Source organism: Gossypium arboreum, chromosome 10, assembly GCF_025698485.1.
Source record: "Gossypium arboreum isolate Shixiya-1 chromosome 10, ASM2569848v2, whole genome shotgun sequence".
In the NCBI taxonomy this organism is placed as follows: Eukaryota; Viridiplantae; Streptophyta; class Magnoliopsida; order Malvales; family Malvaceae; genus Gossypium; species Gossypium arboreum.
In genome coordinates, this window is record NC_069079.1 from 13,051,125 (window position 1) to 13,123,213 (window position 72,089).

A 72,089-nucleotide genomic window follows, 5' to 3' on the forward strand; every position below is an offset into this window, starting at 1 on the left:
TCGGTGCCTTCAGGATTACTTGACCAATCACGATACCCGAGTGGAAATGGGATCGAGTCACAATGGACTTTGTATCCGGACCGCCATTGTCGACAAGTAAGAAGGATGTGGTTTGGGTCGTGGTAGATCGATTGACTAAGTCGGCCCACTTTGTCCCCGTGCGTATGGATTTTCAATGGACAAATTAGCCGAATTATGCGTTTCTCAGTTGTGAAATTACACGGGTGCCTATTTCCATCGTGTCGGATAGAGATCCGAGATTTACCTCGCGATTTTGGAAAAAGTTGCAAGAAGCTTTGGGTACCAAGTTGCATTTAGCACCGCTTTTCACCCCCAAACCGATGGTCAATCCGGCGGATAATTCAGATACTTGAGGATATGTTAAGATGTTGAGTCCTCGAGTTTAGTGGTTCATGGGAGCGGTATTTGCAGTTGATTGAATTAAACACAACAACGACTTTCAATCAAGTATTAAGATGGCACCCTACGAGGCTTTATGCGGTCGTAAATGCCGTACACCATTGTTTTGGACCGAGCTTGGTGAAAGCAAGATTTTCGGTGGATTTGATTAGGGATGCTGAATGAAAGTGAAAGTAATCTGTGAAAGTCTCAAGATAGCCTCCGATCGTCGAAAGTCGTGCAGCGGATCTGAAGCGTAAGGATATCGAGTATCGGTGGGTGATAAAGTGTTTCTCAAGGTATCGCCTTGGAAAAGATACTCGATTCTCTAGTAAGGGCAAGCTGAGCCCGAGGTTCATTGGGCCATATGAGATATCCGAGCGAGTCGGTCCAGTGGCATATCGTTTGATTTTGCCCCCTGAACTCAAAAAGGTTCACGATGTCTTTCATGTTTCGATGCTTCGACACTATAGATCCGATCCATCGCACGTGATTAGTCCATCAAAATTGAAATTCAAGCTAATATGAGTTATGAGGAAGAACCGATTCGTATCCTATCACGAGAAGTGAAAGAGTTGCGAAACAAGCGGGTTCCGCTAGTGAAAGTGTTATGGCTCAAGCACGGATAGAAGAAGCTACTTGGGAGACCGAGAACTCTATGAAAGAGCGATATCCAAACCTATTTACAGTAAGATTTTGGGACGAAAATTTCTTAAGTGGGGAGAGTTGTGACACCCAAAATTGACCCTAGTCGGAATGTGGTTTCAGGACCACAAAATCGAAGCATAAAAATAATTAAAATTTATTTTGATACCTATAATATGTGCGTGCTCATGTATGACATTTTATGATGATTGATTTAGTGTTATAAAGGTGAATTTCACTAGAAAGGACTTGTGTGAGAAAACTTAGAAATGAGATAGGCAAATGTTGAAGAGGCCTATTGATGCACACTAGGAAAATGTTGTCCTTGCATGTCAAATTCCCCAAATTTGACTATAATGGCCGCCAAGGTGGGCATGATGGGCAAGGAAAACATGTTTCCAACATGTTTGGCTAGTGAGTCATGTAGGAAGTATTATAATAAAAATAAGCATAAAAATGAAAAAAAAAAGAAAGATGAGCTTGGATGCCCCTTGCCGTGAGTTGAGAAAGAAGGAAGAAAAATTTTTGTTGTGTTCATCCATTTTCACTTCTTGGCGAAAATACTAAGGAAAAGGGGAGGACTTTTGCTTCATGCTTGGGTTGGAAGAGATCTAGAAGGAGATTTGGCTAAGTTTGCATCAAGATTAAGGTATGTATGAGGTTGTGTTAGGAGTTTCATGCATGTTTTGGTTGCTAACTTGATGTGCATGTTAGCCATGGCTCAAATCCTTGTTATGCCATGGAAATGGTATTTGGCCAAAGTTGTTATGGTGATAAAGCCATTGCATGCTAAGTGTAAAGCTTGATGATGATGCATGCAATGATGGATTGTCTACTCTTGAGTAAGATTTTGAGTTTTCTTTTGTTTAATCATGATTGAAGTTGAAAAGGAGCATGATTGTCATATTCGCCATGATGCATTCATAAGCATGGTTCATGCTTCTTGCATGTTAGTTAAAATTTGTGTTTTGGATGGCTATGGACACCTTGAAATTCGCCATGCTCATATATGTATATATATGTTTGCACATGATGTTTGGTTATGAACTAAGTGATGAATATGTTTGTTTAAAGAAGAAGATGTTGAAGAATGAATGTGAAATTGCAAGCACATTCGCCTAGCACACATATGAGTGCTCGATGCTATATTATAAGTTTTGAGCAACAATATGCAAAGCATTAACTAGTAAAATGCATGCTGTTTTTGTGAGGTATTAAGTGCATAATTGGCCTCAACATGTACATGAATATTCGGCCTTGGGTAGCCTATTGAAGGCCTTAGCTTTTCCTTGATGCTCGAATAAATTGTATTGAATTGCTTGATGTAGTATAAAATGTGCATGACCATTGTGTATTCAAGCTAAAGAGTGGCCATATGACCATTTAAACTCCTTGTCATATTCGGCCATAAGCTAGCACAATGAGGTTTTAATAGATTGAATTTGTTTGAATTAGCTCAAGAGCTAAGAGGGCCACAATTGGACAAGGGGAAGGAAAAAGTGATCGAATAGCCGTAAAAGCCGTTCGACAACATCCGAGGTAAGTCCTCAAGAAGTGACCTTAATTGAATTATGTGGAATGAAATATGGATGTATTGATTATTGATTTATGTGTGTATGAGTATTCAATTCTACCGGGCTAAGTCCCAAGGCGATTATGCTAATGATTATAATTGTGTTTGAGCCTTAGTAACGAAAATGAAATATGTATGTCCAATGATTATTGATGTATGTGTGCATGAGAAATTGAATGATATCCGGGCTAAGCCCCGAAGACAATTATGCTGGAAATTATATCCGGGTTAAGACCCGAAGGCAATTGTGCTAGCGGCTATATCCGGGCTAAGACCCGAAGGCATTCGTGCGAGTCATTCTATCCGGGCTAAGACCCGAAGGCATTTGTGCACATGCTTATATCCGGTTATATTCCGAAGAATCTTGGGCTGGAGGTGAGTGTTGGTTTCTGTAATAAATTCAATTAGTACACTTGAGAAGCCCAAAGAATAAGGTACGTTTATATGTGCATTGGAAAGTCGACATGTTTGAGCAACATTCGCTCAATCGACTAATGAATTTCAGTTATTGAATTGATTGATACTTTGTGAAAGTATAAAATGATGAAGTGTGAAGTAAGAATGTGTATTAATGAAATGATGCATTTGGCTATGTGAATGTATTGCTGTAATTAGAGTTGATTATATTCCTTGAGACTTACTAAGCATAAAAATGCTTACCCGTTACTTTGGCTCTCTGTTTTATAGATTTAGCTCGATAGCAATCGGATTCGGGATCAATAAAGTCAAGTCATCCACACTATCAACGTCTCTATTTTGGTATAAATTTTGGTTGAACTTTGAAATGGCATGTATAGGACTACCCTTGTTGGTTAAATATGTTGTGATGTATTTGTGTGCGGCCATGCGAAAATGGCTCGTAAAAGTGAAGTATCGACTTAGACTATTTGCGGTTTGTATATGTATATATTTGGTGTCATGATGTGACCATGGACTGGAAATGGGAATGTTGGTCACATGATCAGCCATTGGCATGGTTAAAATGATCATATATGAACCTATGTATGGCAAGACTAGTTGGTTCATGGAGACTACCAAATAGGTAAGACCTACCTTAAAACAGATGCTGCCAGCTGCAGTGACGTGAATGTGAAAAATCACCAAAATTTGTAGGAATGGTATTAAATAGTGAATAAGCTATGTAAATGAACCTTGATGAGTCTATTTTCATATGGAAGAAACGAAATGGTCATAGGAGTTACATGTTAAGAGATATTAAAGCTATTGTGAGACAGGGCCAGAACGGTTTCTGGGTCCCCTGTCGCAACTTTAAAAATTTTCTATAAATTATCCAGAAAGAATTAGGAGTCATGCCTTATATGTAAAGATTCCATTTTGAGTCTAGTTTCATTAGAAACAAACGGCACCAGTATTAAAGTTCTGTACAGTGAGATATTCAAGTTGTAACACGCGAAGGTCAGAGCAGTCGATCCCTGTAACATGGGTGACTTTAACTAATAAACTGTACCAATTGGCCCGACCAAAAATTCTAGAAATAAATCCATGGATGGATACATGAGTCTAAATTCAGGGAAAATTTACAAAACCAGTTTCCGAGTTTTGAAACTCGAGATATGATTTTTAAGGCGACGGTGATGCAGTTTTCCAGCCTGACTGGAAATGTCAAATTGGTGGGCAAAACAAGTGAACTTGGTTTGTTAACCCCTCGTGTCCGACACCGGCGATGGTCTCGGGTTCGGGGTGTTACAAAATCTTTTACACATAGCAATTTCATCAGCTACACACTCTCGAGCATATCGACTGAGTCTTACAAACTCACGTTCGTATTCAGATACTGTCATACGGCCTTGCTTAAGTTCCAAAAATTCTTTACGCTTTTGATCGACGAACCGCTGACTAATATACTTTTTTCGAAATTCCGTCTAGAAGAAATCCCAAGTAACTCGTTCCTTTGGGACTATAGCAATCAAGGTTCTCCACCAATAGTAGGCTGAGTCTCGTAACAAAGATATGGCACACTTTAAACACTCATCAGGTGTGCAAGACAGCTCATCAAAAACCCGGATGGTGTTATCAAGCCAAAACTCAGCCCTTTCAGCATCATCAGTAGTTATGGCTCGAAATTCCTCGGCCCCGCGCTTCCTAATCAAATCCACAGGAGGTTTACTCGGCCTTACAGGATCAGCATCTGATGGTATTATAGGCACCTGAGACGAATTATTTAAATTCGAAAATGGTTGAGCAGCCGGGTTAGTTCGGATATATTGTGCGACCCACTCATTCATCATGGTAAAGAAGGCTTGTTTTGCCCCATCATCTTGATTATTCACGGATGATTGAGGTTCAACAGGCGGTGTCCCTTGCGCAGGAGCAGCCATTACACTTTCAACATCATCCGCTAAGGTTCTCTCTAGATTGGGTTCCATTTACTAATCAAAACAATAATTTCAACCGTCAGAAGTCATCACACTATCAAATACTAACATTAGGGCATGTATAGCTAGACTCATACGCGCTATGATAGTCCTAGAACCGACTAAACCATAGCTCTGATACCACTAAAATGTAACACCCCGGACCCGAGACCGTTTCCGGAGTCGAACACAAGGTGTAAACGGGTTTAATTTATTACTTAAACAGCTCATGCAATTCATTTTAAAATTTTCTAGACAAGCTGGCTAACTGCATCACAGTTGCTTTAAAAATCATATCTCTAGTTCTGAAACTCGAAATCCAATTCCGTAAATTTTTCCTGAAACTAGACTCATATATCTATCTACTAAAATTTTTCCAGAATTTTTGGTTGGTCCAATTAGTACAGTTTATTAGTTAAAGTCTCCCCTGTTTCAGGGTTTGACTACTCTGACCTCTGTATATTACGAATCAGATATCTCCCCGTACAGAGATTCAATGACTATTCCGTTTCTCTCTAATAAAACTAGACTCCATAAGGAATCTGTACATATAAAGCATGACTTCTAATTATCTTTGTAAAATTTATGGTGAATTTCCAAAGTCAGAACAGAGGATCCAGAAATCATTCTGGCCCTATTTCACAAAATTTTAAATATCTCATACAATATAGCTCATATATCTCTTTTACTTCTTCCATATGAAAATAGACTCATCAAGATTCGATTCCATAATTTATTCATTATTCAATTCTATTTCTACTATTTTTAGTGATTTTTCAAATTCACACCACTACTGCTGTCTAAATCTATTTTATGGTTTCCATGGATTAGTTAGTAATTTGACATACATAACACCAAATATGATCAGCCATGGCATACGGCATAATAATCAAATAGACTTAGACTACTAATCCATCAAAACCGAATTATCAAGGCCAAATCTACTGAACCTTATAACTAAGCACCCGTAAGGCTAAATTCAAACTTAGCATTTAAGCCATATTCGCATGGCTAAAAGTTTACATATTGGGGTTCAAACAAAACATAATAGCATATACATGCGAAATGTTCTCTTAGGCCAACTAAGAAGAGGGTACCAAAAGTTGCAAGCGGTGTGATGACTTGACGATGGTCCCAAGTGCATAAAATGGTCAGAGATATCTAAATAAGAAACAAACAAACACACCAAATGAGTATTCAACTCAAGATTCCATAAGCAAAATAATACAAAGTTATTTATAAGAAATTGAAATAAAAGCCTTGCAAGTTCAGCTAATTCAATCACACCAAACTAGGCTACAACTACCTAGTTTATTTATCCAACCTCGAACCCAAGTTTTCGATATCGAATCAATTATTAAACAACCAACCGTTTTAAAACTATTCTCAAGGTAAGAAATAATTATGAACTAGATGTATATACACACATACTTTTCAGTTAATCATTTTAGCACTTTAATTCTTTACTTATGCTCTTCAGATCATCAACCGCTTTTGCACACTTAGTGCTAAACAAATTTGCACACTTAGTGCCGAACTATCCCTTTTACACATAGTGCCTTGAAAGTTTATCTCATATGTTGACATTCAAATCAGCACACATAGTGCTATTCAACTCCGCACACATAGTGCCATACTACACCGCACACATAGTGCCAATGTACCCTTTCTATGATAAAACAATTTAATTAATTCATTTGGCACATACAGCCACAACAATAAACATATATAATTTCTCCAAGGAAATACTTAATAAAGAGATTCTTTCATGACATGTTAAAGTCATTTATGTATAATTTAAATTAACCCTATGATTGCTTATGAACTTACCTTGTGTTGGGTAAAATAGTTCCAAGTCGGCTACTCGATGACCTTCGATTTTCCCTTGTTGGGCTCCTCTCCTTTAGGATCTTGAGCTTAAACAAATAAATTAACTCATTTAACCGCTTTGCTACATATATTTGTATCCACATTTTAATGATTTTATAACATACGGAACAACATGGTAAAATTTTTATCTTTCTACCTTATGCTCTTAAGTCGTTAAACATAGCCAATTAATATCACGTTACTATCAATAGTCTAATTAATATTTCAATTTCTCCAATGCTGAATGCAACATCACTTCCCATCATATCATCTTCTCAATATATTTACATCCAGTCATATATATGAAATCATGAATCAAATTCAACATATTAGCCAATATTCTCCTTTAACCGATTATCTAAGTCAAGATAAAATCATCAATATGCTTAACTATAGCCGAATGTGCAACATCAATCTATCACTATCACCTATATACTTAATTAAAGGCCGAATATATGCAACATCAATCTATGTATTCATTCATGTGGTCGAATATACATATTCCAATATAATATCATTTCCATTTCATTTAACACTTAACATTTACCACATATCAATTAACCAATTTTTTTTTTTTTTATAATTACAAAACTCTTCATCTATTCATGCTCTCATATTTGGTCATCCATACCTATACTAACCATATAACTAAATAATTCTAAGTTTAAACACAAGTACAACATTTTAGCACCATGGCCGAACACTTCATGAAGTTGCTAAGACCCATCATTTTCTAATTCTCACACACACTCACATCCATTCCTTTTTATTAAACACTCAAACTCAATCATCTTCATGCCTCATCACAACAACATCAAAACACCAACCAAGAAAGACAACATCCATGGCCGAATATCATCTCCATCAAATAGCAAAAATTTAAACCATGGGCTAGGTAGAATTCAAACTAACAACTAAAAATATGCATGAATTTCAAGGAATAACATCAAACATACCTCAACCACGTTACAAGCATGGCCGAACTTCTTCAAACCTTTCTTTCTTTCTTTTACTTGGTTTTTCGGCTAAAGGATAGCAAAGATGAACACCCCTTTCTTCTTCTTTTTCTCTTGTTCATTTTAATATTTTTATTAATCTTTATGTTATGAATATTTTATTTTCTTACCAATTAAATATACTAATCTAATTTAAATTAGTGGAATACATCACTACTTGGCCGGCCATTAAGTCAAAAATGGGCATTTTGACATGCAAACCCATGCTTCCTCTCTCTATTATTATTTACTCCTTATAATTCATCTATCATCTTTTCTAACTTCATCAACTAGGTCCTTTCGAATTAATTCACATTCCTAAAGCTAATATTAAGCATTTAATTTTTCATATATTCACTATCACACATAAATTTATGTAATTAAAACACAAACAAAATAAATTTTTGACTCGGTAATGTGGTCCCGAAACCACTTTCCGACTAGGGTCAATTTAGGGCTGTCACATGAACTTACCTCGATACAAAATTATTAGCAATCGAGCTTATTCTTCGTAAACTTTATTTTTCCCTCGATCGCGACTTGAATCTCGTTTCTCTTGATCTATAATGCCAAATTAATCTTATTTAATACATACGTTCATCAAAAGAGCATTTAATACGAACTTTGGCAAAATTACATTTTTGCCCCTAAACTTTTGCATAATTACACTTTTGCCCCTAGGCTCAGGAATTAAACTTCATCCTTTATTCTTATGTTTTATGACATGTTGATCATTTTTCCCTTCTATGGTAACATCAAATTCACACTCTAACATGTACTTATGACTATTAGGTATTTTTACCAATTAAGTCCTTTTACTCGTTTTCGCTTAAAACCGAGAAGTACAAGTTGTCTAACATAATTTAAAACCTAATATTTTATCATAAAACACCAAAATACACAAATTTCACCTATGGGTATTTTTTCAAATATGAACCTAGGTTGAATTATTGCTAGCATAAGCTTAATCGAACTCTAAGGGATTCCAAAAGCGTAAAGAACATTAAAAACGGGGCTTGGAATCACTTACTATGGAGCATGGAAGCTTGAAACAAACCCTAACTATGGATAACCCTTGAAATTTCGGCCTAATGAAGAAGATGGACAAAAATTGGCTTTTAATTTTGTTTTTAATTCATTTTAATAACTAAATGACCAAAATGCCCTTACTACTAAACTTTCCAAAAATTCCATCCATGTCCAATTTTTGTCCATAGACTTAGAAATTGGTCAAATTGCTATTTAAGACCTCCTCATTAATATTCCAAAACAATTTCATACTAAAAACTCCTAGAATGCAAGTTTTGCAAATTATTTGATTTAGTCCCTAATTCAATTTAAGCACTTTAGGCATAGGATTTCATCACGAAATTTTCACACAATCATGCAATCATATCATAAACATAAAAATAATTATAAAATAATTATTTCTATCTCGAATTTGTGGTCACGAAACCACTATTCCGATTAGGCCCTAATTCGAGATATTACAAATATGTTATGGTTGGTTGTTAAAAACGTGCCTTAGTGAGGCATGCTAAATCATTAATTGATGCTATAATATGTGTCTTGGAAAATAGCCTAAGTGTCGGCCACACGGGCAGAGACACGTCCGTGTGTCTCATCCGTGTGAGGGACACGGTCTAGCCATGCGGGAGTGTGGTACGGCCGTGTGACCTTACTTTGATGATGGTGTCATAGTCAGAGAGTTACACGGTCTGATGACACGGGTGTGTCAAGAGCAAACGAGCATGTCCCCTAGCTCACACAAACGTGTGAATCTGTTTTTGGGAAATTTTTCCAAACCACTTTTAAGTTTTCGATTTAGTCCCGACCCTTTTCCAATGTATGTTTTAGGCCTCGTGGGCCCGTTCAAGGGACATCATTCATGTGCTTGAAAATTTTTAATTTCTACGAAATTTTATGGCCTAGTTTTATGAAATGGTGTACGTTTAAGTTCGGTAACGCCTCGAACCTTGTCTTGGCATCAGATACGGATAAGGGGTGTTGCAAAATTGTTTATTTCTTTAGACAACACAATTGGGAAATTTCCATAATTAGACTCTAGCTTTTAGCATAATATTTTATTCATTGGTATCTAAATGTATCTCAGGATGCTTGGTCACCAAGTAGGCCATTTCCTATATAAGCAATCTTAAGATCACCAGGATTGTAAGCAGTTTTAGACCTAGACAATTTTCTATTCAGTTTTAGTTTCTTTTCCTTTACATTTTAGTCAAAAAATTTCTATTCCGATGTACAGACAATCGCGAGCGGAGATTGCTCTGGCAATGCGCTTCAATATATTCATGAGCTTTCTCTTATCTCTTATTCTTTTATTTATATTTTCATTTCTCTAATCAATTAGCGTTTGTATGAATTTTTTTGTGCTTTATTTATATTTTTCATGATTAGATTATTAAACTAATTTATTTGATAAATAATTATTTATCCGAAGTTGATTACTTATTCAAGGGTACTTAGTATACTAGGGAGTGATACCCCTGATAGAATATCGAGATAGGTGAGACTAGGAGGGTATCTTGTCATGTATAACTTGTGCCAAGTGATGAGATCGGAAGGGTACTCGTATGCCTAGGAAGAGACCGGACGGATGCCTCAGGTGGTAATCTTTACTGATGAACCGGTATGGTGGCCACAACTAAGGGTGATAAATAACTCAATCTAGGATAATTAATTATTTAATTAGATAATTAGGAATTTAATCTATCATACACTAGAGGCTCACGTTGTAAACACTAGGAATAGGAAAGTACACTATGGTAATTTTAGGTTAATTAATATTTTTATTTGGATTCACACTACTAATTCGCAACTCGATTAGATTAGTAATTTTTTTGTAACTAATTTAATATTAATTTATCCAACAGCAATCCTTTGGGTACGATCCTCGAAATATTTACATGTGTTTCATTGTAACTAAACTATATTACAATTTGACATGTACACTTGCGGACACCGCTAAATTATTTTATATATATTTTTGGTGTGATATGAAGTTTATAGGTAGTCACATATGTAATCCACAAACACAATAATATTTAGAGAGCTCTATATATCCTATGACATGCTAAAACTTTCCAAATTGTTTAATAAGGTTGTTTTAATCAAAATTCACGTAGTTTAACAACATAATAATTTATTCAACATATTTAAGCACTAAAACATCAACTAATTTGTCTGTTATTAACAATTTAATCATTAAACCAAAAGAGTAATCTGATTATAATCACGACCACAATTCATCCAAATAGAAATCAATAAGCAAAGATGATATAAAAAGAAATCCTAAGCGACTAATTTAGTAAAATATATATTGTATTTCGAATTGAAGAGTGCATAAATTGAAGTCTAACTATTCCTCCAAATCTTTTTTCTTAGAGCTTTCAGTTGCTTCCTTACCTTCAAATCCACAATCAAAACAAAGAATCAAGTTAGAATACCAAGAATCAACAGCTAGGAATCCTAAATCTACTTGAAATGATGCATTCAATGAAGCGGGAATCTTACTTCTCTTCCTCCACATTTAACTTCTACTCTCAAAAACTCTAATATAAGCTTACCGAATCTAAAGAATAATAATTTTATGTTAATCTAAACCTAGAAACACTAAATCTTTCCACCAATTTATCGAAATTGGATTGAACTAGAACCAGTTAGGGTACCAGTTTAGAAAAAAGTTTTGCACCGTTGAATTGAGAATCAATACAAATTAATTTCTTGATTCAATTGGGCTAAAAATTTGGCAGAACTGACGCTTGAATTTTTTTTGATATATTTTTAATATTTTTATTTTTCTAAATTTCTAATAATTTATTTAATTGAACCATCCGGATTGATCAAATCAATCAAACTGATTAGGTCAACGAACTAGTTGTTGGACAAAACACATTGGCGAACAAAATATATAAATATAAATAAAAATTATTTATATATAAAATAAAATATAAATAGAATATTTTGTATTTAAATTGTCAAATACATAAACTAATAAAAATCATAACAAAAAGTTGAAATCGAAAAGAAGAATAGAGTTTACTAAACGTTGAGGCCTATTTAACACAGTTTCCTTAAGATAGATTCGGTCACTCCTACAGTACTTAGAGAAAAGTTGGTCAAATGTCTTCCAGGATACAACAACAAAATGATCAAAGTAGTAGCACCTCTGTAGCAATCAACGAACAAACATTGCCTTTTTCTATCACCAGAATGTTGGAAAAATATGGAGAGGAAAAGAAGAATTTGAGAGCAAAATAAATTTGGTGTCAGGGAATATGAGTGTGGAAAAATTCTTTAGAATTCATAGCCTTTTATAGGCATTTAGAATGGTGGAATTTTGGAAATTTCCACAAAATTTGTCATAAAAGGAGAGAACAAATCAATTTGATTAAAAATTAAATTAAATTGATTAGAATCAAATAAAATAAGATAAATGTCCTTTTATAAACAGATATTGTATGTCTGCTGAGGAAAAATAATTTCAGGTTGGGCTAAAATAGCTGTAGGCTCATTTTGGGCCTGACCAATCCGGACATTTCACTTTGCCCATGTCGTGCGGGTGCACCCCAACCCCAACAAGTTTGGACCTGCACCCCCTGCGCGCAAAGTAGGGTTCCAAGCTTAGTTATTCAATCACCCTTCAAGAGGGTTGATACGGGATATTCGTGACAGGTTTTAAAAAATTTATAATTAATCATTCTTGAAACTAACTATTATCACGATGAAGGCAAGTGTACCTATCGAACAATAGTATAGCTTTAGCAAGACCGGATTGTCGAACCCAAAGGAACCAAGAGTACTAGTAATTACTTTCTTTTTATTATCTAGCCTAAAAATTAAAGAATTTGTTTATCTAAACTAATTAATTAAACTAAAGGTGCACAGAGAGAAGATTGGGGAAAAGCTTTTGGGAAAACTCGATTGATTAAGACAATACCCAAGGAAAAATCCACCTAGACTTCACTTGTTATTTAACTCTGAATCAAACTATTTATTCATTTGACTTGATCTGTAGAAATCCCTAAGTTATATTAGTATCTCTCTCGAGAATAATAATGTCTAACCCTAGGTTAATTAATTGAAATCTCTTTCTAATTAACACCCTAGTGTTGCATTAACTCGATCTATGGACTCCCTTATTAAGTTTCACCCTAATCCAGCAAAATTTTGTCACCCTATCTCTAGGCGTGCAATCAACTCCGCTTAATTATGACAAATTTACTCTTAGACAGGGACTTTTGCTCCTCTGAATAAGTGTATTAACTTGAATCAATATCCTAGAATATTCAAACAAGAATTAAGAACAGATAATTAGGAACAAGTTAAATATTTATCATACAATTCAGATAATAATAACAAGATCCATCTTAGGTTTCATTCCCCTTAGATATTTAGGGGGTTTAGTTCATAATTATGTAAGAAAGCATCTCAAAAGAGTAAAGATAACAAAACATAAAGAAAACCCAAAACTCCTGAAGGAAATTGAAGGGAGATCTTCAGTCTTGACGATGAATTTGGCTTTTGAGATGGATCAATTGACTTTCTTTAAGTAATTCCTTGCCTCCTACTCCATGTCTTCTTTTCTAGTGCCTCATCAGGTGTTTAAATAGGCTTTAGAATACCTAAGAGCCCTCGAAAGTGGCCTTTTTCTGAATAGGACTATACTTGAGCTCGACAGGGACACGTCCGTGTGCGATTGCTTCAGACCATGGTCAAGGCTGTTAAATAGGCACGGACGTGTGGTCTACCCGTGTAAGTCATGATTTGATTCTACCAAATGGACACAGCTGTGTAGACTACCCGTGTGAGGAAGACCAGGCCATGTTGATTTCTTATGTTTGTCCATTTTCTCCGTTTTCAGCCCTTTTCTCGCTTTTTTTACTCTCCTATGCTCACCTACGTATAAAACATGAAATTAAAGGATTAGGAGCATCGAATTCACCAAATCTAAGGAGAAATCATCCATAAATGTGCTAAGCGTGGGATAAAAATATGTATAAATTACGGTTTATCAAATACCCCATACTTAAGCATTTGCTTATCCTCAAGCAAAATCCTCAACTCACAATCAAAATAAATTATTCTCAACTTATAATCCCTATCGATAATATCTCAAAATAAACCATAAGTAATCATACATTGAGAATTCAACTAGAAGAACATCAAAGTTTCAAACATTCCATGTTGAGCATTTTATCACGAAAGCATAGGTGTCTCCCCTCATTTAAGTGATTACCTTTGATTCAAAATATCACAAAGTTTAACATCCTCACTAAAGATTCACTCAAATCACTCGAGGTGTTTAAGGACAATAAATGAAGCACTCATTAGTCAATATGAAACGTTATTACCATAGGCTTGCATGAAAATCAAATCTCCACCACTATAAATTAAGATGATACGTTAATCAAAAGGTCTTTAGAGGGTTGTAATGTAGCTTTGGTTAGGGGGTGTGGTCACAAGCTGAAAGAAAAGGTTAGAATCATGATTGAATTGAAAAATTACCTAACTAGAAAAATAACTAATCATTAATTGAATACAAGTGAACTTAAGCTCAAAACACGATGAATAATTACTAATATATATATGTATGTATTGTATTATTTTTATTTTTATTATTATTTTTAGAACAAGTCAAATAACATAGACTATCTATTAAAAATAAAACATAGCTAAGCAATTTATTTAAATCAAGTCTCGACAAAAATAGGGATCTGATTAATTAAGGGGATTTCAACAATAATGGGTTAAGGGTTACTGTTGAGGGTAAATTAATGATTGGGTTATTAAGCTCAAGGGGGTTCACTAAGGGTTAATTGTGAAGGTAGGCTTTTATGGAGTGAGTGGGTTAAACCTAAGTGCCTTTATCATCTCGACATATCAAATCAAATGGTGTGGTCTTGACATGAATAATCAAGCAAGTTCTAGAATGACAATTCAATATTGACGCACTCAAGGCAACAATAAAAGTGAGCATGAAAGAAATAATAGATGCTCTAAAGGCTCAAGATCTCATAAAAATTATGGCTTTTTGATGTTTAAACCTGTGAATTTCAACTCAAGATAATACCTAAACTTGGGGAAACAACCTAAAAAATTTTAATTCTCAAAATCAACTTTATCATGCTTGATTCTCTGATTCCTTAAAGTTTGAATAATCAATGCATAAATGCCTATGTTTTAATTCAAGACATATTAATAGAAAATCATAAATCAATCAAAATTTATTCTAATAATGATATGAGAAGATCAAATAAGAATAAGACAAAATTCAAAGATTTTTCTGATAATGATATAAAAGACTCCCCCACACTTAAGATGTACATCGCCCTCAATGTACAAAGTTAGATTTACGATGGTATAGATATAAGATCATAAGATAGGGAGAGAAGTGAAACTTCCTGAATGATGAATGGATTCCTTGAATTGGAGTTATGAAGAATAATCGGCCAAGTGCCCTGATAAGAGTGGAGGAGGATACTCCGGTGGTGGTAAAGGTTCATTAGGCCATAAGTCCTACACCAAAAGAATATTATATGTGGTAGTAGCTATGGTAATGGTCAAGCAGGACATGGCAGTCGTGGAGAACCTTTGCCAGTGGAGGTTTGAGTTCCTAGGTAATGATGAGCTTTGAAGCTCTTTATAACTGTGATAACATCAAGAACTCTTTATGAAATATAAGGAAGCATAATTACTCGTAATAAAATAGCCGAAACTATAAATTGTTTAATAAAAATTATAAAACCTAAAAATGAAATAGTATTAAAAGAAAGTAAAATAAAAAGTACTTTAAGACGATAAATAAAGATAAAAATTATAAATAAAAAAGTTCTTAAACATCGTCATAGCTGGATGGTTCACAAGGTGGTGGTGGCGATGAGATGTGAAGGTGCTGACAAATCTGATGAAGAGTAGCATCAATGTGATCAAAGCGTTGAAAACACTACTGCTCTAATCGAGTAAGGCACTCAGAGATGTCAGAGTATAAAGCTGCCGCATGAACTGGACGATGGATGGGTGGTGCTAAGACGGTGGGTCCTCATGACATGGAGGGACATCATCAGTAATGTCCTTTGGGTCTTCATCCTCAGTGGACTGGATGAGGAGGTACTGAGGAGGGTAGGTTCCACGTTATTTCTTGATCATCCTCATATGTATCATACTTGAGATTCCCTGTGGGTACATCTGGCCGATGAGGGTGAGGGAGGATGATTGTGCTGCTGTATTGAAGAGCCCGAAGTACCGTGCCAGTCTAGTCACATAGGAGCCAATAGAGATGACTCCTCTGCTATGCCGCTCCGTTTGATGGCGGATGGCGAAGGCAATGAAATAGGCAAGGTCGAAGACATGCCCGTTCGCCATACTCCATAAATAATAGGCATCGTGAGTGTTGACGACGCCGGTGCTCTCTCGCCGTCCTGTCAGAGTGTGGGCCAAGATGGCGTGTAAATACCTCAAGGATGGGTCGAGGGCTGATGCCTTGGAGCGGCTAGGGTCGTAAGTGGCCGAGGTAGGGCTAAGGCTTGCCAGCATTTCGACGGGGAGTAGTGGATGTGGCAATGGAGGGTGTCGAGTTCGTTGTCGTCCATGAATTCCTTCGTATATATCCCCAGTGCAATTCCAAACTCAAGTATGCTCAACTGGAGAACCAAGCCACCGAGGCAGAATTGGACCATTCTTGGATCATCAAACTCTATCATAACGGTTTGGAAGTAGAATGTCGAACAGAGCTCCAGTGTGATCTCGAGGTACGTCGGTTCGATGATCCCAAAGAAGAGCTCCCATGGATCAGTCGACAGAAAGGCTCTGACCGCGTCAGCCAGTTGGACTTGTTCAAGTACAGCCCAGTCAATGCAATGGCCCACACCTAAAGGCCAGGCCCGAAGTATTTGAAACAGTTCTTTCTAGGGTCCCATGGGAAATTGAAGGAAAGGGTGGCGAATCTCAGCAGTAGGACACGAGGATGACGTCGCTCTTATCCTCTTCTTCGAAGGACGGCGGTCTTCTTGCCACGTAAGGTTGACATGGTATACTTGCAATGAAAAGTTGAAGTTAAAACAATACTCCCCAAGAATAGCATGGAGAGGTATGCAAGTATGTTAAAATTAAAGAAGAGTATTTCATGGGCATCACAGGTAAAAGGTAAGATGTACCAAAAAAGTAACTAAATCCTAATGGAAGTCATTATTAACAATAGGAGCATGAGAATAGTGCTAAATGGAATATCAAGTGAATGAATGCATGTGGATTTGATAATATGAAATAAGGTGTGGGTAAGCATGAAATCCATGGAAACAAGAAAAATGGATGAATGTAAAAAAATGTATTGACTAAAATGGAAAATTTTTAACAAAGAGCATAAGTATTACTATCATTAAAACCATGAATATTTACCCGTCAAAGAAAACAATAAAAAAATCATGAATTAAGTAAAATATTTGAAGAGTTAGAGAGAAAAGAGTAAACAAACGCAAGAGGGAAGAGCTTGGGTCGTCGAAGGTGGTGTTGTGGTCGGTGCACGAGCGTAGCAGGGAGGACATGTGTTGAAGTTGCAGCAGCTAGGGTTAGGGATTTTGGGGAAGGGGATGATGAATAGTGAGGGGTTTATATAGATTTTGAGGCACACGAGTGTGTCCTTATTTTAGGCCGTGTGTTTCGCGATTTTCAAATTTGGACTTGTCTAATATTTGGCCCATGCCCATGTTCCTTGGGCGTGTTGGTGCACACGGCCGTGTCGCACGACCGTGTCCTGCTTCGTTCACTTCTCCCACGCCCGTGTAAATAGGTCCACGCCCTTGTTGTTTTATCAGTCTTGAGCACGGGTGGTGGGCATGGACGTGTTGCATGCCCGTGTTGTTTTCTCAGTTTCAACCATGGTTTCTAGACATTGGCGTGTCACACACCCGTGTTTTTTTACAGGCTCTCCCACGGCTATGTCGCACGATCGTGGAAACTTATCGCATCCCGTGTTGGGGAAAAATTTTGCCCTATTTTCACATGGCCGTATCGCACAACCATGTCTCCGTCTGTGGTGTGAGCATGACCTAAGGCACACCCGTGTGCCTTGCTGTGTGGATTAGAAAACCTATGTTTCAATAACTCAATTAGTGATTAGATGTTAAAAACTAAAATTTTAAAGAAATCAATACTTTTAGTGCTCGGGTTGCCTCCCGAGAATCAATTATTTAGAGTCTAACCTCGACTTACTTCTCTTTGCATGGTCATGGTGGTTTAAGGAGTTTACACTCCTCATCCCTGCTATCAGTTTCTTCAGAATAAGGTTTTAGACGAGTATTATTTACCTTGCATGTACCGAATTTGGGATTAATTATCTCGACTGTGCCGTATGGGAAAATGCTAAGTACCGTAAGAGGAAATTCTCCATTAGGTTCAGAGGTGGCAATCCGAGGGTCTACTGCATCTAGTAGTACTTTGTCTCCAACTTTGAGTTGATTTGGTGAGATATTGAGCTCGTCATGGCGTGGTTTTGGTTTATCGTGTGTCCTCGGTTTATGTGTTCGTCATTCATCTAGTTCTTCAACTTGTAGCCTTCGTTCTTCATAGATGGGTCCCTTGTCGTCACTCAAACAAGGCTCATGTGCGCTCTTCGAACCTGTTTTCTGCACAGAGGGTTTTACCAATTGATCAGTATTAGTAGTACGATTTATACAATCACCCTAGATTTTTGATGTGTTACTCAAATTACGAGCTCGAAGGGTGATTGTTTCATCTCCCATACGAAGTGTGAGTTCACCTATGCCAACATCAATTATTGTTCTAGCAATTGCTAAAAAGGGCCTCCCTAAAATTAAAAGAACGTTACTATCCTCCTCTATGTCTAGAACAATGAAATCAACTAGGAATATAAATTTGTCAATTTTAACAAGTACATCTTCAATAATACCCCTAGGAAATCTGATTGTTTTATCAGCTAATTGAATACTTATCCTAGTTTGTTTGGGTTTCCCAAGACCGAGTTGCTTAAACATTTTGTAAGGCATGACATTGATACTAGCCCCTAAATCAGCCAAAGCATTATTAACATCTAAGCTACCAATTAAACAAGGAATCATAAAACTTCCTGGATCTTTTAATTTGTTGGCCAGCTTATTCTGTAGTATGGCTGAGCAAATCGCATTTGGCTCCACATGCCACACCTCATCCAACTTCCGCTTATTTGTTAAAAGCTCCTTTAAGAATTTGACTGTGTTTGGCATCTGTGTAAGAGCTTCAATAAACGATAAGTTAATATGTAATTTCTTTAATAATTTAAGGAAATTACTAAATTTTTCGTCTGTGCGGTCTTTCCTTGTCGCATTGGGGTATGGCACACGAAGTTTGTACTCGTTACTTACCGGTGTTTTTTCACTGTGGTCTACCTCACCTTTGCTTTTACTTACCACGATTCCTTGCCTTGGTTCTGGTTCAGGTTCCACTAACCCTTCCTTGTCTTGGATGGTAATTGCGTTGAGTTGTTCCCTTGAGTTATATTCAGTGTTACTCGGTAGGCTACCTTGTGGTCGTTCAGATATTAATTTGGCGAGCTGTCCTATCTGAGACGCTTGTTGATTCTTAAGTGCTGTCTCGATATTCTGAAAATGATTTTCTGACACGAAGATAAATTTTGTTAGCATCTCTTCAAGGTTTGACTTTTTCTCTTATTGGTAGGGTGGTTGTTGGAAGCCTAAAGGTGGTGGTCTCTGATTTCCTTGGCCTCCCTATGAGAAATTTGGGTGGTTCCTCCAACTTGCATTGTAAGTATTACTATAAGGATTATTTTGAGATTGAGGATTATTACCCATGTAATTTAATTGCTCATTCTCCATGTTGTGGCCATAGGGTGGGTATTCTGAATTGCTTGATCCACCTCCACTTACTTTGCACTGCATTACTGGGTGAACCTGTGAAGAACCAAGAAAACCGTCAATTTTTCTATTCAAAAGTTCTACCTGATTAGAGAGCATGGTGATCGAATCAAAGTTAAAAACACTGGCTGTTTTCGTTGGCTTTTTCCTCATGACTTGCCACTGATAATTATTCAGTGACATCTCTTCTATAAATTCATAAGCATCTTCAGGTGTCTTATTATTGATAGTTCCACCAGCAGCTGCGTCAATCATCTGTCTAGTCGAAGGATTCAAGCCATTGTGAAACATTTAAATCTGTAGCCAGAGTAGTAACCCATGGTGAGGGCATCTTCTCAAAAGGTCCTTGTATCTCTCCCATGCATTGTAGAGAGTTTCTAAATCCATCTGCACAAAAGAAGAGATATCATTACGTAATTTAGCCGTTTTAGCCGGCGAAAAATATTTTAATAAAAACTTTTTGGTCATTTGTTCCCAAGTAGTGATTGACCCTCGTGGTAACGAGTTCAACCACTGTTTAGCTTTGTTCATCAATGAAAAGGGAAATAACCGAAGACTAATGGCATCATCAGAAACTCTATTTATTTTAAATGTATCGCAAAACTCTAGAAAATTCACCAAGTGAGCGTTGGGATCCTCGTCCTGCAAACCATCAAACTGAACAAATTGCTGTATCATTTGAATTGTGTTAAGTTTCAGTTCAAAATTATTTACAGCAACAGCTGGCCTAACTATGCTTGATTCAGTTCCTGTTAAAGAAGGCTTAGCATAACTATACATAGTACGCGGAGCAAGATTCTGATTAGCAGCAATCGCAAGAGGTAGCAGATTTTCCTAGTTTTTAGCCATCTCATCGGTTGTGGTGTGAATATCGTCTTCTTGCTCTTCCTCTATGTATCTTAAGCTTCGCCTTATTTCTCTTCGATTTCTTCAAACTGTGCGATCGATCTCACTATCGAAAAGTAATGGTTTTGAGGGGTTTTTCTGGTCATAAACTAGAAAAATGTAATATCCCGAATTAGGGCCTAATCGAAATAGTGGTTTCGTGACCACAAATCCAAGATAGAAATACTTATTTTATAATTATTTTGATGTTTATGATATGATTGCATGATTGTGTGAAAATTTCGTGATGAAATCCTATGCCTAAAGTGCTTAAATTGAAATTAGGGACTAAATCAAATAATTTGCAAAACTTGCATTCTAGGAGTTTTTAGTATGAAATTGTTTCTGAATATTAATGAGGAGGTCTTAAATAGAAATTTGACCAATTTCTAAGTCTATGGACAAAAATTGGACATGGATGAAATTTTTGGAAAGTTTAGTAGTAAGGGCATTTTGGTCATTTAGTTATTAAAATGAATTAAAAACAAAATTAAAAGCCAATTTTTGTCCATCTTCTTCATTAGGTCGAAATTTCAAGGGTTCTCCATGGTTAGGGCTTGTTTCAACCTTTCAAGCTCCATAGTAAGTGATTCCAAGCCCCGTTTTTAATGTTCTTTACGTTTTTGGAATCTCGGTAGCTCGATTAAGCTTATGCTAGCAATAATTCAACCTAGGGTTCATATTTGGAAAAATACCCACAGGTGAAATTTGTGTATTTTGGTGTTTTATGATAGAATATGAGGTTTTAAATTATGTTAGACAACTTGTACTACTTGGTTTTAAGCGAAAACGAGTAAAAGGGCTTAATCGGTAAAAATACCTAATAGTCATAAGTACATGTTAGAGTGTGAATTTGATGTTGCCATAGAAGGGAAAAATGATCAGCATGTCATAAAACATAAGAATAAGGGATGAAGTTTAATTCCCGAGCCTAGGGGCAAAAGTATAATTATGCAAAAGTTTAAGGGCAAAAATGTAATTTTTCCAAAGTTCATATTAAATGCTGTTTTGATGAATGTATGTATTAAATAAGATTAATTTGGCATTATAGATCAAGAGAAATGAGATTCAAGTCGCGATCGAGGGAAAAACAAAGTTTACGAAGAATAGGCTCGATTGCTAATAATTTTGTACCGAGGTAAGTTCATGTGTAAATGTAGTAACATAATTGTCATTTTAAGTAACTTAATGATATTTATATGATATGATGATTATTATTATGAAATATTATGCTTTGTGGTTATTGTTGAGTAATATGCAAATTATGTTTATTACTTGTTAAATATGAATTGCTACCGAGTATCGGTTTCAATATTCTGTGGAAGACGGTAAAGATGTGTAATCGAGGAAAAAGCCCGTTTGAACCTTGGGAATAGATTAGAATACAAGTGACATGTCACTAGGATATTTGAATTCCGAACTCGTTGAGTTGAGTCCGAGTTCGTGAGATGTAACTAGGCATCCGAGCTCGTTGAGTTGAGTCCGAGTTCACTTATGGGCGGGTTACATGGTAGCTTGGCTACATAAGTTCCGCAAGCTATTGAGTTTGTCTAGCTGCGGGTATGACACTTACGTTCATGAAATCCGTGTATTCGAATTATATTCCGATGTGTTCAATCGGTGAATCTTAAGTGAATAAGGAGAAGGCCTAAAACGAAGGTGACATGTTGGTAAGTGTGGTAAATGAGAAAATTTGACAGGTATGTGCTTAAACCCTCGGGTTGAAAACTTGGTATGATGAAATCGTAGAAAGATATTAAATGTAAATGAAACATGAATGTCTAGGTGTTGTTTATGCAAATGATGTTTTATGTGAGATTGTGTGATTATGTTACTTGCTATTTGCATATGAACTTACTAAGCATTTGTGCTTACTCCCTCCTTTTCTTTCATTGTAGTTTTGACAAGCTGGCTTGAGAGTCGGGATAGGTCGAAGACTCGTTCACACTATCCGAAGGCTTAAATTGGTAAAATGGCTTGTGTATTTTGAATGTGGCATGTATGGCAAAACACTCACTTTGTGTAATTGATATGATATGGCTATGGTTTGGTAAGAAAAGGGTTTGTAAATGATTAGCCATTGGAATGGCCAATCTAAGTCATATTTGATGTTATGTATGTTTAAAATGCTATTTAGTCCATGAAAATCCTTAGTAAAGAAATTTGCCATAAAAGCAGAATCGACAATGACGGTGATGTAAATTTGAAAAATCACTAAAAATAGTATAAATGGAATTAAATGATGAGTAAGTTATAAAATTGAAGCTTAATTAGTCTATTTTCATATGGACTGAACAAAACAGGTATATAAATTATATTTTATGAGATATTTGAATTTTTGTGAAATAGGGCCAGAGTGATTTCTGGATCCCCTATTCTGAATTAACAATCCTTCATAAATTGTACAAAGATAATTAGAAGCCATAATTTATATTTATAGATTCCTTATTGAGTCTAGTTTTAAGAGAAATAAACTTCATAGTTATTGAAATTCTTTACAGAGAGATATCTGATTCGTAATATACATAGGTCAGAGTAGTCGAACCCTCAAACAGGGGAGACTTTAACTAATAAACTGTACTAATTGACTTGACCAAAAATTCTAGAAAAAAATTAGTAAATAGATATATGAGTCTAGTTTTAGGGAAAATTTACGGAATTGGATTTTGAGTTTTGAATTCGAGATATGAAGTTTTAAGCGACTGTAATGCAGATTGCTAGCTTGACTGAAAATTTTAAAAATAAATTGTTTGAGCTGTTTAAGTAATAATTAAGTCTGTTAACACCTCGTGTTCGACTCCGGCGACGGTCTCGGGTACGGGGCGTTACAAAAAACCTATCAGAAGAAAATAAAATAAAAGTTAGAAAAGTGAAATTAAACTAAAAATAAATTGCACTAAAAGTAAATATGGCTAAAGTAATAAAAATCGAATGTTCGTAACATCTTAGTTCCCCGGCAACGGCGCCAAAAACTTAATAGGTGATATTCGTGACAGGTTTTAAAAATTTATAATTAATCATTCTTGAAACTAGCTATTATCACGATGAAGGCAAGTGTACCTATCGAATAGTAGTATAGCTTTAGCAAGACTGGATTGTCGAACCCAAAGGAACCAAGAGTACTACTAATTACTTTCTTTTTATTATCTAGCCTAAAAATTAAGGGATTTGGTTATCTAAACTAATTAATTAAACTAAGGGTGTACAGAAAGAAGATTGGGAAAAAGCTTTTGGGAAAACTCGATTGATTAAGACAATACCCAAGGAAAAATCCACCTAGACTTCACTTGTTATTTAACTCTGAATCAGACGATTTATTCATTTGACTTGATCCGTAGAAATCCCTATGTTATATTATTATCTCTCTCGAGACTAATAACGTCCAACCCTAGGTTAATTAATTGAAATCTCTTTCTAATTAACACCCTAGTGTTGCATTAACTCGATCTATGGACTCCCTTATTAGGTTTCACCCTAATCCGGCAAAATCTTGTCACCCTATCTCTAGGTGTGCAATCAACTCCACTTAATTACGACAAATTTACTCTTAGACAGGGACTTTTGCTTGTCTGAATAAGTGCATTAACTTGAATCAATATCCTATAATATTAAAACAAGAATTAAGAACACATAATTAAGAATAAGTCAAATATTTATCATACAATTCAGATAATAATAACAAGATCGGTCTTAGGTTTCATTCCCCTTAGGTATTTAGGGGGTTTAGTTCATAATTATGAAAGAAAAATTCTCAAAAGAGTAAAGATAACAAAACATAAAGAAACCCAAAACTCCTGAAGGAAATTGAAGGGAGATCTTCAGTCTTGAAGATGAATCCGGCGTCTGAGATGGATCAATAGACTTAACTTGAGTAATTCCTTGCCTCCTACTCCGTGTCTTCTTTTCTAGTGCCTCATCAGGTGTTTAAATAGGCTTTAGAATGCCTAATAGTGCTTAAAAGTGGCCTTTTCCGAATAGGACTATACTTGGGCTCGAAAGGGACACGCCCGTGTGCGATTGCTTCAGACCGTGGTCAAGGCTATTAAATAGGCATGGGCATGTGGTCTACCCGTGTAAGTCATGCTTCGATTCTGCCAATTGGACACGGCTATGTAGACTACCCATGTGAGGAAGACCAAGCCGTGTTGGTTTCTCATGTTGATCCATTTTCTCCGTTTTCGGCCCTTTTCCCACTCTTTTTACTCTCATATGCTCACCTAGGTATAAAACATGAAATTAAAAGATTAGGAGCATCGAATTCACCAAATCTAAGGAGAAATCATCCATAAATATGCTAAACTTGGGATAAAAATATGTATAAATTACGGTTTATCAAGGGTTCCCATATATATACAAATCTCACACTTGTTGTTTAACCAATATGGGATCTAAGCTTTTACTTTTCCTCAACAAATATTTCCAAGTAGCTTACTTTGAGCATCAATTTCTCATTCATCACTCAGTCATTTTGAGCATATAATATATCGTTGTAAAGGTCTCAGGGAGTAGAATATGAGACCATAATTTTATGATTCAACTCTCCACCTTTACCTATTGAGAATATGCCTCAAAGTTTCCATAAAATACAATTTTTCGAACAATCCCCCACATGAATGAAAATTGATAGTTTTATCAAAAAACATTGACTCGATGTGATGATAGAATCTATGATCGATAGTTGCATAGGATAGGTAGGTATTTACCCTTGAACCTTCCCTTGTGAAAGTGTATTTACTTTACTAGTTGACCAGTAAACATGATGTTCTTGAACTATTCTACCTTTTGTGTAAACGATGATATACCTCACACAACTACCTCCCTGGTAAGGTTTTAGTTCTCATGGGTATGTTCATATAGACGTGAACATCTCCTGATTTTGCAAGAGTTTGAGAGAACTATGCCCCAATAGTCTCCACGAAGCTGCCCCACTTCACTCTAGCATAGGTTACTTATGTTTTTTGGCTCACTAAAACACACAATGGTTATTAAAAGCATTGCTTAACCTCTCCCATTTTAGTCAATGTTTATATCATAGGCACAAACTTGGGATAAGAAACCCCCATAGTGACCGCACAAGGTCTATCCAATTAGGTTGTCCTTTTTGAACCTAGATCTTGGGATCTCTAGTCAACTGGGTTGTGTTTTCCTTCACATAGTGCCTTTAATTTCCATGGGCTTTAGTCCCATTCTGTTTGATGTTTGATCAACTTGATCTTGATTTAAACCTTTAGTTAGTGGATCTGCAATATCTTTTGATTTTAAAAAATCAATAGAGATAACTCCGTTTGAGATCAGTTGTTTAACGGTATTGTGTCGACGATGCATATGTCTCGACTTACCATTATACATTGCATTTTGTGCTCTACCAATTGTTTCTTGGTTATCACAATATATGCATATTGTGCGCACAGGCTTTGGCCAGTTAGGAATATCTTCTAAGAAGTTTTGAAGCCATTTTTCCTCTTTTCTTGATTTTTCTAGAGCTAAAAACTCAGATTCCATTATGGATTTGGTTCTAATCATTTGTCTTGAGGATTTTCATGACACAGCTCATCCTCCCAATGTAAAGACATATCCACTTGTGCCTTCGGTATCTTGAATATCAAATATCCAACTAGCATCAGAGAATCCTTCTAAAACAACAAGATCTTTGGAATAATGTAATCCATAGTCCCGAGTATATCTAAGATATCTCAGTATTCTTACATTTGTTTTCCAGTGTTTTTTCCCTGGATTGCTTATGAATCTGCTTAAACTACTCACGGTGAAAGAAATATTTGGTCTAGTACAGCTCATAAGGTACATTAAACTACCTATGACCCTGGCATATTCCACTTGGTTAACGTTTTCACCTCTGTTTTTGGACAGATTTTGTCTAGTATCTATTAGAGTTTTGGCTATGCCAGAATCATCCTTGTTAAATTTCCTAAAAACCTTGTCCAAATTGTGTGACTGAGTCAATATGAGACCTTCAGATGACCATTTAATTTGGATACCCAAAATCACATCAGCTAGCCCCATATCTTTCGTGCCAAATCTTGAATTTATCATGTTTTTGGTACGTTTTACCATTTCATTGTTACTTCCAACAATAAGTATGTCATCAACATATGAGCAAAGGATTATATATCCAATATCGGTTGTAGCACCCCAAACCCGGCCCAGATGTTATGGCCAGATCCGACATGCCACATCGAAGCGTTCAAAACATTTTATATTGTTGATCCAGAAAAACTTACTTAGTGTTTTAAAAGATAATTTCATTATAGGTTAAAGTGAATGGAAGCTGTGCACCAGGTAGGAAATCGGAAAAGAGGTGGTGAGTCCATCGGACTGCTTAAGTACCAAGCTCCCTTCGGATCCAATCCTAGACATGCATACTGCCATTGCCACACCTTAACGTCATGGATATTCCTAGGAAACCGATTTGATTAAGTCATTTTTAGGAAAAGTGATTAATTTTGGAAAATACTTTCATTGTGGAAGCTTTGCTTGTTGTCGTGTTATTTTGAAATCAATTGTTTTTTTTTTTTTGAAAACGCGCCCTAAAGCTATCCAATTTCAACAGTTAAAATAAGTAATACCTATCTTAGTAATACATATTAAAACCATCAAAAATAATTAAGCGGCCTTATTACATTTAAAAACCCAAACCTCAACGTAAATAATAGGATGTCTAGTTTACCAGAAGAAAACCAAACTTTCAGAACGGGTGGCCACTCCAAATTCCCTCACAGCTCCAAGCCCACTATGGTTGGGGATTACCTGCGTGGATGAAAATAAAAGGGGTGAGTTTGGGGAAACTCAGTGTGTAAATTAACCCAACCATAGCCTATATCAGCTCAAACCACAAAAATAGAATAAGTTGGCCTTAGCCCAGAACAGAATTCAGAATAAAGCCCATAGGCCCATAACAGAACAGAACAGATATTACATGTTTATGTAGAAACCCAACCTAGATTCATCCATAACACCCCCGTACTAGCCTTACACCATGTGGGGAGACTACTCGACCCACCCAACCGCTACACACCACAGAAATCGCAGCGAGGCTGCCAGATATTGTGACGAAGTCACCAGATAAAGATATTGTGGTGGAGCCACCAAAATAGATATATGTGGCAGAGCCACCAGATTAGATAATCGTGGCATAGCCACCAGAACAGATATATGTGGCAGAGCCACCAGATCAGATAATTGTGGCATAGCCACCAAGATTCTTCCTCCATAATATAACCCATGTCCCCATGCAACAGATATATAATCATGGCATACATCATACAGAATCAGATCGTCATGCTTTTCAGTCAAAATTAACCCTAGGGGTATAACGGTACTTTTGCACCTAGGGGTATAATAGTAATTTTCCATACATAGGGGTATTATAGTAATTTAGCTGCTTTTAGGGTTTTCATGCATATCCTAACTATTTACGTACTATCAGAACACTTACAAGCATACTTACGAATTGGGCCGTTGGCCCATGACACGATCTTTGGCCCATTAAGCCCAAATTATCAAAATGTACGAAATCGCAGCGTCTTGCGGTTTATTACTTTAAATTACCAAATATACAAACCCAACTATCTTACGAGCATTCGCACACTCGCAAATTCCTAAAATACCGACTTTTCGGCATTTCGGCTTTTGCCAATCTAGTCTATGAGAGGTGTCGATTACACACACATTTGCGACGATATCTTGTGAGATCCACACGAACCGCCTACAATTGGATTACTAACACGATAATCTGACTATTCAAATATGAACTACGTATTAACCCCTTACAATATTCGGCCAACCACACCTACAGATCAGTGTAAGCTTATAAGAAATCAATAAGCAACTCATTAACAAATTTTTGTCAGTGTTTACCACATAATCATAATTTCACTGCAAGCTGTCTTCCTGAGCAACAGTCACTAAATCATTTATAACTGGAGCTACGAAACTCCAAATCAAGTTCCGTTAATTTTCCCTAAAAATAGACTCATATATCTTCTATCCATAAAATTTTCAGAATTTTTGGTTTGGCCAATCAATACCATATTTTTCTTAAAGTTTCCCATGTTTCACTGTTTGACTAATCTGACCACTCTTCATTACGAATCAAATTTCTCATTGTACAGAATTCAAAATATGTTCTCGTTTATTCCATTTGAAACTAGACTCATTAAGATTTAATTACATAATTTATGCAGCTTCTAACTCATCTCCCACAATTTATGGTGATTTTCCAAAATCACATTACTGCTGCTGTCCCAAGCAGATTTATTACCAAATCACTCTTTCACACCTAACTTGCATGCTTGTTATTTAAACATGTATATCACCAATCAATCAGCACATATCTATGATTCTACTTAAGTATAATCTCCATTTCATCATTTTAAAGCACAACTTGTTAGCCGATTTTTTCCCTTAGCATCTAAGGCATATGCATGCTCATTTGTTTGGCTCAACTTCACCTATCTTCCATTTTTCATCAAAAGAACATGAAACAAAAACCATTTCCTTTTCATTTTAATTCATGACTAAATGCTCACAACACAATTAAAAACTAAAATATGCTTCAAGAGTTAAGGTAGAATCAAGAAGAACTCATGAACATCAAGATAGAAGCAAACTACCATGAACTTACCTTCAATTTTCTTCCCCAAGTGACCGAACATTCAAGAGCTTTCTCCTCTCCTTTCTCTTCTCTAACTTTCGGCTATGATGAACAAAGATGGACAAAACTTTGTTCTTTTCAACCCTTTTTCTTTTAATAAAATTTCATATTTCATCCATTTAATTCTTTAGTACAAAAGACATGAAATGCCCATCATGGAACATTTACCTAAACCATTATCATGGAACATTTACCTAACCCATTATCAATTTGTATCAATTTGTACCATAAATTATGGATATCAAGTGCACATTTTGTCTACAACAACATGATGACCAGCCACTACATGTAAAATGGGAGGTTTGACATGCAAATCCTCCTATTTTGCACTCCTATTTATTTGGCCACTACAAATTAGCCTATAGCATTTTCAAACATTTTCACTTAGGTCCTATTTCATAATTTCACTCCCTTTTTCTTATGGAACAAAAATTAACTAAAATTATCGGGTTCTATCTTAAGCTTGGGCCTTCTAGAGGCCCACAAACATAATTAAACCTATGCCAACATTCACAGAATTCCTGAAAATTGGGGCGTTACATCGGTAGTTTTGACATACACACATTTGTCACACTCATTAATCTTGAAGCCATTTGTCATCATGACATTATCAAACTTTTCATGTCATTATTTTGGTGCTTGCTTAAGTCCATATAAAGACTTCACCAATTTACAAACTTTCTTTTCTTGTCCGGAAACTTCATGACCCTTAGGTTGTACCATGTAGATTTCTTCATCAAGATCTCCATTTAGGAAAGCTGTTTTAACATCCATTTGATGTACTTCTAGATTCTGAAAGGCTGAAATTGCAAATATCATTCTTATGAAAGTTCTTTTGGATATTGGAGAAAAAGTATCAAAGTAGTAAAGGCCTTCATTTTTTCTATAATCTTTTATAACTAATCTAGCCTTGTGCTTATCAATTTTTCCATCTACTTCCATTTTCTGTTTGAAAATCCAGTTAGAATTTAATGGTTTAATTCCCGGAGGAAGATCCACTAATCCCCATGTATGATTTTGCATGATGAAATCAATTTCACTTTTAATAACATCTTTTTATGATGTGCTTTCGGATGATCATATAGCATCATTATACATTTGAGGTTTGGCCTTTAACATAAAGGTTAGAAAATTTGATCCAAAAGACCTTTCTACCCTTGCTCGTTTACTCCTCTTTGGCTCTATCTCAGTTTCAGCCTCATTAGGACTTTTTTCATCAATAGTCTCTGAAGTACATTTTGTTGAACTTGAAGTAACTTTTCTAGCTTTACAAGGGAAGCTATTTTCAAAGAGTGAAGTATTCTTTGATTCCAATATGGTATTCTTGTGAATGTCAGGATTTTTCGGTTCATACACAAGAAACCTATATGCATTGCTATAATCTGCATAGCTAATAAAAATACAATTCACCATTTTAGGAACTATTTTCATTTGCTTTTGTAACGAAGCCATTACCTTTGCAAGACACCCACACACGTTCAAGTAGTTGTAGGAAGGTTTTCTACTTTCCATAAATTATATGGTGTATTGTCCCTTTTCTTGCAGGAACCTTATTTAAAAATAATTAGCTGATAGAATAGCTTCCCCCCACATGTTTCGTGATAACTTAGAGCTTCCTAGTAACGTGTTCATCATTTCCTTTAGAGTCCAATTTTTTCATTCGGCTACTCCATTTGATTGAGGAGAGTATGGTGGTGTCACTTCATGAATAAAACCATGTTGTGCACAGTATTCACCGAATTGTTCAACATTTTCACCACCACGATCACTTCTTACCATCTTAATCTTTTTATTAAGTCGGTTTTCAACTTCCTACTTATAGAGAATAAATTTTTCTATAGCTTCGTCTTCGCTTTTAAGCAAATACATGTAGCAATATTTTGTGCTATCATCAATGAAGGTAATAAAATATTTATTCTCTCCTCTCATTTGAATAAACTTTAAGTCACAAACATCGCTATGTATTACATCAAGTGGTTCTATTCTTCTTTCAATAGTTTGAAATGAAGACCTTGTTAATTTTGTCTCAACACAAGTTTCACATTTATGTTTATAATTAATGTGAAATGAAGGAATGTGCTCCAAATTAATTAATCTATGTAAAGTATCATAATTAACATGTTCAAGCCTACCATGACATAAATCAAATGACTCAAGCATATAAACAGAGGAATAAGAAACATTTTTATTCATTATCTTTGCTTTTATAGACATTTCATTAAGTTTCCACATGTTATTTAATACATATCCCCTTCCTACAAACATTCCCCCCTTAAACAAAACTAGCTTCTGGGATTCAGACACCATCTTAAAGCTGTGTACACTAAGAAGTGTCCTAGAAATAAGGTTCTTGCATAGTACCCTTCCCCTTGATATTGGAAGCTACAGAATTGCCCATATAGAGCTTCTCCCCATTTTCACAAGGTTCCAACTCAGAAAAGAAGTCTTTGTCACAGCAGATATAATGTGTGGCACTTGTATCAAGCCACCATTCTCTTAGGTTTGAATCAACCAATTGACACGGGTTAGCACACGGGCATGTGGCCAGCCTGTGTGGCTCACATGGGCATGTACCCAGCCCGTATAGAAGTGTCCAGGCTGTGTGGTTCCTGAAAACAACTTCTTTTATCCGATTTTGGCCCGTTTTTTTCTCCTTTCACTTCCGTATATTCACCTAAGTATAGAAACATAAATATAAAGTATTAGGATCATCAAATTCACTAATGTGCATAATAAATCATACACAAACATGACAAGCATGGGATTAAAACATGTTACTTTTGTGGTTTATCAAATATCCCCACACTTAAGCGTTCGCTTGTCCTCAAGCAAAATCCTCAACTCACAATTAAAATTAAACTTTCTCAACTCATAATTCTCATCAATAATGTTTTGTCATGATTCACAAATAATTATACATTGATAATTCAACTAAAAGACTACTAAAGATTCAAACAATCCAAGTTAAACATTTCAAAGCATGAAAATATAGGTATTTCCCCTTATCTAAGTGATTACCTTTAATTCAAAGTCAACAAGGATCAACATCCTCACTAAAGATTCACTGAAATCACTCAAAGTGTTTAAGGTTCAAAAATTAAGCACTCAAAAGTCAAGCACGAAAAGTCATTACCATAGGCTTGCATGAAAATCAAATCTCCACCACTATAAAATGAGATGATACATAAATCAAAAGGTATTTAAAAGGTTGTAATGGGGTTTAGGTTAAAGGTGTGGAGAAAGGCTGAAAAAGATGGTTAGAATCGAGATCGAATTGATAAATTACCAAACTAGAAAAATAAACTAATGCTAAATTAAAAACAATTACTGAAATAAAAAAACTATTCAAGAATAACATCAGCTTCTTTTCAAAATATGAATTTAACTGTTCAAGCTCAATTAACATAGAACTAAATAATAATCAATATATATGTACTTTTTTCATTTTTCATCTTTTTTTATCATGTAATTTAATAAGAAAAAACTCAGCAAATGAAACAAAAGAGCATAGTTAGGCAACTAACGAAATCAAATCTCGATAAAAAGGGAGTCAACAAAATGGGAAAAATTCTCATCGAATCAAAAGAGTGAGTTATGGGTTAACATGAATGGATAAATCAAGAAACGGTGTGCCAGGCTCAATGGGGTTCACTAAGGGTTAATTATGTAGGTAGCTTTTTTTTATGGGATAAGTAGGTTAAAACCTAAGTTCCTTTATCATCTCAGTATATCAAATCAAAGGTGTGGTCTCGACATGCATAATCGAAGCAAGTTCTATAATAACAAATCAAAATTGACACACTCATAACCAATAATAAAATGAACAATAAAAGTGTATGCTCTAAAGGCTCGAAATCTCACAAAAAATTATGGTTTTGATGTCAATCTTGCAAATCTCAAACTTTAAGGTAATACCTCAATTCAGGGAAATAACCTAAAAAAATTTAAATTCTGAAAATAGACTTATCATGCTTGATTCTCTCATGTCTTAAAGTTTAAACAATCAATGCACAATTACCTATGAATTTAATCCAAAGCACATCAATAAAAATCACAAATCGATAAAAATTTATTCTAATAGTAGTATGAGAAAATTACTTAAACACAAGACATAATTCAAGGACTTTCTAATAATTATATAAATAACCTCCCCACACTTAAGATGTACATTGTCCTCAATGTACAAATAAAAATAATCACAGTTGAAACAAAATATCATAAAAGAGGGAGAGAATTAAAACTGCCCTAAATATTGGATGAAATCCCCAGAATCGTGAAAAGCATAATTGTAGGCAAAGCTAAATGTTGTGCATGATGAGAAACTAATAGGAAAATAAACACAACTGGTGAAGAGGATTAAAGGGTTAGTAACCTGATTAGAAACAACCATAATAAATAAAAATATAGTTCAAAATATAAAAGCAAAAGAAGTCTAAGAAAATAACAATAATCATAAAAATAAAACTAAAAATAAAATAAAATAAAATAAATAGACTTAATGGTCCTCATCATCAGACGAGTCTATGACGTGACTCATCAGCGGTAAAGAGGAAATATGGAGATGTTGACATATTTGCTGCAATGTTGCCTCAAGACTGTCGAACCTCTAAACACAGTACTGCTCGAAGCGAACAAACCGCTCAGGGAGGTCCGCTAAAGTAGGAGCAGAAGGAATAGGGCGGTGACTCAAAGGTTGAGGCTGTGGTGGGTCCTTGTGATGGAGAGGAACATCATCAGTGAAGTCCTCAGGTTCATTCTGAGCGTCAAAATGAAACAATCGATACTGAGGGGGATCCACTCCACGACACTGCTCGATCATCCTTATGTGTATCACGCTCGAGATTCCCTGAGGGGGCATTTGGCCGACTAGTGTGAGTGTAGAGGACTGCTCTGGTGTGTCAAGGAGACCGAAGTGTCGAGCAAGGCGAGTCACATAAGGGCCTAAACAGATGGGGCCCTTCTTGTGGCGGTCAATCTAATAGCCGAATGCTAAGGTGATGAAGTATGACAAATCAATAATATGGTCGTTGGCCATGCTCCATAGAAAATAAACATCATGAGTACTAATGACTCCAATGCTCTCTCTTCGACCAGTCAACATATGAGCTAAAAGTGCATGAAGGTACCGTAAGGCCAGAGGAAGAGAGGTAGCTTTCGAATGACTCGCATCATAATGTGTCTGGCTTATTGTAAGCTCTGTCCAACAACGTGATGGAGTGTAATGGATGTGTCGATGTAGACGTAGGAAGTTCTCAGCACTCATGAACTCCTTAGTGTAGAGTCCCAAAGCAGTATCGAATTCGGGGACACTCATCTGGTGCACGAAACCACCAAGTAGGAAAGTGATAGTGCCCGGCTCATCCTGAGCCATCATGACCTGCTGTAGGAGAAATGTTGTGTAGAACTCCAAAGTAAGCTCCATATAGGTGGGCTCGATGATGAAGAAGAATCTGTCCTACAGAGCTGTAGTAATGAAGGCGCGAACATCATCAGCTAATCAGACATGCTCCAACGTGGCCCAATCGATACAGTGGCTTAAACTGAATGGACGTTGTCTAAGTAATTGAAATAGATCCTCATGGGGGCCCGTTGAAAATTAGAGATAAAGGTGGCGGGCCTCGGCAAGGCACCTGAGAAGGAGGTCGCACTAAAGGTCTTTTGCTTTTTTGAAGCGGGGACGGCAACCTTAGACTTGCCACAGGTGTTCTTCATGGTGTGCCTAAAGAAGAAAAGAATTCATTAATAAATGAAGCATCGCCAAATATGCAAACTAAGTCTTAAAAAAGTAGAATCCAAGTAGTCCAAATAGCTAATTACTCTGAAAACAAAATGTACGAATACCCAAGCATGCAAAATTCATATAGTAACACTAACATGAAGCAACTTGATGAAATAATAAAGAACAAATCATGACATACTTAAAATAAAAATAATAACAATAATAAATAATAATAATAACAAGTAACTTAAATAGACTAATCATATTAGAAATAAAAGCAATAAGCAAAAATACATAAATAAATAAACAAATCTAATGTTAAGAACAAATAGTAATAGAAACAATGAGCAATGAATTTAACTAATGAACTATTATATTAATTTAAAGAAATAACAAATAGAATTAGAAAAGAAAAATAACTAATAATACACTAAGAATAATAAAGCAATAAAGCAATAAAATATTATAACTAATAATAATAATAAAATAATAAATAAATAAATAAAAGGAAAGGAAAAAGAAGAAAAAGGGATGGTTGAATTTGCATGGGGTCGGAGGGTCATGCGGCGGCGATGGTTGGACTACGGTGGTTTGGGGCTGTAGTGCGCATGAGTGTACTGGGGTGAGCCGAGGTTTGTGGCGCAGGGGTGCGATTAGGGGAAGGTGGAGGGAGAGATGGGAGCTGTAAGGTTTCGTGTGGGTGGAAAGAGGAAAAGAGGGTGTTGCTGTGTTGTGGTTCGTGGGATGGGTGAGGGATGGACGAGACTTGGGTGGTTGGTCAGGTAAGAAAGGAAAAGGAATAGAGAAGGAGGGTGGTCAAGTGTGGGACTGGCGCGCGATGAGGGTGAGGATGAGAGGAGATAAGCCGAGGGAAGGGGGTTCATCAGAATGGGGGAAGGCAAAAGAAAAAGGGAAAGGCTAAGGGGAATGGCGGTGGCCGGAATTGCAAGGTGAAGACTGACGGCGGCTAGGGTTTTGGTAATTTGGGGAAGATGAAAGCAAAAAGAAAAAGTTAGGGTTTGAGGGTTAAAAGGGGGACACGATTGTGTAAGGCCCATGTTGGGCCACATGGCTGTGTTACATGCCCATGTGGTGTGTTTTAGGCCCGTGTGTGTTTTAAAAATACAAGCCCAGTCTTCACACGGCCTCGGACACGCCCGTGTGTCCAGGCCGTGTGGTACACACTATCATGATGCATGGTCATGTGCAACCTCCTTTGCTTCTCCCATGCCTATGTGACCTCCCACATGCCCGTTTGGTTTGACCGTGTCTCGCAGACAACCATGTGACTTACCCGTGTAACTCTCTAACTTGTTTTAAAATTGAAAATTTAGCTCCAGGTTTCACACGGCCTAAGACACGCCTGTGTGTCCAGGCCGTGTGGTCCACACGACTGTGTCACACACTCGTGTGGACTATTTTAGGTCGTGTCTTTGTTGATTTTTAAAAAATTAAGTCCCAGGATCCACACAGCCGTGTTGCCAGGTCGTGTAACTCACTATCGATTTCCTTAAAGTTTTAAACCTAAGTCTTAGGATCCACACGACCAAGGACATGCCCTTTTGTTTAGGTCATGTGGGTTACAAAATACACTTTTTTGTTTTTTAAATTTTGAAAATCAATTAATTTTAAAAACTATCATGAGAGATAAAATTAAGAAATTAGCAGTGTTAATGCTCGGTTGCCACCTAAGAAATGCTTATTTAAAGTTTAAGATCGACTTACCTCATATTCGCATCGTCACGATGGTTCGTAGAGTCAAAACTCCTCTTTTTAGTTGTCAATTCTTTTAACAAAATAAGGTTTGAGTCAAGTAACATTTACCTTGAAAGTGCCTAATTCAGAATGCATTACCTCGACTATACCGTATGGGAAGACATTCAGTACCGTACAAAGAGTTGCTCCATTTGCATTAAGCTCTGAAGAGGCAATTCGAGGGTTTGTTTTATCTAACAATATCTGGTCCTCAACCTTAAAGTGGTTTGTTCCCTCCTTAAGCTCATCATGGTGTCGCTTCAGTTTTGCATCATGTATTCTCGGTTTCTCCTTGACATGTGTCTGCCATTTGTCTAGTTCATAGATCTAAAGCCTTCGTTCTTCATGAGTTGTTTTGTTTTCATCGCATGTGCTAGAATGTGACTCTATCATGTTTTTCTGAGTGGTTTCTTGCAAAGAAGTTTGAGCCACATGGTTACTCATACTAACAGAACTCGTATAATCATCTCGATCACTAGATGTCTTTACAGAATTACAAGCTTGGAGTTGAGTTGTTTCATTGCCTGCATGAAGTATTAATTCTCCTGTACCAACATCAATAATAGTTCTAGCAGCTTCTAAAAAGGGTCATCCCAAAATTAAAGGTATATCACTATCCTCATCCATGTCTAAAACAACAAAATCAACTGGGAATATGAATTTATCAATTTTCAGAAGTACGTCTTCAACAATACCCCTAGGAAATCTAATGGTTCTATCTGCTAATTGAATACTCATCCTAGTTTGTTTGGGTTTTCCGAGACCTAGTTGTTTAAACATTTTATAGGGCATGACATTAATACTAGCCCCTAAATCAGCTAAAGCATTATTAACATTTAAACTACCAATTAAACAAGAAATAGTAAAACTCCTTGGATCTTTCAAATTGTTGGGTAGTTTATTTTGCAATATGGCTAAGCACAATGCATTTAGCTCTACGTGCGACGAATTATCTAACTTCCGTTTGTTTGCCAAAGGCTCTTTTAAAAATTTTATGGAATTGGGCATCTGCGAAAGAGCTTCAATAAATGGTAAGTTAATATGCAACTTTTTCAGAAATTTAAGAAATTTACCAAATTGTTCATTAGTATGGTCTTTCTTCGTTGCATTCGGATATGGAACTCGAGGTTTGCATTCTTTACCAACTTGTTTTTGTTCATTCTGGCTTACCTCTACCTTACCTTTACTTACCATATTTTCTTGTCTCGGTTCTAGTTTAGATTCAACTAACCCTTCTTCATCTCGCACAGTAATTACATGAAGTTGCTCCCTTGGGTTAGTTTCAGTATTACTAGGCAAGCTACCCTGTGATAATTCTGAAATCAACTTTGCAAGTTGACCGATTTATCTCTCAAGCCCTTGAATCGACGTTTGTTAAATTTTAAGTGATGTTTCGGTGTTTTGGAATCAGGTTTCTGATACCAAAATAAACTTCATCAACATCTCCTCAAGATTCAATTTTTTCTCTTGTTGGTAAGGTGATTGAAAACTTGAAAGGGGTTGTGGTCTTTGGTTTCCTTGACAACCCCAAGAGAAATTGGGATGGTTCCTTCAACCTGCATTATAAGTGTTACTATAGGATTATTCTAAGACCTAGAATTATTACCCATATAGTTGAATTGTTCATTCTCTGTGCTAGGACTGTGGGGTAAATATTCTGAATTGTTCATTCCTCCTCTATTTGCATCGCATTGCATCACTGGATGTACCTGTGTAGAACCATATAAACCATCAATATTGTTACTTAAAAGTTTTACCTGATTCGATAACATGGTGACCGCATCAATGTTAAAAACACCTGCTACTTTTTTCGACTTTGTCCTTATGACTTGCCATTAATAATTATTCAATGACATCTCCTCTATAAACTCATAAGCCTCTTCAGGTGTTTTATTATTCAGAGTACCATCGACAGCTGCTTCAAACCGTTGTAAAAAGTTTGAACTTGTAACCATAGAGGTAACCCATGGTGAGGGCACCTTCTCAATAAATCCTTATACCTCTCCCATGCATCATATAGGTTCTCTAAGTCCATCTATATGGAGGAAGATATATCATTCCTCAATTTAGCTGTCTTAGCTGGTGGGAAGTACTTTAATAGAAATTTCTCGGTCATTTGGTCCCATGTTTTGCTTTATTCTCAACGAGAAAGGGAACAACCGTAAGCAAATGGCATCATTGGAAATGCCATTTATCTTGAAAGTATCGCAGAATTCCAGAAAATTAGCCAAATGAGGATTTGGATCTTCGTCTTGCAAACCATCAAACTGAACAAATTTTTGTATCATCTGAATAGTGTTCGGCTTCAGTTCAAGATTATTCATAGCAATAGTGGGTCTCACAATACTCGATTTAGCCCCAGTTAGAGTGGGCTTGGCATAGTCGTACATAGTACTAGGAGCAGGATTCAGATTTGCAGGGTTCGCAGCAACCACAGGAGGTAGCTGATTATTTTTATTTTCAACCATCTCCTAAGTAATAATTATCATGTCCTCTTGCTCTTCCACTATATTCTGTTGACTTTGCCTTGCTTCTCTACGATTTCTACGAGCTGTGCATTCAATTTCACTATCAAATAGTAATGGTCCCTACGAGTTTCATCTAGTCATAAACTAAAGAAACCAGCCAGAAACAAACAAAACAAAAATTAGAAAACAAAAATTAAACTAAAAAAAATAAAATTTTAAAAATGGCTAAATTAATAAAAATCGAATGTTCCTATAATTTTAGTTGCCGACAACGGTGCCAAAAACTTGGTGAGTCACTAAACTAACTGAAATTTATGACAAAGGCAAGCGCACCTATCGAATAATAGTATAACTATGGTGAGTCGGGAATTTTGTATCCACGAGGACTAAAAGTACTAGTAATTACCTTTCTTCTATTATTTAGCCTATATATTGAAGGGTCTATTTTTAATCTAAAATTTAACTAAACTAATTACTAAGAATGCAACAGAGAATGAATTAAGAAAATAATCGAATAAACCAATAATATAGACAATACTCAGGAAAGAATCCACCTAGACTTCACTTATTATTCTGAATCCAAATTAAACGATTTATTCGCTGGTGCTTTGATCCGTAAAAATCCCGAAATTATGTTAATATCCCTTTCAATAGTAAAAACAACTGACTTTAGGTTGATTAATTGAAATCTCTTTCTAATTAAAACCCCTATTGTCACATTAACTCGATCTATAGATTCCCCTATAGGCTCTAATCCCATAGATTTATGTCGTCCTATTTCTAGGATTGAATGCAACTCCACTCAATTATGCTAGATCAACTCTTAAACAGGAACATTTTCTCCACTAAATAAGCACATTTAACATGAATCAATATCCTGAAAATATCAAAATACGAAATAAGCATACATAATTGAGAACAAGGATTCAAGTATTTATCATGTAAATTAGAAATTAAATAACAAGATCCATCATAGTTTTCATCTTCCCTAGGTACCTAGGGAATTTAGTTCATAATCTGGGATGGAAACATCTCAAAATTAGAATAACAACAAGACATAAAATAAAACCTAATAAAACTTCAAAGGAAATTTGAATGGAGATTTTCAATCTTATAGGAGATTCACTTCTGAGTTGATTCCGACGGCTTTCTTTGAGTAATTTCTTTGTTCTTCTCTGCGTGTCCTCTTCTAGTGTGTATTTATAGACTTTAAAATGCTCAGAAAACCTAAAAGTTGGTTCCTGAAAATAGCTTTTTTTGTTCGATTTTGGCAAGTTTTTTGCTCCTTTCCTATGCTCACCTAAGTATAGAAACATTTATTTAAAGGATTAGGAGAATCAAATTCACTAATTTACATAATAAATCATCCAAAAACATGCCAAGCATGGGATTAAAACATGTTACTTTTATGGTTTATCAACTTGTTTTGGAAATAAAATCAAAATTGGAATAAAATCCCGAAACAGATTTTATTCACTTTGAAAAAATTTATTTTAATTTTTTTTCTTTCGCCTTGGTGTCTCGTTCGTCTCGGATTAGACGTAATTAACTAATGAAAATCATAAACCAATAAAAATCGTAACAAAAAGTTGAAATGGAAAAGAAGAATAGATATTTACTAACGTTGAGGCCTGTTTAACATAATTTCCTTAAGATAGATTTGGCCACTCCTACAGTACTTGGAAAAACGTTAGTTGAATGTCTCCCAGGATATAACAACACAATTAGGAAAGTAGTAGCACCTCTGCAACGATCAATGAGCAAACATTGTTTTTTTCTATCGCTAGAACGTTGGGAAAACATAGAGAGGAAAAGAAGAATTTGAGAGCAAAATAAATTCGGTGTGAGAAAGTATGAGTGTGGAAAAATTCTTCAAAATTTATATCCTTTTATAGGCATTTAGTATGGTGGAAGTTTTTGAAATTTCCACAAAACCTGCCATAAAAAGAGCCAACAAATCAATTTGATTAAAAATTAAATCAAATTGATTGGAATCAAATAAAATAAGATAAATGTCCTTTTATAAACAAATTATGTATGTCTGCTGAGAAAAAATAATTTTTTATTGGGCTAAAATATCCGTAGGCCCATTTTGGGACCTACAGTCCAGACATTTCGCGTCACCCATGTTCGAAGATTTCGTGTGGGGCGCACCCGCATGACGTGGGTGACAAGAAAGTCTGGACTGGTCAGGCCCAAAATGGGTCTGTAAATATTTTCATGAAAGTAAATCAACTCATGCTCAAAACATGCCAATTAAAAACATTACACATACTAGCATCATACAATGCCAAAACATGCATAAATTTGATCACTTACCAAACCTATTACCTAAATTCAACCATTATCACATTTTCATGAAGATGTCAAATCCAAATTAGACCATTTGTACACCAAAGGCCTTTATATGCATGCCACAATATCTAAGTTCAAAATAAGTTATAACTACCATCTCTAGATAGTTTGTGCTCCCTTATTGATTCGACTCGACAATTCTAAAATTTGGAAATCTACAGGTAAGGAAAACAACCATAGTAAGCATTCAAAGTGCTTAGTAAATTCAAATGGAAACTAAACATACCTTGATCATTTAAGGCATAATTAACTAAAAAATCTAGCATTCAAATTAGTTACCCTTAGGCACATTATGTTACAACTAAATGTATAACAACATCACCAAATAAATGTGTTAGTCACATTCCCAATTCATAGATAATATCAAGACTTTAATAAATCATATAACAATACACATATCAACATAAAAAAATTACCATTTCATTTCCAATCAATTTAATATAGCCCAATGGAACTATAGTAAAATAGACTCGGATACATGGGAATAAGTTGCTCACACAAGCTGATAGTATATTAGGGTTGTTCACACAAGCTGAGAGGTTACCCATCCGAGCTAAACCTTCAATACGTATAACCCGAGAATTTGAAATGAATGCTAGATCTTATAATATGTATAAACCCTAATTAACCCTATGCATAACCCTAATGGCATGTCATACATAACTTAACCTTTTACTTAGTTCACGCGGGCATTATTTCCATATAAATGTCAATATCAATCCCTGTACATAATTTCATTTTTCATTTATAAGTCATATAATCCATCAATAATCATGTTTTCACATTGTACTATTTCTATATAGCCATTATTTATACGAATTTAAAATTCAGTCCATTTCAAGACATATGTGTCAATTTCACTAATTCTACTCAATTCTAATATATGTATAAATTCAAATATAATTCACATATAAATTAAATAAAGTGGTAAATTCTATATGAACTTACCTGTTTGAAATATGTAAAGTGGATATTTTAGGGGGCTAATATGCAATTTCAGCTTTTTCCCGATCAACTCAACTTCGATCCGATTCTTGACCCAAATAATCATTTTATATGACCAATCAATACCAAATATTTTCATTCAATGCTATGATATGTATGAACCCATATGAACTCAATTTTTTGATACCCAAAAATTTTACATTTTATTCAATTTAGTCCCTAAACTCATGATAGTCATAACTTTAAATTCCTAGCTTCAAATTAAAATTTGCATTCACAAAATTTTATTAGGAACCTTATACTTTCTTACTTTCTATCTAGTAAAAAATTAACAATTAAGCTAAATTAACTTTACAATCTAGTCCTTTTCACAATCTAAGCTTACAATCTATCAATTCCAAACCTAATTCTTCAAGAAATCATTGATGGAAACTTTCTAAAACTTTAATAGTTTTACAACTTAGAGCATGGGGTAGCTAAATCAAGTTACCATGACATCAAATCTCTAGAAATTACAAGAAAAAAACTTGAAATCACTTGCCACTTTTTGGCCAAATGGTGTAAAGCCTCCTCAAGTTTTCTTCTTCATGGATGACATGAAGATGAAAAGATGAATCATTCATCTTTCCCCCCTTAGTATATATAGTTTAACTAAAGTTTAATTAACTAGCTTAATTAAATTAAACATGGATTAATTAACCATAATCATCCACTAACCATTCTTAATGGATTTCATCATAATTATCCACTTTCTCTTATTTAAAAATGGCTAAATAATCATTTTGACCCTTTGGTTAATTTCCATTTTAATCCCCAAGTCTTTTGTCTATTGAAAATCTATAGCGATTGAAAATTTACAAATTAGTCCCTAAACATTAATTAAATATTAATATGTAACAATATATTATGCACGTAAATATTAATATGTACTATTCACGGACTTGGTTCATAGAAATGGGGTTCCAAAATCGCATTTTCTGATATCACTGAAAATCGAGTCATTACACCATTGTATTTTGTCATGTTATTAGTTGTTAGTGTTATGTCATCACATTCTAACGGCGTTAATGCAAAGGTTCTTTAGGTACTAGTTAGCTAAAAAAAAAGGTACAAATTAGATACAAGTGGCCAAATTCAAGGGGAAAATATATATTAAGCCTAATTTTAATATAAAAATATGGTTTATATATTAAAATTAAAATGTACAAACAATCAATATTAATTGCTCAAAAATATTTAAAATTTATATTTTATATATAAAAATATTAATCTTGAGTTATAATAAAGTATCTTTTATATTTTATTATAATTTAAGTTTATATATATTATAATATCAATGAATTTGACTATCATTAAAAGCATATTTTTACTTTATAACATTATGTTTAAAATAGACACTTTATCTTCTCGAAAAAAACTTTTTCGCAACATTACTAAATAGTTAAATCTTAAACCAAATAATAAGTGGTTGGAAAAAGTGGTAGCAAACTTCTCCCAAGGCATTTAGACTAAATTCAAATCCTCGAATCATCATTATTAAATAGTTTTACTCAAATACTACCTTAATTTGTAAAGCATAAAATAAAAAAATATTTCTTAAAAATAATTTTTAAAAACACTTTTTAAAAACTTTCTTAGAAATATCGCTAAGCTGGCCTGTAACGGATGTTATTCGATTTAGATGGTTATGTTATTTTAATTTCAATTATGATATTGAGTTTTAATAGGTTAAGTAGGTCGGTCATTGGTCCATGAAATGTATCACTAACCAAATTAATTGACTTATAGCAAACATATAAATATGTGATCCGAGATGCTAAGCCCAACTCGATATTTAGATTTAACTAACTTAATCGACCCAACATAATTGGATTTAGTTATTTCGATTATTGTCAAAAGTTAATCCATTGTCAGAAGAGGTGAGTTAAATTAGTTTTCGATTTTTTGATTGGAATCTGATTTTTTATTTTTTTAAAATCCAATCGAGTTAACTTGACTTGTCTCCTAATTACTTACCTCAATTACTTATGCATGTGAATAGGCCGGGAGAAAAGCTGTTTGTTTATATATTTATAGATTATAAATTGTCGTATAACAATAAAATCATCACCACCTAATAGTTGAAAAAGATCAATGTGACTTTACCAGCATAAACGCCTTCAGTTTCCTGCTATAGTTATTATTCTTTCATCCATCAGTTTATTGATTTAACATTTAGCTTGGATTGTTAACGATTTTTTAATTTAATGGTAAGATATTTGTGCGTATGATATGATAGCTTAATGGTTTAGAAATTAACTTGTCCAATAAGATTTATGGTAACACCACAACTTGGTTTAAGAGTTTCAATTAAGTCAAAGCGTTACATTCGATCACCGAAGTCAACCTGTAAAGTTATTCTTGTATTTGCATTGATTTGTAAGGAATTCATGCTTTAGTTTTCAGAAAAACATTCATTTATTAAACGTACTTGACTTATTAATTTATTTACAGTATAATTAATGTGAAGTTTTGAGAAACAGCTTTTAGGTTTTTAAGAAAAGACCTATCAAAATTTTAAGTATTTTGTAAAGTAGCTGAAAACATTTATGATTATTAGTTTTCTAAACCATATAACATGCAGTTATCAAAGTTTTAATTAAGTATCATGCTTAACATAAATAAACTAGATAATCTCAAACCTAAGATGTGAAAGCAGGAAATAATTAATAATTACAACCCAAAAAGAATAAAATGATTATAAAAACTTTAACGGAAACTTTTTAAATAAACGTAAAATTAGCTGCTAATCCGAGTCCCCTCGATGCCATCCCAAGTCCTAGTTTCTCCGCGTTACCTGAGAGGTAAGAAAAAAAGGGAGTGAGCTTATGACAACTTAATGTGTGAGTCTAATTTTTAAACCATTGTATATAACGTAAGAATAGTAAAGCATTCAATCTATGGCATAATAGAAATTTAAGCATAATATGAGGAACATTTAGTAAATCAACGGATATGCATATTATACTCATGATGCAATGTAATTATATGTGACATCCCTAATTTGACCTTAGACGGAATGTGGTTTCGGGACCACAAAACCGAGTCAAAAGTGATTTTAAAAAAAAATTAAATTAAATTTGCATATCTTTATGTGTGGAAGTGCATGTGTGAAAATTTGAGATTGTTAATTTAGTCTCATGAATGTGAATTTCATTTGATTGACTTAGTTGAGAACTTAAGAAAATATGATAGGTGAATATGTAAGGACCAAATAGTATTAAAATAGGAAAGTTTGGGTTTGCATGTCAAAATGCCAAGTTTATACAAAGTGGCCGGCCAAGTAAGGATTCTCTCCACTAAGTTTATATTATTTATAATTAAATATTGGTAAGTAATTTAAAACAGATGAAAAATAAAGATTAATAAAAGAGAAAATAGAATAGGGGTGTTCATTTCTTCTCCACCTTGCCAAAACCGAAACAAAAAGGAAGGAAATAGGGAAGTTTTCATTAAGGCAATTCGGCAACCCTTTTTCTAGTTGGAGGTAAGTTTTGAAATGTTGGTTTTAACTTCCTTCGTATGTTGAGCTAATTGTTAAAATGCATTTCGGCAATGTCATGAAAAATCAAACTTTTATGGTGGTTTGGGCATTAAGCCGTATATCAAGAGGTTAGGAGTAGAGGTTGTTTCATGTTGTATTGAATAAGTAGAGATTATTATGAGGTTGAAATTTGTGGAATTTTAGTTAAGTAATGCTTGGTACATTCGACCATATGGGTTAATGGAATGTTTATTTTATTTGTTAATTTCTTTTATGAGAAATGGGTAATTGTTAAAGCCGAATGAGTTAGGATGGATAGGAGAGTACAAAATTTATGTTATGTGATAATTTAAGTAGTTGAGAGACATGGAAGAAGGAATAAATTGATATTCTTATGTTTTGAGAGTGAAAGGTCTAATGAAGATATAGTAAATTTAAATGCATATTTTAGTTTAAATGTTAAGTAGAATTTGGTTAAAATAGCTTGATATATGTGTGTTTGCCGATTATTTTGTTTATCAAGATAATTGAGTGACCAAATTTTTGTATTTGAAATTTTGTTTGATTAATTAAAATGGGCATTAAGATGTCGAATTCATGAAATTAGAAGTTTATGAGCTTGATAGATTTTAAATGATTGCTAACCGAAAATGAACTTAGATACTAAAATATGAAAACGTGAGTTACCGAAGTTGATCTTGTAATGTGTCGAACTATTAGAATAGATGAAAAGTACGTTTGGATATGCATTAAGTTTAAAAGTTAAATTTTAAATTATGTATGGGAAAATACTGAATCTCTGTGTGTGTGACTATGAGAAAGAAGTATAAATTAGGGTTATGATGATTGAGTTATTTTATTTGCTTAGCTGGAGTTGAAGTTCAAGATCAGAGGGAGCCAAGTTCTTTCAAAGGGAAAGCGAAAGCGGTGGAGTAGCCGATCGGAGTTGTTCATCCGATTAAAAAGGTAAGTCCTTAGGCAAATTAAGTTAGATAAGATATCATAGTATGTATGAGTTATTGGGAATAGAATGTGAAATTTTTGATCAATCTATGTCAAGGGGATGATTAAAGGTAAGAAAATACAGCACTATGTGTGCTAGATTATGTGGCACTATGTGTGCGAGAAAACATTGCACTATGTGTGCGAATAAGTAAGAGCACTATGTGGGCTTTCAAATCGAGCACTAAGTGTGCAATGTTGATTATGGAGTATTATTTGTGGAAATCTAAAATGCATTTGGAAATTTAATTGGAAATTTGATTGATAGATGGAGCGACTTGGCTTACGCTTTAATTTTTTTTGGTTTGTATATTATATATATATATATATATATATATATACGTCAATGGTAGTATATGACAATTGCCATGGTATTTTAATTATGTATATTTGGATTAAGAGTACATGGTGAATTCGGGTAGGTATGTACCAAATGCATAAGGTACGTTTGTGACCTAATATTTCCTTGTGATATCATGGTTAAATTCGGTTAATATGGAGTTAATTATTTAGTTTATAGATGATTGAATTATTATAGTATTAAATTTTTTAGGACTTCTTGAGTTAACAACTCACTCGGTGTGTTTTTTTTTGTTTTACATAGATCATCTTATCAAGGAGAGCTTGGGAACCATCACGAAGTCATCACAACTTTTGTCAACCTTTTTGGTACTTTTGTTTTAAACCTTAGTAGACATTATGGCATGTATAGGATAAAAATTTTTGGGAGGTTTGCTATTTTGGTATAATTGTATATAAAGCCATACGAATATGGCTAAAGTTCTATGTATGAAATTAAAAATGTTTGGTTACAAATCTCAAAACGTAAATTAACTTGATTTAGAACTTCATAATTGTGATAGGATTGAATCATATATTTTTACATTATGTATGTGTATTTGGTCAATAGGGGATAAATCATTAAACGAACAGAAGGGTTTTAATCTGGTAATATTATTCATTAGATTTAAGGTTTCACTATTAAATATTTTTTTATTATTTTTTTATCTCAAGTGTTCTATTGAAGAGTTGAGCAGGTTATGTTATATGACCCTATTTTAGTAATCGACTCGGATGTTGGGGTGTTACATTATAGTTTTAATTTCCCACTCATCTATCCTATCCACCCTCGAGCATTGCTCGACACTCCAAAACACATATCAATAACTAACCATCCCGAATTTCCCGATGAAGATGGTCGTTCACTTGTCACCTGTGATGATGACTTTTACTACAATAACTTACCATCCCAGTTGCTCGATTTTGATGACTTTTTAAAATCCCAGTTGCTCAATTTTGATGACTTTTTAAACTATCACACTGGTTTATCCGATTTTTGGTGACATTTTCGCCTACTTCATGCAGTACTAACTTTCAATGTAGACTTAACATGCCACTATCTCTTACGAAACCCCTCTATCTTCATACCCAATTATATGTAATTATGCACATATACTTAGCTTATTATGTTATTTGTCATCAATTGGTGCTACATTTAATATTTTATTCTATCATTTAATGGCAGGTGTCTATACATTCATTCGCGGTCAATTTCACATAAATAAATAATTTAATTGAGCTAAAATAATTTCACATATATTGTATCTTCATGCGATTTAACATGCTTAGTTTGGCTAACACATACATAAGTAGGGTTCGCACTTACAGGGGTCATACATATAGGGTGGCACATACAGGCTCGAATGTCTAGGGGTTTGCACAGGTAGGGCTCACATCTAACGGTTCACATATACAGGGTTCACACATCTAGGTTCGCATACTAATATATATGGGGTTCACATAATTAAACGCATGGGTTTGCATTTTATAGCATATAGGGTTCGATGCATTAACAAATAGGTTTCTCATGTAGTAACAGATAAGGTTTGCATGTAATAACAGTTTGGGGCTCACATGTCATAACCTAGAGCTCGCATGTAATAACATAGGGGGTTCACATGTCATAACCTAGGGTTCACGTGTAATAACATAGGGATTCGCATGTCATAACCTAGGGTTCAGATGTAATAACATAAAGGGTTCACATGATTAAACAAATAGGGTTCGCATAAATATACTAAAGGTTCACATAATGAATCCTATATGATTTTGCATATGGGTTTACAATAGGGGTTCGCATCAAAGGGTTTGCATAATAAATCTTCTATGATTTTGAATATGAGTTAGCAATAGGGGTTCGCAAAGGGTTTCACATGCAAAGGCTCGTACACAAGGCTCACACACAGGTTCGCATACATGGGGGTTTACATACAAGAGGTTTGCCTATTTGGGGGTTTACATATATAGGGGGTTCACACATGCATGGGGTTCACCTATAGACTACTTATTTTCCTAATCCTTCAATCAATTATACACAATGATTTAAGTTTAGATGTCAAACCTAATTTTAAAAACACAAAAACCTTAATCGGATAAGGAGATTGACGATCTACTTGGGAGGAAAGGGATGATTTTGAAAACTTTGAATTCTTTTGCTCGAAGATTGATTTGGAAATGGTGGCAAAAAGGAAGAACTTGGGAGTTTTTTTTCACAACCCAAAATTGGGTCTAGAAGTTTCGAGGGTAATTTAAGAATTTTATCTCTAAATATGTTCAAAAATTTGAAGCATGGTAAATCGAAAATGTCTTTGTCTATGGCTTTTTTTATAGTTAAATCAATTTTTGAAAATAATGTAGAAAAGGCCTTCAATTTTGAAAATATGATTGTTTTGTAAAAGGGATTAACTTAAGAGTAGTTTTAAAGGAAATGTACCAAGTTTTAAATCAATCCAATTCTTCCCCCTTTTTCATCATATTTTGACAATGAAAAAAAGATAAAAGAGCATTCTCATCTATTTGTGTTGTCCCTTGAAAACCCAAATCTCATTCATCTATTTTGATTTTCCAAACCCTAATCTTTTGATTTCTATCAAATTACAAACACTAAATCCCTCCCAAATTCAAAGAGAAATACCAAAAACACCATTAAATTTATCATCTCTCAAACTTATGGGTTTTCTGTAGTTTCAAACCAAACATTCATTTTTCTCTCATTAAAGGTAATGAATTGTTTTCCTATTAGTTTTTTTATGATATCTTGCCTTTTAAATTGAGTTTTTATCTATTGAATCAAAAGTTTTGAATTAATGCTGAAAATTGGGTTGATAGTGAAATTCGCGATTTTGAATGAAAAATATGTGTCAAAGTGTTTTTCAACTTTTACTGATGTGATTAGAAGGTTTCTAAACTTTCCCTAAAGTTTCATTAAATAATTTTAAGGTTTTATTGAGTTTTTGTAAAAATTATCATTGTATGTCAAAATTTCGGAACCATGAATCTAGGTAGTTTTGTGTAGTTTAAAGGTTGGGAGTTTTTCTTATATATAATTAGATGATTGGAATTAGTTTTATGCGATGGGAATAAGTAGGTGTTGAGATTTTTTGTTTCGGCTACGCTAGTCAAAATTTTAGTTTCAAAAGAATTTAGCTTAGGCTTGTGCTTTTGGTTTGTTTAGGTGAGAATGTGGTTGAATGATAATTATGTTTGCTATGTGATTTGTTTTGGGTGAAAAATTGGAATCGTTGGAGCCTTCGACGAGCAAGGAAAAAGGGAAGGAAATGTTAGTTTAAACTTTCGACGATTAGGTGAAAGTGCGAACGGTGATTGTTTAGAATCATTGCTTGTAGACACAATTCATAGTGTTAATTGGGAGCTTAGAAGTAGCCAAAACCCCTGCTCTAAGTTCTGAGTGTAAGCTTTCTTATACCTCTATTTAATTTGCAAAATATGTGATTGTGTGATGTGGATTGAGCATTAAGATATGATAATCACCATGTCATATGTATATTTGTAATGGCTATTGTGAATGTGTTAATTGTGGGTATGTTATACATGTTGAATGACAGTGATGATGTTGTGTTAGTGATATAAATGTGCAGTGAAATTGTACAGAAAATGGTAAGTACGTATATGTTGAATTGAGGAATATAATGCTGATATGACATGTAAAGTAAGTGAATATTAGTATGTGGTATGTGATAATCTAATTTTTAAAGCATTTATATGTGAATGGATATGTGATGGCTCAATGAGCATAGTTGTGGCACTTAGAGTGCAATTAAATGTGAATCTGATAAGCGTACTATGTGTACAAATTGTGATGTGAATTGATGTTTATGAATAGAGATTAAGTGCATAAGAACAATAATTAAATGTGTGTCTTTGTAGATACTTTAGCCTTGTGATCTTGTGAAACCATTGGATATAGTTTTCATGCCATAAGATTGTAAGTACTCACCCTTTTTGTTTTGTGATTTGGGCATTAATGCCCCGGGACATATTTGAGGAATAAGGGAATGTTGAGCTAAGGTTCATTCAACAGGATATGTTGGTATGTTGGAGAGTGTTTAGCTTTATGCTACACTTATGGGATATGTTACTCTCTGAGTCATTGGTGTGATGGAGATCCGTGTATCCAATGTGTGGTGATAAAGCCCACTTTTATGTTTCATGTTTCCAAGTTGTAAATTATCATTAATCGGTTAATACATGAAAATGTTGTGTGTAAATGCATTTAAATATATAAGCTAGACTTGTGGGACATTAAAGCATAAATATGTTGTTTTATATTGATGAATTATCGATAAATGATTTATATATATAATATATTTATGAGTTGTATGTAATAGTATGATAGAGTATATACTGGCTTTATGAATTAAGGAAGCATGAATTTATTATTTGGACTTATAGTTACTAGGGATGTGTATATATCTGGTTGCTCTTGCTTAACATGTGACATTGTGTATGTTTGTGGTAATTTTGAACATTCATTGAGCTTATTTAAGCTCACCCATTCTTTTTAAACCTTGCAGACAGTTAGCGTTGTAGTATGAGCGGTGCGGAAATACTAAGGGAGTGATCCAAGTTAGACATAGTAATTGAGTAGGTGATTCTATAGCTATTGTTTTGAACTGTAGGAATAAGACAATGTGGTAGATTTGTTGGTTATTTATTGCTATGATGTTTTAGACAATTGCTTGATGTTATTTCTCATAGAGTTTATGGATGTTTGACATTAGTTTATTGGTTTTTTTAGCTTGATCTATGGATGATGCTTTGAGTTTTGATTTAAGATAATTTTGATGTTAAAATTTGAAGTTATAGATGCATATTGAACTGGTATAGGTATCGTTGTAATCAATGCCTTGTTTTGCTATGATTTTTGGTGTTTTGTGCAGAGCTATCGATAATCGGGTATTTAATATCGATACCTCCATATTATTTCGTAAATGCAGGAAGTCGGTAGCTCAATTTGGTATCGATAGCAAATCTCGAGTATCAATACTCGAGGAGAAAATATAGATGCTTTTGATATTGTATTGATAAAATGTTTGGTTTAAAATTTTGTAGAGAAACAAAATGCTAAAAAGGTACTGATTTTCTAAACGATATTGATACCCCTTATGGAAATATCGATACCATCGAATGAGTATCAACACCTACATGGTTTGTTTGGAAGTTTGCGTTAAATGGTCTTTAAGCATGTTTTTATCTTGTCATAAGGTCAATCAATGAATGTTTAGTAAATTTTAATCTTGTCTAAGGTAGATTAGACTTAAACCTCCAATAGTTATTTGATTATGAGGTTACTAGCATGACAATGAGATGTATTATGCTTTATTGATGATGTGACGGGTAGCATCCTATTACTCGGGCTCAACGACCAAGCTGGGTATAGGGCGTTGCATTTTTCTTGAAAATTTTCTAGATAAAAATTCTAGGGTTTTGACAATATTTCCTATTTATAAACTATTTTTCCCTAATTAAAATAGGTTTTAAGAATTTATGTAGAATTAGGACTATTTTAAAAATAAGGATTAAATTAAAAAAATAGTTTTTCATTGGGCTATTTTGAAAATTCGGCACTTTCTTGAGGTAAAATAGGAAAATAAAATATTTTAATTGAATACACACAAAGCGTTTCAAACTTAGGACCTACAGGTTAGCTAAAGTTTTATCATTGAATCAACAAGTTCATTCTTATTATTTTTTAACAAAAATAAATTTTAAGGTCTTCCAATTCTCTTACTCTATGCTTTTAAAAGAAAATTTCTAAATTTTATCTATATTTCTTCTAACCCTATTTTTAGGATATGAAATTTAAAATTTATCCTTATCAAGATAAATAATTATTCTTGTATCTATGTATGTTTCGTTTGTAACATTAATGACACATGTTTAACACATGTTTGACATATTGATAGTGAATTTTCTTTTAACTTTACAAATAAAATTGAAAAATCAATATATGTTTTTAAAAATTAAAACCTAAATATACAAAAACATAACGATATTTTTAAGTTAAAAAGAAATTTCTATTTTAACCCATTAAATAATTATTAAATTAAAGTGTAACATTTCTATTATAAGAGTGACATCACATGAGAAGCTGAAGAGAACACCGGCTTGTTAGGCAAAATACAAATCCATTATTGAGTTTCATTATATATTCATATCTTATATGCTAACAAGTCTTTTACGTATCAAAATAATATTTCATCGGCCAAATAACACCTTAAAAAAATATTACTTCTACCCATCTTGAAGTGTTAATTTTGTCGTGATTTTATTTTCTATGGCATCGTCCTTTCAAATCTATAACTATTTATTGAAGTCATCTCAAACAATAGAATTATATCATTTGAATTCAACTTTCATAATGTTTGCTCAAGTCTAGATATAAAGTAAATTGGAAGGAAAATTAACCTTTTTTTTTTTGAGAAAGATAAAATTAGAAAAGAAAAGAAGAGAGAGATATGTGTATTTATATTATGTTGGTATTGCTTTTATGTAATAATCATATTTAAGATATTATATATTTAATAAATTTTGATAAGTTAATAATTTATTTTACATAGATTTTGACACGTTATCATCTGTGAATATGTTTAGATTTTGTGTGTGTGGCGTTTTAGTTTAAATATATTTATTAACAATTTATATAAAAATTAAATGATATTTAGATGTAATGATAAAATTAAAAGTTTAATATATATATATATTGTTTTTTTCAAATATCATTATGGGTAAATTTTTATTGATTTATAAAATATAAAAGATAAAAAAACATTCCTAATAATATAAATTACTTTATAAAAATATTTTTTGTAATTTCTTAACTGAATTGGATCTTGATTGGAGCTTTATTATAGTAGAGATATCATAAATAATTTTAATTTTTGTCATGTATCATCACATTTTCTCATAAATGTATTCAAGGTATTATATACTTGTATAAAAGTTTACACATTAATAATTATTTTTATGTGATTTTTACACATTCGTGTAGCTATCTTACATTTTATTATTTTTAACATGTTATATCATAATAGTTCATAATTTTATTTTAGGTATCCTATAATGATTGTAAGGGTGATATGAGTTTAGTTCAGTCAGGTTTTTTTGTTTTTTCGAATCATTCATCCTTCAGAATCAATGGCTCAATGGTCTACTGAATCTTCCACTAAATAAGTTTCTATAATTAGGAGTTCCATATCATTGCCCTTAAAGGCTTGATAGTCCTTCCACTCTTTACAATTCACCTTGAAATGCCTTTTCTTTCCCTAGAAGAAATATTTGGACTTAGATAAGTCCTCACCCTTCCTAGGCTTCCTCTTTTTTTTTTTTTTTTTTTTTTTTTTGGTAGACTTGAAGTCTTAGCCTTCTTCTTAGCTTGATTTCTTTCCCTTAAAAGGAAGAAGCAACTATTAAGTTTACTTTTGCTTTTTAGACTTGTTAACCTCAATTCAACATTAACTCATATGCTTAGAGTTCCCTCATGAGTTGTGTAAGAGACAATTATTTGTTTCTTAAGTTGTAAGCAACCCTAAAGCCTACAAAATCTTTAGAAAAACTTTTAAACATTATCTCAATTTGAGTGTTTGTGTTTAGTCCAACCCTATTGTCCTCGGCCTCGGTAAATTGCCCTAAAAGTGAGAGCATTGTGGTATTTAATAGGAGTATGGGGCTTTTGTTGAGAGTTCACCAAGCTAGTAATATCAAATTGTCGAGTCAAGGTAGCTTGGCCTCTAAATATATATTCTAGCTTGTCCATCATCTTTCTGGTGGATGATAACTCTTGAAAATAGTTATATTTCATGCCTTTAGACCTAGCTAATGGCTTGTACTTAAGTAAATTTAGTTGCAATTTATGATATTCCATTCGTAATTTTTATTGCATTACATTAAGAAGATTGGACAATGCTTAAATTTTATTATATGTTACTTTTACTTGTTTGCAGGAAAGATTTGTTTGGTAGTAATTGGCAAGTGCGAGATGCGGAGAAAGAAACAAAAAGAATGAAGGTTTGTCATGGAAAAAGGTTAGACAATTTGTCAACACGAATACCGTGGCAATTCCAGGAAGACCGAGTCAACACTCAACACATAACAGTTTTAGCCCAACTTTACTTGTACCAGAAAATCTACCTAAAAAAGAGGAAAAAAGATCATGAGATCATGGGCTGAAACCACCTACCCTAGAGGAAGGGTTTAAAACCAAAAAGAAAATCTAAAAAAGAGGAGAAGGTATCTTAGGTTATTAGATTTACCCTAACAAAAAAGAATAATAAGAAAGAGGAAACCCTAAACGGAGCAAACAAGGATAGAGATCTATAGGCGAAACTAGAGGGTAGCAGATAGTAGAGACGAAAAAAGGAAGATGAAGGAGTCTCTCTCAGCCACCACAGGACACTGTGTCGCTGGAGTGTGAACTGGACATGCAAAAGTTGTCTTCCTGTTATTCTTCTATTATTTCTTAACTATTTCTTTGTGAATTGATTTGATGAAAATGATGTTAAATGATATTTTGGTTTTGAATTTTATTTTCCAACCCATGAGCTAAATCTTATAGGGTTGGGATTACATGATGAAACATTTATTTTCTTTAATGGTTGAAGCATAGATCTGAATTAATTTACTGTTTCATTAAATTGTTTTTATTTCTAAATTGTATGCGTACAATCCCTAGACATAGACAACTGTGCAGCATGCCCATAAACTAATTTAATTCTAAAAATGTTGGATTAGTTGGACCGAAATTGAATGATATTAGCAAGTACTCAATAGATACTTATAGTAGAATCTAAACATAAAGCAGCGTTCATATAGAAGGAAATAGTGTAGGGTACCATATTAAATGCCTATAGAAACAGGCAAGGTAACTTGAGGTTTTTGCTCTCGAAAGAAGCAGACCACTTTAGAACTTTTCTAAGTAGAAAATTTATTACCACTTTTTCAAGGCATTTCTGACAGTAAGGTTAGACTCTTTGTAATTCCAACCTTCCATATCAGTATCATATATCTCTTATCCCTTACTGTAGTATCTTTTCCATCGCATCCTTAGTTGTTTATTTGTTCAGTTACATATTATTCATATAATCATTTTTGTAATTGCTATTGCATTTTTACTCTTGCATTGCCATATAATTTTCAATTATTCATTAGTTACACATTTTGTTCACATTAATATTCCTTTTGTTTAACAGTGCATTCTTATCATTATTTTGCATTCTTATTATAATAAATTGACCATTTGTATATCTAATCTGATCCCTGTGGAGACGATCTAGCTTATCATTTTATTACTTGACCTAACGTGTATACTTGCACAATTTGCATATCATATTCAAAGTGGTTCCATAACTCTACAATTGTTTTTGTAAAACACTAGTCACGCTTGCTAGTATGTGGTAATGGGTTATCTCATTAGAATCCTTCCATCAATTTCTAGTTTTGAGTTGGTTTACACTAGGACATTTAATATCAAGGATTATTTTGTGTTTCTCATAACAGAGAACAATGTGAAGGTTCCTCTTTCATTCTTTATAGTTGTTCCCATTCCATTTTTTATTAGTAAGGATGTTAATTAATGGAGTCAATGCTATTTTTCGAATTGTAAAAATAAAATTTCATTCATTAGTTATCTTTTTATTAAGCAAATATTCTAAAAAAAGTTTTGCTACAAATGATATGCATTTAGATGATGCATGAGTCGCACATTAAACCTTGAAAATATTTGTAAGCCATTACAACAATAATTCCTACACCCATTGAATTAAGTTACCGTAGGGTAATCTTAACTAACTAGCAAGAACATGTATTTTCATTCAATTAATATATGAATCTAATTCCTTAGGCATTCACATATATTAATAATTGTGTCATGTTTGGCCAGTATTCTAACTTAAGTAGTGCTCTATGGGAGTTAAGTAGCAATCTTGAATGTATAACCATCAACTTAACATTCATTATAACTGTGTACTCTTATATGAGTCATTGTGGGACCATGTCAATAAGTATCATATATGACTAGATGTCCTCTAAAAGGAAATCTCCCCAGTGAAATCCATATGATAATAGTTAACGTGGGGAGTGGCTAGAGTAAAACTGGCTTGACATATTATCATGTCATCATAGAAAGACCATTTATGGAGGTCGTAAGTCTTGTTTTGGACCTTCTTCCACTCAATATTTTAAAAATTTATGCAAGATTTTTATTATGTTTTCAATCACAAATGGTTAAATATGCAATGACAAATGCAAGTGGCATTCTTTTCATAAACTATATGGCATACATATATTATATATGCATGAACATACATGTCAATTTAATTTCATATAATGGCATATAGTATACTATAAAATTGCAAAATTAAATTGACTCTAACCTACCAAAGGTTTCTATTGTCCCATCCCAAGGAAAAATAAAGTAATTAAAATTACAATATTGTATCTAAAGCTATCTTTGGGTTTTTTGGGTAAAGTCAATTATTTTGTAGGTTCCGCCAAAAAGATCCCAAATCTAAAAACGAACTTGTTCACCAAAAATAATCCCAAAACCTGAAAATTCGAACAAATAACTAAAAATGGTTACCTCAATCAATAGAGCCACCATCACTACTACCGGCCAAATGTGCACCATCAACACACCATTGACCATCCTTGACTGCTGCCGACCACCGCCAACCACCACTAGTCGGCAATCTTGTCAGGCTGGCACTTCATTGTTCAATTTTGATTTCAATTTTAGTTGTAACATTAATCGCCTCACTTTTTTAAGTTTCGCTGAAAATTTTAGGTTACAAAAGTACGTAGTTCATTTCCGACTCACATGAATTTTCTAATTTAAAAAAAATTAAAATCAAAATTTCTACATGGAGATGATAGTCAACAATCTAATTACAAGCCCAAAAAATATGAAAAACCTAAATTACAACCAGCATAATGCTGGGAACTACATCCTCTGACAAAAGTACTTCATAATAATTATAAAATAAAACATACATTCATATACAGATATAATAACCCAAAACATACATATCATTTAAGAATGTCACTTCTTATCTTATTTAACCAAACAATAAGAGAAAAAGAGAATATTTGGTACCGATTTATACTATAAATATAACACAACTTGTATCTGATACTAATTGTTAGATAAATCGATTCAAAAAACAGTATTTTTAGGCACAACGAAAGTTTCTTTTTTTCTTAAACTGAGTCTTGTGATACTTATAGTAATAAGCTTTTAACCGAATTAGTAGTTATGAGAGATTGGCTGACTTGTATATTTTCGAGATTGTGAGACTACACGGGGTGCCCTTGTTGATTTTTTTGGATAGAGATTCGAGATTCACCTCAAGGTTTTTGAAAAAGTTTCAAGAGGCATTGGGAAAAAAGTTGAGTTTTAGCACAGCATTTCACTCGCAAACTGACGGTTAGTTAGAAAGAGTGATTCAGATCTTAGAGGACATGTTGCGATGTTGTGTTCTCGAGTTTCAGGGAAGTTGGGAAAGGTACTTACCATTGGTTGAATTCACCTACAACAATAGCTATCAGTCAAGTTTGAAGATGGTGCCTTACGAGGCTTTATATGGGCGAAGGTGTCGAACACCCTTATATTGGACCGAACTCAGAGAGAGTCAGATTTATGGGGTCGATTTAGTCAAGGAGACTGAAGAGAAGGTTAAATTGATTCGCGACTATTTGAAGGCTGCCTCGAATAGGCAGAAATCCTATGCGGATTTAAAACGGAAAGAGATCGAATTCCAAGTCGGTGATCTAGTGTTTTTGAAAGTATCGCCATGGAGGAAAGTTCTCAGATTTGGTAGAAGAGGCAAGATGAGTCCTCATTTCATAGGGCCCTATAAGGTTACCGAGAGAGTAGGGCCGATTGCCTATGGATTGGCTTTGCCACCAGAATTGGAAAAGATTCACGATGTGTTTCATGTGTCCATGCTACGCTGATATAGATCAGACCCTTCATATGTGATTGCGCCAACGAAAGTTGAGATTTATCCGAACATGACTTATGGCGAAGAGCTGGTCAAGATATTGGCTCGTGAAGTCAACAGTTGAGGAATAAGAGTGTAGCACTTGTGAAAGTTTTGTGGCATAGACATGGAGTCGAGGAAGCCACATGGGAACCCAATGAGACTATGAGAGATCAGTACCTGAATCTATTTACCGGTAAGATTTTCGGGGACGAAAATCCCTAAGGGGGAGAGAAATGTAACAGCCCGATTTAAGGCCTAGTCGGAATAGCAGTCTCAAGACCACAAATCCAAATTTAGAAAAAAAATTATTATTTTATTATTATTTTGATGTTATAGCATGTTTTTAATAGTGCATGAAAAATTTGGTGAAGTAATTTTAGCGTTTGTAAGCTTAATTGAGAAAAAGGACTAAATCGCATAAAATGCAAAAGTCCTAAATTGATAGCTAAGGGTGCCAAATTGCCATGCATCATAAATTGGGAGATTTTAAAGAGAAATTAGGCCATTAAATAGGTGATGGCCAGCCATAAGACAAGGAAATCAAGATAGTCAAATATTACGTGGAGTTGGTGACTTATTTTGACCAAAAAGGATTAAAATAAAAGAAAGATAATATCATTCTATTTCCCCATTTTCTTCTCAACCAATTTTTAGCCATTTATGGGGGTTTTAAAGCTTAAAAATTTCAGCTACTTAGTTGACTCACAAGTAAGTGATTTTAATAGCTTTCTTGAATATTTTTGTACTTTTGAGACCCTTAAAACACGGGCTTTCAAATGAGAGTAATATTTTGCGAAATGATTAAGAGTTTAAGGTTTTGCCATGAAAAGATTTTTTATGGTAGCTGAGTTTTTATGAAATAAAATAAGTCTTGGGTGTCTTATAAACAACTTTTGTAAAAGGTGTTAGCATAAAGACACCAAAAAAGGACTATTTTGCATAAGTTGTAAAATAGATGATAAATGTGTGAAATAGTGGGAATTTGGATTTTCTATAAGAGTAAAAGAGGTTCGGTTAGGCTTAAGATATAAAGAAATTTGATAAAAATCAATTTTCGGGCCTAGGGGTAAAATGGTTATTTTGTTAAAATCTAGTGGCAAAATGGTCATTTTACCAAAGATGTGAATTTTTTATTGCTTAATTCTATTTAGTGACTAAATAAGTACATTTTTCTATTATAGATCAAGAATTACCAAGTCCGAACCTAAACTAGGGGAAAACCAAGCAAATCGACTAAACCGTCTAGTCGCTACATTTTGAAATTCGAGGTAAGTTGTATGTAAATAATACAACTACATTGATAATACATGTGTTTGAATTGTATCGAATTCATTATATAAATTGCTTGACTTGTGGAAATGCAAAAATGTGATGAGAATAGAGATAGTAGAGTTCCCGTTTGAACCTTGGAAATAAATCAGATATTCATGCCATGACATTTGGGTTATTGTGAGCTAGTGTAAGACCATGTCTAGGACATGGCATCGACATTGAGACAAGTGCTAGTGTAAGACATGTCTGGGACATGCATCGGCCTCGAGATGTAAGCCAGTGTAAGACATGTCTGGGACATGCGTCAGTTATGAAATAATAGTTAGTGTAAGACCATGTCGGGGACATGGCTTCAACTTGAGATATGAGCCAGTGTAAGACCATGTCTAGGACACAGCATCGGCACCTTACCCCACATTTGAGGCTATAGAATATTCGATGGCATTTCAAATGGTTCAACGATAAAAGTTATGATTTCTAGTTAATGAGGAAAGTGTAACCTTGTTGTGAGTGATACAGGTACCTATTGGGTATGTATAAAATATGAGCCACATTATATGCTATATGGTGTGTACTAAATTTTAATGAGTAAGTTTTGTTTATGCCCACTTGTGTATTGTGATACTTGTCTATGAATGGCAAGGTATTTTTGTATAATTATTTACATGCAACTTACTAAGCTTTATGCTTTCTTCCTCTCCTTTCCTTCTTCTTATAGTGCCGCCTATCTAGCTCAAGGATCAACGGAAGATAGAGATATCGATCACACTATCAATCGAAGCATTCTGTATAGTTTGATTTATATTTTTGAATATGGCATGTATAGGAAACTCGACTTGTGTTTTGTGTTGTTATTAATTTGGCCAAATGTGTTGGCTTGGGATAAATTCCCCATTTTGTATTAAACCTTGAATGATGGCTAATATTCATTTTGATATATGCAAATGGTGTTATGTTTATGGATGAGTAGAATGCACAAATGAAATGTTGTCTATTGTGGCTGATTTTATTGCATGAAATAGTCTTGTACTGGTTTTGGTTGTTTTTGTGTAGGTTGTGTAAGTAAAGGTGGCAAAGAGGCTTGCTAAATAGCCTGATTTTGTCCATACAGGTAGACACACGGGTGTGTGTCTAGGCCATGTGTGGCACATGACCAGCAGCATGGGTGTGTTGTCTAGCCATGTGTCCACTGCACGTAAAAAATTTCAAGTTAGTATGCATGATAGTAAACACACGGGCAGAGACACGGCCATGTGTCTCAGCCGTGTGAAGGCACGGTCCAGCACACGGGCATGCACCTCGGCTGTGTGACCCTTAAGAAATGCTGACGTTAGAAACAGAATGTCTAGGTTTTTGCACACGGGCTAAGACATAGGTGTGTCATGGCCGTGTGAAGGACACGGGCCATAGACATGGGTGTGTGCCAAGCCAAGTGAAAACTTCTGTAGGTGTAAATTTACAATTAATTCTACACGAGTGGAGGACACGGGCGATGTGAGCCACATGGGCCAACCACACAGCCATGTCAAATTGATCACACGGGCATGTTGCCCCTTCCACACGGGCGTGTTGCCTCTTCCACACGGGCGTATGCCCCTATGTCAAGTGTCATTTTTCTAAAGTTGACTAAAGAACTTGAGTTGTTTTTAAATGATTTTTGATGGGTGTTTTGGGTCCCGTAGGCCTATAATAAAGACGTGTTGATAAACTTGGTAAAGTTTTAAATTTGTCTAAGTCTTGGAGACTCAGAATTGGTAGTAACCACGAGTTTTAGTTAGGTAATGCCTTGTACTCTGTCCCAACGTGGGATACGGGTATGGGGTGTTACATCCTATTTATAAAGTGGTGGTACAAGAGTTTTGCTTGAAGAAGGGTTAATTAAATAATAATTTTTTAATAAAAAATACAATATTCTACTACAAGTAGAATATAAGCAGGCGATGACATACCCTTACTAGGACTAGGGTTTGACTCCCCCTTCACATCGGATTGAGCTTTCGATTCCTCTTATGTTTTGAGTATAATTATATGTATTATCCAGAATTTTATCCAACACTAATAATATATCTAACTCAATAGTTATTTTCTATTTCTCAGCATATTAATTAATTAATTAATTAATTTCCCAGTTAAATTATTTTCTCAACCCAATCCTTATTCCATTAAAGTTATGGAAACTTTATTGTATTAGAATCTATGAGGAAATAAATTCAATTGCATCATTCAAAAAATCAATGATGACTAACAAATTTAATTCTCTCTTCAAACTTCAATTATTTAAATAATAATTCAAAGAAATTAAATAAATTTCTAAGTCACAGTTTGTACTTAGCAAGAAAACACACTACTGCGGATAGTGATACATGCGATCCATTTCTCTTAGTTTTCGTTTTCACTCATTCCATATTACTAGTTCTATATGCAATTCGTTGCGAGTTATCTCGAGCTAGTGGAGAGATCAATTGGACATATATAATTAGGGCTCAAATAAATTGTAATTAAGTTTTGACTTTCACCTATTAATTAAAACAATATTTTAATCATGGAGTCATTTCACTATAGGACCATGATTGAACTCTCCGTTATTATATATCATTATGAAATTTACTTAATAAGTGTTCGTCCAATGACATTTTCATAAGTGTGTTACCTCATACAATATCATTAATCTCATTGGGATAAAATTTGTTCTCTTAATATGATCCTATTTTATCTCATGTTATCAATTACATTTTTTTATATGAAAAAGTCAATTACTAATACATAATAATAAAATATTTATCTTATGACAAAAGACCTATGCTCATGTTCCTTTTTCATCAGTCATGTTGTGACAGCCCAAAATTGACCCTAGTTGGGAAGTGGTTTCGGGACCACCAAACCGAGGTATAAAAATAATCTAATATTCATTTTGATGCCTATAATATGTGTTAATTCGTGTGTGACATTTTTGATGTTTTGATTTAGGGTTTTAAATGTGAATTTCACTAAAAAGGACCTAGTAGTAAACTTTGAAAATAGGATAGGGAAATGTGTGATGACTAGTTGATCATGCATGCAAAAATGAGGGGTTTGCATGTCAAATTTCCCTAAACTAAAGCCTAGTGGCCGGCCATGACAAGGAAATATGGGCAAGACATGTCATGAAACATGTTTTGTAAGTGCATTATGTAAGGAGAAATAAAATAAGATGCATGGGTAAGAAAAAAAATAAAAATTGTGTGTGAAGGCTTCTCCCCCTCCCCATTGCCGTGAGTAGAGGAAAAGAGAAGAAAAAATTGTTGTTCATCTTTTTTCATTTTCTTTGAGCTGAAATTCTAAGGAAGAAGGAAGGGTTCTTGCTTCATGCTTGGTTTGGAGGGGATTAGGAGGAAGTTTGGCCATACTTGTGTCAAGATTAAGGTAAGGTTGATGTTGTGCCATGAGACTCATGCATGTTTTTTTGTTAGCTTGAGTTCTAATTAACCCATGGTTCAAATCCTTGCTATGTCATGGGGATGATATTCAGCCAAGGTGGATTTTGTGTTAATGCCTTTGCATGCTAAATATGAAGCTTGCTAATGATGCATGTGAAGGTGGATTGATGGCTCTTGGACTTTATTTTTAGCATTTTTGAGTGAGGTATTAAGTTCTTGTTTCAACCATGACCAAAATTATAGTGTTGTGATGTATTCGGCCATAGTACATCCATAAGTATGATTTATGCTCATTGCATGATAAGTAAGATTTGTGTTTTGGATTTATGCTCATGTTTAGTATAATCAACTTGAGATTCGGCTCTTGCACATATGTATACATATATGATTGCACATGATGCATTAGTATGACATATATACTATCTCAAGGTATATATTTACATATGATGATGTTTCGGTTATGAAGTAAATGATTGATGCGCATTGAGTTACGATATGTAATGCGTTAGTTAGTAAAATGTATGCTGTTTTTTTTGTGTGGTACTAAGTGTATAATTGGCCTCAACATGGACATGCATATTCGGCCACATGAGGGGAATTGGTGTGCATGCATTCGGTTAGAGGCAAGCATATTGATGCCTATTCTTGGCTTAGAAAATTCGGTTAAGGAGAGTACTAACTAATGTGTTGAGTTGATTCATGATTTCCGTACATATGTGACTTTAATGTCTAATGAAAATATTTGGGCTAAGTACCTTGAATTCCTCTTCGATGCTTAAATGATTAAATCGATTTATTTGTTAAATTAAGCTCAAGGGCAAAGGGGAGCTAAATCTGATAAAGGGAAGGAAAAAGTAGTCGAATAGCCGTCGAAATCGTTCGACCACGTCCGAGGTAAGTCTTCGAGTAATGACCCTACTTGAATTATATTGAAATGATTTGTCATATTATGGCGGACAGCCGAATGTGCATAGGGACTAAGTTATAAAGTCAATTGAAATCATGCTCTTTGTGTGTGGCTATTGAGCCGAAATTGAAAAGGTTTGATAAATGTTTTGTGTTTGAGCCTTAGTAACGAGAATGAAATATGGATGTGTTGTGATTATTGATATATGTGTACATGAGCATTTGAATGATACCGGGCTAAGTCCCAAGGCATTTATGCTAGTGATTATATCCGGCTAAGACCAAAGGCATTCGTGAAGTTGTTATATCCGGCTAAGACCAAGGCATTTGTGCAAGTTACCAAATCCGGGTTAAGACCAAGGCAATTGTGCTTGTGGTTATATCCGGTTAAATTCAAGAAGCTCGGTTGAAGGTGAGCGTTTGGTGCTGTAATAAATTCAATTAATACGCTCGAAAAACCCACACGATAAGGTATGTTTACATGTGCATCGGAAAAGTCGATCCGTTTGAAATAGTATTCGTTCAATCGACTAACGAACTTTCGGCTCTTAGATAGGTTAATACCTTGTGTGTATATGTTGATGAAGTGTGAAGTAAGTATGATTATGAGAATGTGTATTAATAAAGTGATTCATTTAGCTATGTGAATGTAATACTTTAGTCAAAGCTGATTTCTTTACTTGAGACTTACTAAGCATTAAAATGCTTACCCCGTTGCTTTGGCTCTTTGTTTTATAGATTTTGCTCATTAGCTATCGGATTCGGGATCATTGAAGTCGAAGTCATCCACACTATCAAAGCCCCCTTTTTGGTACAAATTTTGGTTGAACTTTGAAATGGCATGTATAGGACTACCCTTTTGTTGTAGGTCATGTACCTTTCGGTTTTGTGTAAACTTGGATAGCCATGCGAAAATGGCTTATATACGTTTTTAGCATAGTACTATAATCGTTTGTATGTTGATCATTATGAGGTATGGAATTGTTTTGAACGATTAGCCATTGGAATGGTTAATCATGATCACACTTTGTGCTATGTATGCAAAAAGGGCCAATGGAATCATGGAAATTATGAAATAGGTAAAGTCTACCTTAAAGGCAGATGCTGTCAGCAGCAGTGGTGTGGATGTGAAAAATCACTAAAAATATCAGGAGTGGAATAAATTAGTGAATAAATTATGTAAATGAACCTTGATGAATGTACTTTCATATGGAAGAAACGAAATGGTCATATGAGTTGTATGTTAAGAGATATTTAGGTTTTCGTGAGATAGGGCCAGAACGGTTTCTGGATCCCCTGTTCCGACTTTGGAAATTCATTGTAAATTAACCATGGATAATTAGGAGTCATGCCATATATGTATAGATGCCTCTTTGAGTCTAGTTTCTATAGAAACAAACGGCATCAGTATTGAAGCCCTGTACAGAGAGATATTCAAGTTGTAATGCGCGAAGGTCAGTGTAGTCGACCCTTGTCACTTGGGAGACTTTAACTAATAAACTGTACTAATTGGCCCGACCAAAAATTCTAGAAAACAATATGTAGATGGAAATATGAGTCTAATTTCAGGGAAAAATTACGAAACTGATTTTCGAGCTTTGAAACTCAAGATATGATTTTTAAAGTGACAGTGATGCAGTAACCAGCTTGTCTGGAAATTTTTAAATGGACTGTGAAAATGATTAAATTGAGTTGTGTGCACCTTGTGTTCGACTCCGGTAACGGACTCGGGTACGGGGTGTTACACATGTAATATCAATGATAGGATATCTTACTTTTATAGGATTATGATTCCAATATTGTTATCACAACCCGAATTTCTAATTCATAATATTGTAAAGTTATAGCAAGAATAAATAATTTGCTTGATGGCTAAAAGCTAGTGAAGATGTCATTGAGACCTAAGTTTGATTCCTCACTCTTGTATAATTTTTATTTATTGAATTTTGCCCAGAACCTCTAGTTGTGTCTTCCCTACCTAGAAACCCTTGGTATAAATGTTATTTTCTTTTCATTCTGTCAGTTTCCTCTTTCATTTTTCCTTCTTCTTATCCATCTACTCCTTTTCCACCCTCACTTCCCAATTTTCCTTCCTTGACACCATTTTTGCCACCCTTAAATCTAGTTTCTTCCTATTTTTGTGTCGCCCTTCTCTTTCCTCCTCCAATTGTTTGTCGCTTTCATTTTCACCATTGTTTTCTCTTCTTTTGTTTCAATTTTTCTTGTTGTTGTTTTTAGTATCATTATCACACCATTTCTTCCCAATTTTTACCATAGTCGCACCTCATTGCTCTCTTATTTGATCTCTCTTTTTCATTCCATTGTCGCTCCTTTGATTTCCTCTCTTTCCCCTTTTTCTTTTCACATTTTTTTGTTGGTTTTTGCATTTTTTTACCTTTTGGTCAAACTTTATTGGCCCTCGTAGTGGTCATATAGATCATCATTCATCTATCTTACATCTTAGAGCTAAAATGGGTGAAGTGTAAGTGTAACGCCCCAATTTTCGGGAATTCTGTGAATGTTGGAATAGGTTTAATTATGTTAGTGGGCCTCTAGAAGGCCCAAGCTTAAGATAGAACCCAGCAATTTTAGTTAATTTTTGTTCCATAAGAAAAAGGGGGTGAAATTATGAAATAGAACCTATGTGAAAATGTTTGAAAATGCTATAGGCTAAATTGAAGTGGCCAAATAAATAGGAGTGCAAAATAGGAGGATTTGCATGACAAACCTCCCATTTTACATGAAGTGGCCAGCCATCATGTTGTTGTAGACAATATGTGCACTTGATATCCATAATTTATGGTACAAATTGATAAAAAATTGATAATGGGTTAGGTAAATGTTCCATGATGGGCATGATAAGCATTATGGGCATTTTTTTTATTGACATTATGGCATAGGTATGGCACAAATAATATAGGTTATTTTGTGTCATAAAATGTTGGGTAATAAAATAACAAAAGGATGAAAAGAACAAAGTTTTGTCCATCTTTGTTTATCGTAGCCGAAAGTTAGAGAAGAGAAAGGAGAGGAGAAAGCTCTTGAGTATTCGGTCACTAGGAGGAGGAAAATTGAAGGTAAGTTCTTGGTACCTTGCTTCTATTTTGAGATTCATGAGTTCTTCTTGATTCTACCTTAACTCTTGAAGCATATTTTGGTTTTTAGTTGTGTTGTGAGCATTTGGTCATGAATTAAAATTAAGGAAATAGTTGTTGTTTCATGTTCTTTTGATGAAAAAATGGAAGATAGGTGAAGTTGAGCCAAACAAATGAGCATGCATGTGCCTTAGATGCTAAGGGGAAAAATCGGCTAACATGTTGTGCTTTAAAATGATGAAATAGAGATTATACTTAAGTAAAATCATAGATATGTGATGATTGATTGGTGATATACATGTTTAAATAACATGCATGCAAGGTATGTGTGAAAGAGTGATTTGGTAATAAATCGCTTGGGACAAGAAGATAGAACGTGACTTTGGAAAATCACCATAAATTGTGGGAGATGAATTAGAAGCTGAATAAATTATGTAATTAAAGCTTGATGAGTCTAGTTTCAAACAGTGAAACATGGGAAACTTTAAGAAAAATCTGGTATTGATTGGCCAAACCAAAAATTCTGAAAATTTTATGGATAGAAGATATATGAGTCTATTTTTATGGAAAATTAACGGCACTTGATTTGGAGTTTTTTAGCTCCAGTTATAAATGATTTAGTGACTGTTGCTTAAGAAGACAACTTGCAGTGAAATTATGATTATGTGGTAAACATTGACAAAAATTTGTTAATGAGTTGCTTATTGATTTCTTATAAGCTTACTATGATCTGTAGGTGTGGTTGGCCGAATATTGTAAGGGGCTAATACGTAGTTCATATTTGAATAGTTAGATTAACGTGTTAGTAATCCCAATTGTAGGCAGTTCGTGTGTAGATCTCGTCAGCATATCGTCGCAAACAGGTGTGTAACTAACACCCTCTTATAGACTAGATCGGCACAAGTCGAAAAGCCGAAATACCGAAAGGCCAGTATTTTGAGATCTTGCGAGTGTGTGAATGCTCATAAGATTAATAGTTTGATGTATATGGTAAATTAAAGTGATAAGACTGCAGAGTGCGCGATTCTGTGCATTTCGATATTTTTGGGCTTAATGGGCCAAAAACGGGATAATGGACCAACGGGCCTGTTAAGAAAATGCGGTAAGTGTTTCTGATCATACGTAAATAACTATGTTATGTATGAAAACCTTAAGAATAGTTAAATTACTTGAATACCCCTAGGGTTACTTTTGACTGAAAAGCATGATGATCTGATTCTGTATGATGTATGCCATGATTATATATCTGTTGCATGGGGACTTGGGTTATACTATGGAGGAAGCGTCCTGGTGGCTATGCCAAAATTTATCTAATCTGGTGGCTCTGCCACATATATCTGTCCCGGTGGCTATGCCACAATTATCTGATCTGGTGACTCTGCCACATATATCTGTTCTGGTGGCTCTGCCACAATATCTGTATCTGGTGACTTCGTCACAATATCCGGCGACCTCATTGCGATTTCTATGGTGTGTAGCGGTTGGGTGGGTCGAGTAGTCTCCCCACATGGTGTAAGGCTGGTACGGGGGTGTTATGGATGAATCTGGGTTGGGTTTACGCATAAACATGTAATATCTGCTACGCTCATTATGGGCCTATGGGCTTTATTCAATTTACATTCGGGCTAAGGCCAACTTATTCTGCTTTCTATGGTTTGAGTGATATAGGCTATGGTTGGGTTAATTTACACTGAGTTTCCCCAAACTCACCCTTTTATTTTCATCCACGCAAGTAATCCCCAACCATGGTGGGCTTGGAGCTGTGAGGGAATTGAGTGGCCACATGCTCGAAAGTTTGATTTTCTTCTGGTGAACTGGACATCCTTTTATTTACGTTTAAAGTTTTGGGTTTTTAAATGTAATAAGGCCGCTTATTTATTTTTTATGGTTTTTATATGTTTTATTAAGATAGGTAATATTTTTATTTAACTGTTGAAATTGGATAGCTTTAGGGCGCGTTTTCAAAAATAGTAATTGATTTCAAAATAACACGAAAATAAGCAAAGCTTCCGCAATGAAGATATTTTCCAAAATTAATCACTTTTCCTAAAAAGGACTTAATCAAATCGGTTTCCTAGAAATATACATGACGTTAAGGTGTGGCAATTGCGGTGTGCATGTCTAGGATTGGATCCGAAGGGAGCCTGGTACTTAAGCAGTCCAATGGACTCACCTCCTCTTTTTCGATTTCCTACCTGGTGCACAGCTTCCATTCACTTTAACCTATACTGAAATTATCTTTTAAAACATTATGTAAGTTTTTCTGGATAAACAATATAAAATGTTTTGAACGCTTCGATGTGGCATGTCGGATCCGGCTATAACGTCTGGGCCGGGTTTGGCGTGTTACATTTAGTGGTATCAGAGCCTAGGTTGCAACAACTCGACTGTGGAATGGGTTTACAAAAAATAAAGATTTTCAAAAACAAAATTTTTTTTACGAAAAATACGATTTTCAAAATTTAGATCTTTAGAAGGTGGCATTCCGAATCTTCGGCCCAAGCCTATAAGTATTACTCTGAACTTTTCTGAATATTTTCCTGAATTATCTGTCTATAATGAAACCCTATTAGGATACTCTAGATAGGATGATACTGAAACCATAGGAAAATCTGATAAGAGACTGAAACTGTAGCTAGACTTCGATTCTGCGAAAACAAACTTTGAATTTCTGTCTGATTCATAAAACATCTGTAATAAACACTGGAATATTAATTGATGCATAAAAATTCGTAATCAAGATAATACGATATGAGTACAAGAGGCCGTGGACGGAGCCGAGGAAGTGCTCGAGCGAGATCTTCGTCTTCGAGACATATGCCGGCGGTGGATTCACCGGTACCACCAGCAACAGAGGTAGAGTCTCATGACTGTGGTGCCGAGGATGATGCCCTGTCACAGGCAATGCTTCATATTCTGGAAAGGGTTACCGGGGTAAGTACGGGTAATGGAGTTCGGGGATCTATTTCTAAACGACTTCGGGCAAACGGAGTGGAGATCTTTAGGGGCGTGTCTGGTATAGCCCCAAATGTGGCAGAATATTGGTTGGAGGCCACAGAACGGATTATGGACGACTTGGACTGCTCTGTGGAGCAGAAGCTGAAGGGAGCCATATCGTTGCTGCGGGACGAGGCCTATCAGTGGTGGCTCACTGTGAGAGAAGGGATCCCAGCTGATAGGGTAACTTGGGAACTGTTTAAGACGGCCTTTAAAGGGAAGTATGTTGAGGCGAGTTATGTGGACGCCTGCAGAAAGGAATTCTTGAATCTGGTGCAAGTCGAGTTTCTGAGGCTGAGCTGGTATGCCGTGGGCATAGTCGCTACGAAATATGAACGAATTTTGCGCTTCGAGGATGGTCTTAGAGATGATCTTAGGGTGTTGATTACTCCGCAGAGGGAGCGGGACTTTGCGGTTTTGGTGGAGAAGGCTAAGATAGCTGAAGAGGTAAAGCGTGCTGAAAAGCAGAATCGGGAGAAGGATCAGAACCGTTTCCAGAGGGATTCAGGACCCTCGGGTGGTGCTAATAGGAATGTTAAGAGAGCAAGAATGGATGAACCAGTTCGAGCAGTGCCGATGAATGTTGTTAGACCACAAATCTGTGGAGACTGTGGTAAGGTACATTTGGGCGAGTGTAGAAAACGTTCCGGTACTTGTTTCTGATGCAGATCTATGGACCATAGAGTTAAGGACTGTCCTCAGAGAGCTGATCAGATTCAAGTTGCTCAACCCTTAAGAGGTGGACCACAACTACTGAGAGGACGTAGACAAGGTAGGGGCGAAAATGGAAATGGTCAAGGACGAGGGGCACCTAGTAAGGTTGCTGGGAATGCTGAAGCTCGACAGCCAACATTGGTGTATGCAACTCACCGTCGAGAAGAGGGCGATGCACCCAACGTCATAACTGGTACTTTTTTGGTTTCTAGCATGCCGTATACTGCTTTGGTGGATGTTGGATCTAATCATTCCTATGTTGCATGTGCCATATCTGGGTCGTTAGG

General features: G+C 34.7%; 2 non-coding genes across 2 annotated transcripts; both read left to right on the plus strand.

Moving 5' to 3' along the window:
• Positions 1–20,054: 20,054 nt before the first annotated feature.
• On the plus strand, positions 20,055–20,161 carry LOC128283116 (small nucleolar RNA R71). The gene has a single exon (XR_008273457.1). It is a non-coding gene; the product is annotated as a small nucleolar RNA R71 (small nucleolar RNA).
• Positions 20,162–38,732: 18,571 nt separating this feature from the next.
• LOC128283089 (small nucleolar RNA R71) lies at positions 38,733–38,839 on the plus strand. Its single transcript, XR_008273430.1, has one exon. It is a non-coding gene; the product is annotated as a small nucleolar RNA R71 (small nucleolar RNA).
• The last annotated feature ends 33,250 nt before the right edge of the window (positions 38,840–72,089 follow it).